This window comes from Aulonocara sp. 'chitande type north' Nkhata Bay, linkage group LG1 (assembly GCF_057382095.1).
Source record: "Aulonocara sp. 'chitande type north' Nkhata Bay isolate Kocher_YH1m ecotype deep benthic linkage group LG1, A_spYH_male_GT1.1, whole genome shotgun sequence".
Classification (NCBI taxonomy): Eukaryota; Metazoa; Chordata; class Actinopteri; order Cichliformes; family Cichlidae; genus Aulonocara; species Aulonocara sp. 'chitande type north' Nkhata Bay.
Window position 1 is genome coordinate 37,427,648 of NC_141344.1, and position 60,948 is coordinate 37,488,595.

Below are 60,948 nucleotides of genomic sequence, written 5' to 3' on the forward strand. Positions count from 1 at the left end.
TTCTAACATGTAGGTGGTGTCGGTCAAGTTACTTGAAAAAGGTAATTCAAAAGTAATTAGTTACTTTATTACTTACGTAATAAAGCAACAGAACTTTCAGCCCAATTCTATTTTTTCTGCATAATCCATCATACAAAACTGAATCAAATGAAAAAAATGTTTTATTAATTTTAACTTTATGCATCAAGCAAACATTAAATGATATCAACAGTCTTTGACTTGAAGAAATGTGTTTAACATTTAAACCTATGTTCTGCGTATTCCAGCATATAAAATAAAATCATGTTTTGTGTTTATACTCTTTCAAATAGATGCAAGTAAAACAGTAAAAATGAATAGAATCGAAGACTCAGCAGCTCTTAAATCTATTGTCTGTGTTTAGCAGGAATGGGGCGGGTGGAGGTTTGCCCACAGCGGTCATGTCAGTGGGAGGATCCGGGGGTTTCCCGTGGCGGCGTGCTCGCTGCTCGCTCAGATTTGAAGTTTAACTTTTCGCTGTAGAAAGAAGTTTTCTTCCCACACAGAGTGAACAGCAGACGCTAATGTTTGTGTCACTTTTTACTGAATCAAACTCAAAGTAATGTGATTACTTCCACGCTGTAAACGCTGCACGGTGGTACTCTCTCCTGCACTCCATATTATCCGTTGTTGATCTGCACACGTCTGTTACCACGGACGTCGCACGCTCGTACGTCGTTGTCATGAGAGACGCTCACAAACAAAATCAAGTTTTAGTAACGCAGCGTGCTTACGGGAAAGTAACAGCAATCTAATTACTTTTTGTGACACTTTGACCACAACATGACATTTTGGGATTTTATATAAATAATACACCATATTGTAAGTTTTTCAATGACATGTGTATCATTGAATACTGTGAGTGGATAAGGCCTAATTAAAAGACTAGGGCTAGGGTTAGACTGGGTTAGACTGGGTAAACGGCTCCAGGGCAGATTCCCAGGCTAATGCGTTAACCTTATGGCCTATAGGTGGCTCGCTCAAACCAGCTCCTCCAGAAGATTCTTTAAAAACTCACCTTTAGACGTCATCTCCTCTGTCACCTCCAGAATCGACTGATGAAGACGGCTCAGGCATGACAGAAGAGGGCAGCGGTGTGCCGCGAGTCACCACAGTGACACAGAGCCCAGAGGTGTTCTTCAGGAGCACGACGACAGAGAGTGAGGCTGCCGGAGAGGTGGAGACTATGATGCCTACTAACGTGGACTTCACCTACACAGAAAGCCCCACCGACCCGCCTCTGGCTGAGCCGCCAAACATCACCGAGTCTGTCAATGATCTGATACAGTCAGCCACAGCACAGCCGGATGTTGGCAGGGAGCCACACAAAGGCTTTGTGATACCTCCAAGCGGTCAGTAAATGAGCCGCTGATGCATGCTATAATAACTGAAGAAGGACCAGAGAGATTCCCTAATAATGACGTTCCAGGATTTCAACCCACAGTAGTCTCTCCTGATTCCTCTACAGGCGTGGTCTTCCATTACCGTTCAGCTGCCGGCCGCTACGCTTTCACCTTTGTCGAGGCCCAACAAGCCTGCCAGAGTGTTGGAGGCTCAATCGCCACGCCTCAGCAGCTGCAGGCAGCGTATGAAGCTGGATACCAGCAGTGTGACGCAGGTTGGCTACTGGATCAGACTGTAAGGTAATTCTGGATTGCTATTCTGGAGCAAGTGAAGAGATTTCTGTTTTAAACCAGGTTTTATAGTTGGGTGCTCTTGTGTAGGTATCCTATCGCTTACCCTCGAGAAAGCTGTGTTGGAGATCTGGGAGATCGACCCGGGGTTCGATCCTACGGTCTGAGGCCAGCACACGAGAAATACGATGTGTACTGCTACACTGATGGGCTCAAAGGTGATAAAAGCCTAAAGTTTTAGTTATGACTTTGTAATATTGTATAGATTTTGGTTATTCACTGTCATCTGTTCCACAGGAGAGGTTTTCCACATTGAATCAGCTGAAGGTTTCACTTACAGTGAGGCTGTTCGTAGCTGTCAAGAGCAGAACGCCACAGCGGCCTCCACAGGACATCTCTATGCTGCCTGGAAAATGGGCTTTGACAAGTGCCGTGCAGGCTGGCTACTAGATCGCAGTGTGCGCTATCCCATCAACAATCCACGTGCGGAGTGCGGAGCGGGGAAAATAGGAGTGCACACTGTGTACAATCACCAGACTGGCTATCCTGAACTTGATGCCAGATTTGATGCTTACTGTTTCAGAGGTAATTCTGAATGTCTCTACTATTCATTAACCCTCTGAGGTCTAACTACACATTTGCTTTTTAAACTATTCTCCCAATTTTGGCAACCAGGGGACAGAAAATTCATTTGTCTTTCTCCCAAACAGGGATTCTTATATTGACGATTTATACCTTATACTTGACTCTTAACCACCATGATCATCATTCACTTACATTTTCACAGCTGACGTTCGGCTTATTGCAGATGAAACTGGACTGAACGTCACAGAAATTGAGGAGGCTCTACTAAATCTGACATCAGCTACCCATTTGTTACGACCTGGTGAGTTCCCTTCAGAGCATGACTGGATTACCCATTTGTTCCCGTTTGTTTCTAAGCTTAACTTTCAATTTCTGTTCTCAGCTGTTCCCTCCATATCTCCTCCCATCAATGTAGAGAATTCAGGCTCTGGTTCAGGCTCAGGAGACACTTCTGTAGTAGATTACACATCTGGAGGTCACTCTGGAGAATCGTCTGGATCTGGACAGCCATGTTTGTCTGCAGACGAGATTTTCTCCTCTGGTTCTGGAGATAAGGCTACTTCTGGAGATGGCTCTGCTTCTGAAGACCTCCCTTCCTCTGGCTCTGGAGACCTGGCTGGCAGTGCGCATGCTGACCTACCCAGCGGAGAATCAGGTCCCAGTAGTACAGATGTTTCTGGATCAGGTAGTGGAGAAGGGTCCACGATCAGTATTTGTTTTTCAGGCACTGACTCCACTCCTTCAGGCGAGGACTCAGGTTCTGGAGGACCTCAAGAAGCTGGAGAGGGAAGCACAGAGATCCTTACTTTCCTTTCATCTGATGTGGGATCTGGAGTGCTGAGTGGTAGTGGGGATGCGTCCTGGTCTGGATCTGGTTTCAGTTCTACAGAAAGTGGTTCTTCCACAGACATGTCCTCTGGTTTCGTCACTGGTCAGGAGTTTTCTGGCTCTAGCAGTTTTCCATCCAAATTTTCCTCTGGAAGTGGTAGTGGACAGTCAGGAGAGCTTTCAGGGAGTGGAGACGCTCAGATCTTATTGATAGATGATAAACTGATTGATGCAACCACCTCCAGTAAATACAGTGAGCTTAGTGGAGACTTCTTCAGTGGCTCTGGGGACATTTCAGGATCTGGCGTTCTCATTTGTGATCTTAATGGAGATTGCAGTGGTGACCTCAGTGGGGACCTCAGTGGTGATCTCAGTGGGGACCTCAGTGGAGACGTCAGTGGGGACCTCAGTGGGAACCTCAGTGGTGATCTCAGTGGGGACCTCAGTGGGGACCTCAGTGGGAACCTCAGTGGTGATCTCAGTGGGGACCTCAGTGGGGACCTCAGTGGAGACGTCAGTGGTGATCTCAGTGGGGACCTCAGTGGGGACCTCACTGCCTCGGCCTCGGGAGGGGTCTTTGAATTTTTCCCTGGTGTGACTTTGGTGGGTTCAGGGTTCACTGAGCTGACAGGGTCATCGTCTGGAGTGGAGGAGGAGGCATCTGGGGTTTTACTCTACAGTTCTGCAGAGGGAAGTGGTGGATATCTGTCTGGATTTGGAAGCTCAAGTTTTCATTCTCTGTCTGGATCAGGACTTTCTGGCTACGAGTCCTCTACAAGTGGAGGAGGAGGCAGTGTTATCTTTCAGTCTGAGGATCTAATGACAAAGGTATCTGAAAACACATCACCAGAGGACTCAGGCACGCTGTTTTCGGAGCTTGGTAAGGGGCCGTTGGAGTACAGTGGAGAAGGAAGTAGTAGTGGCAGTGGTTCTTACCCTGGGAGTGGAGACTCTGACTCATCTGCTGCCAGCACGACTTTTTCAGAAGGCCCTTCTAGGCATCTGCCAGTGGCCTATCCCATCATTGAGTGCAATGTGACAGAGAGCACCACAGGACCACAGGAGGACCCTAATGGCGTGCCAGAGACCCCCGATGATGTCCCTGTAACTCTGGCCCCTGCGGTTGTCCCGGCAGGACTAGCAGCACCTCCCATTACAGTTGCACCACCCTCTGTTCAGACATCAGGCCTTGTTGAAGGTTAGTAAATATATTCTTGACACAATTTAGATTTTCTGCTCTGGATTTAAAATATCATGTCCTTTGGTAGTGTATCAAATCAACATGAAGTACTCTGTAGCTGTTTGTGCCAATTAAAATGTTCAGTTCATTACTTTTAAGGGTGTCACTATAACCATAACCACTAGGTGTGTTTTGGTGGTGGTGGTGTGTTGATGTGCTAGCTGCTGCAAATATGCACCTTTGAGAGGAAACTGTTGCTTTATTGTAGTTCCTGAAACAGATGGTTAACTTTATACTTGCTTTTGCTTGGTGGGATTCAAAAAATCTAATCATTCATCAGCAATAAAAACTAAGCTGTGCATCAGATTTGAATGATTGTTACCTGAAAAAGTTAGCGTGTGCCAAGCTAGCTGCTACTTACTGTTAGCAGCACGTTACATGTCTACGTAGTCATTCTCACCTAAGCGACTTCTTTGATTTGATGCCAAACTACAGGAACGGCTGCCTTACCCTGTAAACTGTTTTCCATGCATGGTTTAACTTGTGCCGTCAACAAAGCAATAATAATAATAAACGTTATTTATAAAGCGCACTGAAAAACTAAGTAAGGGCTGCAGAAGCATCCACCCAGTGGGCCTGTGGCTGTAATGAGACCCTGTGAGTGGGAACCACCCAGCCTAAATGTTGTTGATACTTTACCTGTGCGAGCTATGATCTTCTTCTAACATTCAAACTGTGCAAAGAAAAATGAACACAGACATTAAATGTCAAGAATAGAAACAGTTAAATGTTGAAGTGTGTCACAAACAGATACAAAGTTTAAAGACAGCAAAAACTAAATAAATGATCAAAAGGCGTTTATATTAAAGTCTTATTGATCAGGAGGTACAGTTGGTACCAATCAGAACATCAGTGGTATGATTCCCGCTCTACAGATACTCTACGTGGAGCTATGCATCCATGGTCTTCTGAGTCAGGGAACATCAGGTTAAAGGGCTCAGGCAGAGAAAAAAAAACCCTCGTATACATGAGAACAGAACATTTACCAAAGCTGTGATAAAGTCTTATTTCTTTTACTTTCCTACACTTGATTGTGAGCCGATTCGCAGCTTGACATATTGCACAGTCAGTGTTACAGGCAGTGCGGATATCAGTTTGATTTTTACACGTGCACTGAAACTGTTTAACCCCGACTAAGTGAAGAAAATCAGAAACAGAAGTGATTTTAGTGACCTGCAAGGTTTTATTCTTAGTTTAGTGACTGATGGAAAAGTAAGATATGAATCCCTTTATCCCTGTACATGCAACAGCTGGTCGTGTGTATTTAGTTTTACTTTTCAAAAGTAAAGGCCTAGAGACTGGCTGGTGATCACATAGCAAACCCAAATCCTTGCTGCCGCTAACAACTGCTAAATGAGTGAAACTCTGGTTATTGCTGGGTTTTCACCCATGACAGGTGTCACTGAGGCTCAGCTTATCAATGCACAATAGAAAATACTTGAATTTTAGCATTAAGCCCCTTAAAAATAATAAGTTCACAAGTACACTTTCTGTTAATTTGTTGACGTCTTTTGGAAACTTGCGCAGGATCTACATTACTTGTATCTTGCAAAATTTCAATGCCAGCACAGACTCAGTGTTTACATTTCAGCCTAACTGTGCTGACAAGATGATAAGTCGTAAGCCCAACCAATCACTGCACTCGTGGCGTCACAGTTTTTTGAGAAGCTTAACAATAATTATAGTTTAAAAAATACAGAAACACTTGAAACAACATGCTTCTTAATCTACGTCTTTCTTTCTTTTTCTTTAGTACACCGTATACAGTGTAGTATACACAGTGTAGCTGCATGTGCTGCATCCTTCTCAGCCTCACACTGTGATGCTTTTCCACTCCAGTACAACATCACAGTGAACATTTTGTCTGTTTTGCTGTTGGTGTTTTAAATAATTTATTATCTATATTTTCTTCATCGTGTCTCATTTGTTATTTTGCCTCCATGGATCTCTTTTCTATTTTGTTTTTGGCTGTTTTTTTTTACTTTTGTGATCTGGTTTATTGAACGTTTATTCTTCTTGAGCTCTGAGTTTTTATTAGTGTCAGGTTGTGTTTTGTTCCCAGTTTGTCTTCTTTATTATTTTAACTGTAATTTTCTGGTGTGTTAATGGAGCTAATACTTACTTTTGTGTTTTTTCCTCTGCTCATATTAATTCCAGTGGAAGAATTTTTGTGTTGTGTTTTGTTTTAAACTCTTGGTAAATATGTTCCGGTTTGTGTTTCTGGTTTTCTGTTCCTATATTGAGAATTCGTCACACTTATACCTTTTAAGCAGTTCATCTGTATAATTAATAATGTCAGTGTATACATGTGAGTGTGCTCATCTCACAGTCTTTTCCGTCTTAGAGATATTTGAGATGGCTAAAGCCAAAGCCTCTTGTGTCTTTCTAAGTTGTGCTGGTGTGTGTCATTCATGGAGGACGTGTTGTGTGAATCAGTGTGCATTGTTTTTAAGGACATGTTGGCCCATGTGAACCGAACCCCTGTGGCGATGCTTCATGCACTGCAGAGAACGGCGTTGCCTTCTGTGACGGTAAGTTTCTCATTTCCTTCTCTGACAGCAGCTTCGTTCAGTACCTGTTAACAGACTTTGCCTGAAACATTTCTGTTTGTTGTCTGCATGTGTTACATTTTTGTTGGTCTGCAGTCTGTGCATTAATCAGCCTGTTATCTGAGGGTTTATTTCCAGATAAACATTTAACCTGTTGTAACTGTAGTCAGTGTTCATGAAGCAGACTCACAGTCTCTGTTTTCCTTCTCTGCTGTTGTGTCCTGACTGTATTTTTGCTTGGGTTTGTTGTCTCTCTGTGTCGAGCTCTGGGTCTTTGTGTTTGTGTGACAGATGTTCACGTTCGGCCGTTTGTCAAATGTGCATCGTCTCTGCTCTGAGGATTTACCGCGTCTGTGTCTCGTGTTCATCACAAGTGTCTTCTTCAGCCTGTGTGCTGTTTTTGGTCTGCCATGCCAGCACGCCTCCTCTGCTCATGCATGCATGCTAAATCTAACTGCAACATATGTGCTTTCATCCTGCTGGGAGTTAAATGGTGATTTTCTGCTGCAACTAGCAAAGGATTCAAAGATATACTTACTGCAGGGACTAGAATCATTCTTCCTTGCAACAATCGGATATTTTGGTGTATATTTCAGTATATAATAATAATAATAATAATACATTTTATTTAAATAGCGCCTTTCAAAGCACCCAAGGACACTGTACAACAGATAGGCGGCCGGTGAGTAGCGGCAGCCAGTCGCGCCAGCGTTCACTCAACCGGAAATACAGCAATATAAATGTCAATGTCATTCGCACATGCTAACCTGAGAGAGCTGTTAACAAAGGAACATGGATGATGATTCTAGGTGCAGTAAGTCTAATCTGAAGTTGCATTGCATGGTATTGTTCCCCACCCTGCTGATCCGCCTCCCGTCCCCACACCTCGCTGTAACAGTAGTGTTACCCGCTCCCCTTTTTTGCAGAGGTAGATGTGTGCCGTTCCGACCCTTGTGCCAATGGAGCCACCTGTGTGGAGACTGTAGACTCTTTCAAATGCTTATGCCTGCCCAGCTACGGAGGGGAGCGCTGTGAGATCGGTATGAGATCAGCTTCAGCTAAAAAATACTAACAACCTCAAAAACAACTGAAGCAAGAGAACGAGAGGCATCACCAGCAGATGGCAGTATTAGTTGTTGTGTGAGCAGCTGTGGTGGCTCATGGCATGTATCTGTGATGTTCCTGGTTTGCAATGGGAGCCTGTGTTCTGTCAGAGAGGCAGTAATGGTTTAGTGGTTTTACTGCTGCAAACATTTACTAAACTTCATTTTACTGCAGCAGTCATCCAGGTGAGCCAGAGTAACAGTGAACGTGTTACAGAGCATCCTAATGTACAGAAAAACATTCTTTAGACCTTCATAAACTTCAGTCCACACTCAGGCCTGCAGATCTTTGGTGTGAATTATTATTATAATTTCTTTCAGTTATTCACTTACATTGTTTACATAGTGCCAGCTCACAACATCAGTCATCTCAAGATACTTGTAAGGTGTAAGGGAAAGAACCGACCATAGACAATATTCAGAAACGAGCCCAACAACCAGGTGGTCTCTTACAAGCAAGTGCTTGGAGACAGAGGGAGGAAGAACTCCCTTTTAACAGGAAGAAACCTGTTCACCAGGTCCAGTCCTAACAGAGCTTTATTAATAATGAGAGTTTGTCTGTCTCTATTGGAGTCCCTAAGTTTATTAACATTTAAATTAAAAATGATTAAAAATAAACTACACAAAATAAACTAGACTAACCAAAACAAAGCTGAAGACAGCAGCACGTGTAGTTCAAACTCAGAGGAGTGAGACAGCAGGCACGTTGGGCTCAGAATAAAAACTAGACCAACAGTTGTGTCCAGAACTGTCTCCAATCCAAACTGGGAGCTGGTTCCTTAGAGCTGAAGGCTCTGCCTCCCAGTTTACTTTCAAACACCCCTGGAAGTCAGCCCACAGTGTGAGAGGGAAGTGCTCTGTTGGGCTAGTTTGACTGATCGTGTGATGGGGTCTGATCATTCATTCAAGTTCTTCTTTTAACTGGGACCTTACAATAGAAACTAATAATATAAGATCTCTTTTTAATCCCAGCAGCGTTTTGGTTCAACTGAAGGCTCTTCCACCTGAAAACGAGGACTTTCCACAGCCCTGCCTGTGCAGGGACCAGTGTCTGTGCATCTCTGTGAGACGCGGTGGTTCTAATTGTAGCAGTGTTGCACAGATGAGTAAAATCAGGTCCACAGATTTATTTCATGTGCAGATTAAAGGACACGTGCTGACCAAAAAGGGGTTTTCACGGTGTTACTGGAGGCCAGTAGACTAAAATCCAGTGTAAATAGAAACGTTCCTGAGATTTCTAGGCCCAAATCCAACATTGCGAGTTTTTTCTTAATTACAGAAATAATTTACATTATTAAAGACGTGTTGTATGTGGACAGGCAAAGCATCTCAGAGGTGGATGTCTCAGATAAATCCAGAGTTGTCTGCTATAATAGAGCTAAACAGGACTAAATGGAAAAATGTGTGTGTTTTGTGTCATTTGTTTGAAGTGGCCCATAAATGAAAATGAACAGAACGGAGCTACAGAGTGAATGAAGCCTTTGAATGCTGCAGTAAAAGGTGGAAATTGGGCAGGCCCTACTGTCCAGCAGGATGCTACGCCTGATTTTCCTCTCAGTAAAGAGTTGTTTGTTTTGTAGGTCAGGATGGAAACGCTGCCCTTTGTCAAACTGTACACAACAGCAAACCCACTCAGGGCAAAGTGTGATTCTCACTGACTCACAACATCAACAGCCGAGAGCAAAAATCAATAAAGTGAAGAGAAGATGGCGCTTATGAAGCGCCTTGAGGCAACTTTTGTTGTGATTTGGCGCTATATAAATAAAATTGAATTGAACTTTACTTAGCACACTCGTTTGTAGTTGTGGACGAGTAACAAGCTTTAATGAACACTTCGTATCTAAACTCTGAGCCCTGAAAAAGACGCGTTGCATTGAGAAATCTGTGCGCTGAAGTGAGCGAGCGGTCTCACAGTGCTCATTCTTTGCTGTTGCGGCCGCAGAGGAGCAGCCGTGTGAAGAAGGCTGGACTAAGTTTCAGGGGAACTGCTACCGACACTTCACCGAGAGAGAGACGTGGGTGACAGCGGAGCAGCGCTGCCGCGATCACAACGCCCACCTGGTCAGCATCATCTCCCCAGAGGAGCAGAACTCTGTCAACGGTGAGTATTTATCGGATGTGTGTGAGAGACAGGAGCAGAGAGAGAATCGAGGCGCTTTGTTTTGTCTCCACAGCAAATGCACAAGACTACCAGTGGATCGGGCTGAATGACAAGACCATAGAGAATGACTTCCAGTGGACTGACGGCACTCCTCTGGTGAGTGGGCGTGTTGGACTGAGGGAACAGGATATTATTCACACTGGGTCAGAACAAAAATCTATCAGTGCTTGAACTAAGGAAACGCACAATTTGAGTGTGATGGCAGCAACATTGTCATGGTGCTGGGTAGTTGACCCAGCGTTTTGGCGTTATTATTATTATTAGCTGATCTGATGTTTAATTTCTTCATGGTTATATTTATTAGTATGTAGGTTTCATTTTCAGGGTTTCCAGTTCTAGGCAGGGCTGGACTGGGACAAAAAATCGGCCCGGGCATTTTGACTAGAGACCGGCCCACCAAGTATTATAGGAAAAACCATAAAGCCTTTGAATGAAAACAAACGCTGTTGTCACAGTGATGCAGACTGTCTTGTTGGTATATATGTATCAGTCTAATAAACTTAAACCTACACCATCCTCCCTATTCTGGTATTCTAAACTGCTTGGTCGACTTAACCTCCTGAACTATCTACAACACATGGTGAAAACCTGAAATTAAGACAGAGAAGACTAGAGGGGAGACATGATCATTACTGATTACTGATGACAGATTTAGATATATTTTCATAAACCATTCATTTGCCACATCAATAAACAGCATGGCAGGGCAAAATATTTTTTCTAACATGGCAACCTTTAAAAAGTGAAAGGAGACAGAAAGACAGGTGAGAAAGAATAAAACTTAATTGACTTTTTGATGGCATTTTGCACACAGTACTGGTACAGTATCTAGAAAATGTGGGAAAATACTGGCATCATATGCAGTACTTAGCTACTTCTGAAGAAATTATGATGGGATCCTAAAAAAAATTACTATGTGCAATAATGGATTTCTATACATTTTACATCAGATGAAAACATTTATTGTAAGATTCAGATAATTATTTATTAAAAGCGAAACATTTTAAATGAGAATAAAAAAGAAAAGTATTTCTTTGTGCCCCCCTCTCCCTGTTAATGCCCTACCTGCCCCCCTAGCAAAACTTTGCTAGACCCGCCCCTGCAGTTACCAGCTGTCAGCTACTTAGAAAAGGATCCTGGTGTTATTAGTCTCTCAGAAACAGTTCATAACTTCCCTTCAACTCATTCATGTCACCTAAAAGGTAAACCTGTTTCTCCATCACCTGTTCAGCTCTGATGATTCAGTAAGGACATCTCCTGGTTTCATCTTCATGTTTCCTTCTCACCACAATCCAAACCGACATCATGACCAGCAGCTTTTACAGCTGTGGCTCCAGCAAACATCAGCTGATACTAGAAATTAATATTAAATAAATTCTAACAACAGCTGATCAAGCTTAAACGTGCTGCTGTTGTTTAGCGCGACATCCGCTGGTTTCCTCTTTCTGATGCAAAGTGGGCGATAAACAAACAAGAGAGAAAAGCCGATCAGCTGATCACTGATCAGTTTCATGATTGAAGTAGCAACAGGAGAGAGAGGGGAGAGAATGAGAGAAGAAGAGGCAGCTGTGCAGCAAAGACACAGAATAACTCCAGCTTTGTGTCCGGGACAAACTGTGTTCCTTTTCAGCTCACTACGAAACGCAAAATATTTTCTCTGAATACCAGACTATTCCGTTTTTTACAGGACAGTTGGAAACTCTAATAACTAACCTTATAAATAAAATAAGATAAAACAAGTTCAACATCAGTAACATCATAGCACCCGCCCAGCAGTATATAAACTCCATCATGCTAGCTAGTACGCAGTACGAGTTATTGTAACTGACTGTAAAAAGTCAGCATAACGAAAATAAACTCCACCTAAACTTGGTTTATATCTGACCAGATAGACTGCAGGTCATAACTTCTTACCTGAAGTTCAGTTCACTGCCTCGGGTCTCTGCTCCTCCTGCCTTTCCGTCATCCACCTGCCAGCGTGTTGCATCTGCTGGCCTCCACCACTTGCTAATGTTACTGAATCTGTGGAAGCTCCGCAATAGCCACCACCAAACAACTGAGTTAATTTTACACATCTCCCAGCATCTGGCCAATCCACCACCTTTCAGTGTTTATACCGTTACGGAAAAAAACGAAAAAAACCCAAAAAACAACAGCCCATAAAAACGAAAAATCACCATCGGCCCACCGGGCAAATGCCAGTCCAGCTATGGTTCTAGGTTTATTTCCTGTGTCATTCCCCTGGTGCTTTGTTCGTGTCCCTGAGTTTGTCTTTGTGAATTTCCTGTTTTACTTTGAAGGTCTGTGTCTGTTATCACTGTGTCAGCTTGTGTCTTCCTGTCGTCTTGTGAATTAGGATCAGCTGTGCTCCCCTCCAGTGTGTCACTAGGGATGGGTATTGTTTAGATTTTATCCGATACCAGTACCAAACTGGTACTTCTGAAACGGTGCCGGTGCTTAAACGGTGCTCGAACCGGTGCTTAAAGAATGGAGAACACAAACTTTGTCCTAAAACCTCTCATGTTCAGCTGTTTTTTTGTAAAAAGATAACAATGTTAGCCTTTTCTGCAGCTATAGGGGATTTATGGCATCACTCTTGGCTGGAAGCAGTGCTTAAACAATGGAAAAAACAAACTTTGTCCAAAAACCTCTCATGTTTAGCTGTTTCCCACTTTTTCTTTGGTCATTTTAGCCTTTTTGGCCAGGGTGAAGGGAGTATCTGCCATCAAACAAGAAGACAGCTGCATGTACCTACGACGGTGTTTGCTAGTTCACCTTACATGCATTAATGTAATAACGTGGTTAGCGTACTCAACGTAAATTACACACGAACAACATTAAGCTACTCATGCAGAGAAGAACGGCTGCTGCTGCCATTATCATCCGTCATCATTTCTTCTACACTGGCAGGGCTATGGGCCAATGTGAGTGAAGTTGCCCCCCCACCTTCTTCAAATCCAACAAAAGTGGTATCAAACGTTTGTGCTGGTTTGTGCTGCAAAAATTTTCATTTGTGCCGTTATCATTTTAAAGATATTAATAAAAATCATCCAAGTGACTTCTTCAGTCTCAGCTGACTGCAGGTTTTCCCAACCTTATAAACACATGTGAGTGAAGTTGGCCCCCCTATCTTCTTCAAATCGAACAAAATTGATGTCAAACATTTGTCCTGCAAATTATTTTGTTTGTGCAGGTTATGTTTCCCTAATTTTATACACAGTATATGTACAGTGAGAGAGAGATGTTACATCTGTCTTCACTTGCATCCCAGTCATAGAAGCATTGGAGGTCGTTCATAAGAGATTACAGGATCACCCCAACCTCAGCAACAGGACCACCCTCAGCACTGATCAGTTGTGTTTGCTTTTGGAACTGTGTCTTAATTCCACCTATTTTGCATAAGGGTCAGTACAGGCAGAAATCTAGGTGTGCCATGGGTTCCCCCAGGCCCCTGGTCAAAGTCACCAAACCAGTCCGTAAGCAGGTACAGGTGTGGCCAGAAGGGTCCTCAGAGGCACTGCAAGACTGCTTTTCCACCACAGGCTGCCACACACGACAACACCACAGACTTTCAGGAATATACAGAAACTGTCATTGCCTACATCCCAAAATGCATCGATGATGTCACAGAGACCAGGACTGTCACTGTCCGGGCCAATCAGAAACCATGGCTCACAGGTCAGGTTTAAATGCTCCTAAGGTTGAAAAATGCAAGCCTTCAGCGCCGGGAATTAGGTGAGCCTAAGAACAGCAAGGGCAAACCTGTGGCATCAGCTGCAGCAAAGCTTCAGCGACAGCAGAGATACTTGGAGGCAGTGGCAAAGAATACAAACCATCACAGACTATAAGCCCACTCTACAGACCGTGGTGACACAATCCCCAGACAGTGTGTGGAGATCCCTTGCCAAAATCAGTACACGCAAAGCTCCAGGTCCTGATAACATCCTTGGACGAGCACTGACGGACTATGCTGTGGAACTCACAAATGTCTTCACAGACATCTTTAACACATCACTAGGGTCAGGCCGTCGTTCCCACATGCCTCAAAGCCTCCACCATCATTACTGTACCCAAGAAGTCATCTACCTCCTGCTTTAAGGACTACCGTCCTGTCAAACTCACCTCCATCATTATGAAGAGCTTTGAACGGTTAGTCATGCATCAAATCAAATTATCGACCTGGATCCATTTGAGTTCGCATACCGGTCAAAACGCTCAACCGATGATGGAATCAACTGCCCCTCACTCAGCCCTCACACATCTGAACACTAGAGACTCATACAGTGGGGCAAAAAAGTATTTAGTCAGCCACCGATTGTGCAAGTTCCCCCACCTAAAATGATGACAGAGGTCAGTAATTTGCACCAGAGGTACACTTCAACTGTGAGAGACAGAATGTGAAAAAAAAAATCCATGAATCCACATGGTAGGATTTGTAAAGAATTTATTCGTAAATCAGGGTGGAAAATAAGTATTTGGTCAATAACAAAAATACAACTCAATACTTTGTAACATAACCTTTGTTGGCAATAACAGAGGTCAAACGTTTACTATAGGTCTTTACCAGGTTTGCACACACAGTAGCTGGTATTTTGGCCCATTCCTCCATGCAGATCTTCTCGAGAGCAGTGATGTTTTGGGGCTGTCGCCGAGCAACACGGACTTTCAACTCCCGCCACAGATTTTCTATGGGGTTGAGGTCTGGAGACTGGCTAGGCCACTCCAGGACTTTCAAATGCTTCTTACGGAGCCACTCCTTTGTTGCCCGGGCGGTGTGTTTTGGATCATTGTCATGTTGGAAGACCCAGCCTCGTTTCATCTTCAAAGTTCTCACTGATGGAAGGAGGTTTTGGCTCAAAATCTCACGATACATGGCCCCATTCATTCTGTCCTTAACACGGATCAGTCGTCCTGTCCCCTTGGCAGAAAAACAGCCCCATAGCATGATGTTTCCACCCCCATGCTTCACAGTAGGTATGGTGTTCTTGGGATGCAACTCAGTATTCTTCTTCCTCCAAACACGACGAGTTGAGTTTATACCAAAAAGTTCTACTTTGGTTTCATCTGACCACATGACATTCTCCCAATCCTCTGCTGTATCATCCATGTGCTCTCTGGCAAACTTCAGACGGGCCTGGACATGCACTGGCTTCAGCAGCGGAACATGTCTGGCACTGCGGGATTTGATTCCCTGCCGTTGTAGTGTGTTACTGATGGTGACCTTTGTTACTTTGGTCCCAGCTCTCTGCAGGTCATTCACCAGGTCCCCCCGTGTGGTTCTGGGATCTTTGCTCACCGTTCTCATGATCATTTTGACCCCACGGGATGAGATCTTGCGTGGCGCCCCAGATCGAGGGAGATTATCAGTGGTCTTGTATGTCTTCCATTTTCTGATGATTGCTCCCACAGTTGATTTTTGCACACCAAGCTGCTTGCCTATTGTAGATTCACTCTTCCCAGTCTGGTGCAGGTCTACAATACTTTTCCTGGTGTCCTTCGAAAGCTCTTTGGTCTTGGCCATGGCGGAGTTTGGAGTCTGACTGTTTGAGGCTGTGGACAGGTGTCTTTTATACAGATGATGAGTTCAAACAGGTGCCATTCATACAGGTAACGAGTGGGGGACAGAAAAGCTTCTTACAGAAGACGTTACAGGTCTGTGAGAGCCAGAGATTTTCCTTGTTTGAGGTGACCAAATACTTATTTTCCACCCTGATTTACGAATGAATTCTTTACAAATCCTACCATGTGAATTCATGGATTTTTTTTTTCACATTCTGTCTCTCACAGTTGAAGTGTACCTCTGGTGCAAATTACTGACCTCTGTCATCATTTTAAGTGGGGGAACTTGCACAATTGGTGGCTGACTAAATACTTTTTTGCCCCACTGTATGTCAGAGTGCTGTTCATAGACTTCAGTTCAGCATTCAACACCATCATTCCCCAGCAACTCATTCATAAAAAAAGGATCTGCTGGGGATCAGCACCTTGCTGTATAACGGGCTGCTAGATTTCTTGACAGGAAGACAGCAGACAGTATGGGTCGACAGCAACACCTCCAGCCCAAGAACACTGAATACGGGGGCTCCCCAAGGATGTGTGTTGAGCCCCCTTCTCTTCACTCTGCTGACCCACGACGGGATCTACTACAGGGGTGAAGTTAACCATCTGGCAGAGTGGTACAGCAACAACAACCTGTCCCTGAATGTGGAGAAGACCAACAGCAACTCTACTTCCTCTGCAAACTGAGAAGCACAAGAGATTCAATCCCCATTATGAGCACCTTCTACAGAGGCACAGTTGAGAGTATCCTCACCAGCTGCATCACTGTGTGGTATGACTCCTGCACTGGGTTCTGCAGGAAAAAATGACAACGGGTAGTGAGAGCAGCAGAGAGCATTGTGGGGACCTCTCTTGCCTCCCTCCCCAGGAGATCTACTGCACCTGCCTCATCTGGAAGGTCCTCTCTATTACAGGTGACTCCACTCATCCCTTCAACAGCGACTTCAGTTTGCTGCCATCAGGAATGATACTGAAGAGCCTCCGGGCCAGAACACGCAGACTGAGAGACAGCTTCGTCCATTGGGCTGTCAGGATGCTGACCATAGCTGTGTCCCAAAACGTCGGCTGCATCCTTCGGAGGACCCGGCCTTCGCGGTCTACGTGGGCAGGTTCCTTCAAAGACCGAGAAGGCCGGAAGTGCGAGGCTGTGAAATGGGACGGTCTAGCCTTCAGATTTGCGTCACCGCTGTCTTGGTGGAGTTTAATAAACTCAGCCGTCTGCTCCTTGCTATCTAAAATATATCAGGACACTGGCGGAAATTCTCGATCGTCTCACACTTCTGTTTAATCGGTTTTCTGTTTGACGTTTATTCAGCTGTGTGAAAATCCTGGAGGAACCCACCCGATGGATTAATAAAGTTTTATTTAATCTAATAACTTTGATCTCAGCCAAACCGATTTAGTCCGGAACAAATAAAACACCGAAAAAAGGCAAACAATTACATTTTTAAGTTATCCGAGTGACTTATATATCATGTTTAACCTGAGTAGCGAAAGAGCGGGGGTCTGAAAACGAGTGTGTAACAGCTGTGAGCATGAAGCAATTCCATTCAAAGACAATTTGCCGTTTATGCTTTTTAGTCTAATTCAACTTTATGTGTGGAAACATTTTCATCGATTAATGCTTCTATTGTTTTTTTAACTTTTTGCTGTTGAGAAAAGACAAAACAATAAAATCTAATTTAGCAGTAAAAGATGACATACAGGACAACTGGTAAAGCTGTTGTGGTCCTGTTTACACTCTGAGGTTTACCTGTTTGCTCTCGTCTCTTCAGCAATACGAGAACTGGAGGCCTAACCAGCCGGACAACTACGTGAACTCTGAAGAAGATTGTGTGGTGATGATCTGGCATTCTGACGGCCAGTGGAATGATGTACCCTGTAGTTATCATCTGCCCTTCACCTGCAAGAAAGGCTCAGGTAGGCTGGCTCAGCAAAACCTCTGGAGCAAAACCTTCAAGTCTAGTCTAGTCTGTTTGGTCTGGTTATCAATACAAGGCAGATATCTGAATGGTAGAATATATGTCCAGTGGTTTGGAGTCCTTCATAGGTGGAGCAGGTTTATCTTTTTGCATTAGGCTGGCTAAAGCTTCCTACAGTGTGACTCATACTGGGCTCTGTGAAAGAGTCCTAACACTAACAAAACAAACGTGTTGGATTTTGGCTGTTGCAAAAACAAACTCGACTCGGAGCTAACTAACGCAGCAATGTTTTAGCTTTTTACCTAAAATACGTACTGCAGGAAACACATTGTTTGATATGATGTCCTCTGGTACTACCTTCAGTGTCCTGTGGTGCCCCGCCGGAGGTGGCCAATGCTTGCATGTTTGGCAAAAAGAGGGTGGTGTACCCCGTCGGCTCCAGCATTCGTTATCAGTGCAATCCAGGATTTAGACAGCGCCATCTACCGCTGGTGCGCTGTCAACCAGACGGACAGTGGGAGGAGCCCCAAGTGAAATGCACTGATGGTGAGCATGCTCTGTATAGATTCGTACTGAGAAGTTATTTCTCATAATAAGTCTTTGTTTGGTTTTTCCCGCGCTGCAGTGAAAAGTCAAAGGAGAACACAGAGGAGGAGCCGCAGGAGTCCAGAACGCAACAGCAGGCGTCGCTAAGGAGTCAAAATAGCAATTTATTATTTCAAAAGAACATTAATGGGACACAAAAATGAATTTTCTATACAAGTCAAGAAGATTTCTAGAGGCAATGTTCTGGAACACACACATGGGAGTGGCTACACCGTGGTAATGTGATTTTTTTTTTCTGTGGCTCCTGTCCTTACTTTATTGTTCTGGTTGTTAATGGTTATTGTGTGTCTTGTAATATATTTTTGTTTAGTATTGCTGGCACACTTTGATTCACAGATGGTACGTTCTGCTGTAGATGTTATCATAGAGACGGACGCTGGTGCAGGAATCATGTTAACATGATTCATGAAGTCAGGCACCAAAAAGTCATGCGTGTGGGTGTATGTGGTACGCCGGAGATACTTCTGCAGGTTCAAGGTTATTCCTTCTTTTTCAAATTCAGCTGAGGTTCAGTTGAAGATTTACACAGTAGTGTAACTAGTGCAGTTACAATTAAAAGGCATGAGCATGTAAGACAGCTCTAAAGCTAACAGGCCGCATACATGAAGATATATGAGTTCAGTCATTTGGACTTTTGGGTTATGTTTGGGCAGAAATGATCCAAGTTTAACTAGAACTGAGAGGACTGTGCTATCACACCTGTTAGGTGGTTTAATTTAGACCCGGGGTTGTTTTTCCGAGTGTCACGTGAACAGACTTTGTAACAAACTGAGGACATAAAGTCACAATGGTTCTCACTAGTTCTCATTAAATAAATCAGTAATATTGTGAATTTATCTGTGATTTTATTGTTGGTATACAGCTGAGAGGTTCATTCAACTACTGTGGCAATCCATGTTATGCAAGAACTAGCCAAAAATCTATATTATTTAATATGAATATTATATTTGCTTACTGCATAGAAAGAAGATTCAGTAAAGAAAAACTCAGCACTTGTGTATTATTGACATTGTATGAAATCTCAAAATTCTGTGTGCCCAGAGAGGCCTTATGGACATGAAGCATGGCCGAGCTAAATCCAGTGGATGAGACAAATGAAAAAAAGACAAGAAGGAAGAATTTATAGTGGTAAATGGCCTGTATTTATATAGCGCTTTACTAGTCCCCAAGGACCCCAAAGCGCTTTACATATCCAGTCATCCACCCATTCACGCACACATTCACACACTAGTGAACAAAAAGCAAACAGCCAACGGTCCAATATGCCTTTTTACTGAGCCAGTAACTATTGTCCAAGACAACAGCAGCATTAGCAGCACACACGAGCTTCTGCTCAGCTCAAGCTTTATTTCTTAATTATGTTATGCCTAAAGCAGTCAGTTTGTCACGCTGGCTGGTTTTAGCGTTCTCTTCTATGTTCAGGCATTAATCATCCGCCACGAGCTGTGCAGTGCGTAGCTTCTCAGCGGAGCTACAACAATGAGCCTGTTTCCTGTTTCATGTCTGTAACGTCAGAAGAAATGCACGGAGCCCGTCAGCTGCCATGTTTCTCTGCAAACACAGGATTTATTTGTGTGGACGAGTCATGTCTGCAGAGAAGGTCTTCATCTGTGCGAGAGACTTCATTATGTGTTTGGTGTTTCTCGATCATTCTGGCACAGTTCTCTCATCATACTAAATACGTTCAGCAGCCACTTTATTAGGTACGCCTATGCATTACAGTAATGCACCCATGTCAGCGAGTCAAAGCTTTTAGTCATGCAGACGTGGACAGTCTGCTGAAGTTCAAACACACAGATGAATAACTCGTCACAGATGTTTCTGTTGTCACAGATAAACTGGCACACACTGTAGAAAAATGTCACCTTATGGGACCACAGGGGCTCTTTGCTGCAGACGTTACAGTTTCTTTATTTCCCAACTTTGACTGCATTCATTCGTACACTTGTTTTATGTCACTGATGCTGTACATGGAGGCTGTGCCTCTTTAAAAAGCATAAACCAAAGAGCAAGAGTCCACCTTCAAAGCTGTGCATGTTTCTGACATAGAATCTTTTTTACTGAATAAAATGCATCTATTCTATAGTTTCTATTGTTGTCTATATGACAGTGTTGTTGGTTTGATTAAAAAAGACGAAAAAACTATAAAGAATGCTTCCTCACATGTACTGTGTTATTGTTGTATATTGACTCAGGAATACACACACACACACAAACACACACACACTTCTGTCTGCTGTAAATACAATAAATGGTAAATGGCCTGTATTTATATAGCGCTTTACTAGTCCCTAAGGACCCCAAAGCGCTTTACACATCCAGTCATCCACACATTCACACACACATTCACACACTGGTGATGGCAGCTACATTGTAGCCACAGCCACCCTGGGGAGCACTGACAGAGGCGAGGCTGCCGGACACTGACCACATCTCAGTTTTTCCACATGGTAAATATGTAAAATTATGTTGTGCTCACTGCCCAGACTGTCCTATATTTATAAAACCTTAATAAACGTTTCATTTACTAATGTTTTTGTTAATTTTGTTAATTTTTTTCTTCATTCAGTCAGCCTTGTGTCAATCCAGGAGGTCACCACCCAAACATGCCAGGTAGAGTCAACAAACAGGTCTTTCACCTTTTTGATGTCACAGTGAGCTCAGTGTTTCTGTGGTAAATAACACAGAGCTGACTCATGGGAATAATAACATTATGGTGAATTTGTATTTACCCAACAGGGTGGGATGCATGTGGTGAGTGCTGCCTTGTCTCTGAATAAGGTTCTTTCAACAGTGTCCAGCAACAGAAACATCGCCGCCCTTGAGATGAATCATCTCTGCTCTAAACATGTTTTGCACTTCTATATTAGCAAAAAATGAAATGGTAAAATGTTTGTAATTGTTATTTTTAGCAAGCTGTTACTATGATTGCAGCCAATAAGAAATACTGATTTGCTTGTCGGAGTTCAAATTATGAACTGTAATAGCAGATCTGACATCATTTCATTCAGCACCAAACAGCTTCATGCAAAACCATCGATCTTTCCATTGGACTGCTTCTCACATATATGGTGCTTTCTGTTCTTCCTGAGCACTCAAAGGGGGGATCAAACTGGCAGGTAGCGAGCGAACAGACATCTGTGAGAAAGGTGCACCACCCAGCAGCGTGGAGACTCTGAGCTGAAATAAATCGGATGCATATGCGCTGCCTTGAAAAAGTATTTGTTTTTTGGGTTTTTTTTGCACATTTGTGACATATTTACATGTTTCAGATCATAAGAACAGTTTTAACGTGAGACAAAAGTAACCTGAGTAAATACAAAATGCAGTTTTTAAATGATCATTTCATTTATTAAGGGAAAGCCATGTGTGAAAAAGTAATTTTCTCTTAAATTTAATAACTGGTGGTGTCAACCTTGACACCAAGACCTGCAATCAAGCGTTTGTGATGACTGGCAGTGAGTCTTTCACGTTGGAATTTCTGGAAGGTTTTTGAGCATGTTCATATTTTTTCTTTTGGCAAATGAGATGAGCCTTGGAGTTCTTTGGTGGAGGCCTTAGTTGTGGTTAATCACAATTAATTCATGATGAAAGTTTTGCACATATAGCTAATGTTGATTCTAAGATATCTTGAAATGTGCATACATCCCATAGTTCTGTTCTACATCGCTACAAATCTGCTACATTTACTAAAAAGACTTCTTCCTCCTTCTCTTTTCAAACCTCATCCACTCTCCACTTGCAGTTTATCCATCTACTGGGGAAACTATGGTGGCGTAAGTTAAACTGAAAAACGTGTGATGCAGACTGTCTACCTCCCAAGCTATATATATGAATGACCACTAGATGGTGTGGTGCTGCTGCCAGCTCTGAGTTGCAGCTGTGACCTTTTTTCTTTTCTTTTTTTTTTTACCATGAGGAATCCAAAACGTCACCCCTTAGTATAACCTGGGGGATTACCTGTAGACGACTAGTATACTTTGTGTGGACGTCATGAATGAGACTTCTTTATCTAGGATTATTAAATGTTATTATTCGCGTAGATTATTTATTTGTGTAGATTAGTTCTTTTTGAAATTCAGGTTAGTCTGAAAAATAAATGATTCATCGTGTTCATACTTTTGTGCAGATGGTGCATACTGCTTTATGGGAATGGTTTGGAAATGTTTGCCTGTGTGCTTTTATGCAATATTATTTATTTCTTTTCTTTTTCTTTCTTAAAAACAAAAACAAACAAAAACCTTAATCTGACAGTTAAGGGCAGCACTCAATCAGACAAACAATGCCTCATCTCAAGGCCTTTATTATTAAAAATCTAAAGTAAAGGATACTCCTCTGCAAATGCCCCCCAAAATTATCCAGATAAGCACAAAATATGGATTCTCATCATGCCTTCCACCCCTCTATGATCAGCAGTTTTTGCCTAGTCTGTCTGACAAATAGGACTGAATTTATACAGCTAACATAGAAATATAAAAATAGTTAGTAAAATGTCACAAACGTTACGTTTTTGAGGTATAGATATGTATTTTTATGTGCATGCAATTAAAGACTAATTTTACTCTTTTTATTTTTATTTTTACCATTAGAAATTACTGTATTGATAGATAGACTTCATTGCCATCCAGTCTATACACTAAACAGTGCAGAAAAAAATAACTATTTCCTGGCTCAAAATAGCGCAAAAAAGAAACAAAAAATATATAATATGTACAATATATAACACATATAAACATATGTAGTAGATAATTTTAATACTTTTATAAATATATAAAAACTGAAATATAAAGTAAAAGTGTGACAATAACTAAAAAAAATTGCTTATAAATATAATTATTGTGTGGATGCTTTAAGCATCCACACTATTGAGTTCCTGTTTCTCTTTATTCTTTATACTTTATTCTAGTTGCTTCCGTACACTTTTTGGCACTTAACTACTTCCACAATTTTCAGCCGATTTTCACCGTTCAAATTTTAAACTATTCTGCTTCTTCTGCTAATGTGCGCTATGACTTTTGCTATTTTTAACTATTATACTTTTTAAAATATTAAGCTTTTTTCCTTTAATTTGTCCCATTGAAATGAATGGGAAACTTCAGCAATTCTGCTAAAATTTGCTTGTTTTTGAAACTTAACTACTTCCTCATATTTTCACCTAGAACAACCATTCAAATTTTAAAATGTTCACAAATTATTGGGCTATTCAGGTATGATTCAGCTTTTTCAAATCTTTTACTGTTTTACTTTTATGCCTCTTAAAGTTTTGAGTTGCAAAATTGTGATTTTTCACAAAATACATGTGTTGTTATGGTTGCTATGCTCTTGGCTTCCAGTGTGCCACTGAAGGTTTTGCAATTTTCACTTCATGTCCGAACAACTTCCTGCTACTTGCTCAATTTTCACTCAACTTCCACAAATTATACATCAAAACGTAGGTATTTTTGCTGGCTTTCAGAAAATGTCACCATCATTGTTGTGGGATTTATAGAATTTTTGCAAATCTCCTCAGACTAACACAAGGTCAGAAAACTCTCCATATAAAGTGAATGGAGAGCTTGTTCAAAATCACCGCTGGATTTCTGTAATGAGAGGCATATTCGAATCGTCATATCTCCTTAACGAAGCAAAGTTAAGACATGAGGCTTGTCCCCGAATATCTTCAGACACCCCTGACGCTCACAATTCAAGAATTTCTTTCTCACCTATTACCGTTCTGAAATGAGTTGGACTTGTTTGAGGGTAGGAAATTCGTCCTTCGCTCAGATTTCTTCAGATTTCAAACTGTGGAAATGAACCACTTTTTTCTCTCGTCATAACTTTTTGTTGGATTTCCACAGAGACCTGAAAATTTCCATGATTGTTCACCAAAGCCTGCTGTCTCTTACGGTGAAAGAATGATATCGATACTCCAAATAGATTTTGAGTTAGAAAGCGTTGTTTGAGGGCAAGTCAAGGCAGTTTTTGCTTCGCTCTACTCAGTTATGGTGCATTACAAGTCAAATATCTTTAATAATTCATATTTTAATGATAAATTGTAAACACTGGAAGATTCCCCCATCTCTTCTGAACAAAACGGTGTAAGAATGACCGCTCTAGCCCCTACGGTTTGGAAATTATGGTCATTTGTTTGAGGGGAGTCCTCACTATGAGAAATAGGCTGCAATAATCCTGTGCCTCTCTGTGCTGCGTGTGTAAAAAGAGGCACATGTTTTGGCGGGAAAAAGTACACAGGCTCTCTGATTGGTGGATTCAAATTCAGCAGCTCCCAGGCTGACCTAGAAACTTACTTCTCTCTCCCTGTGCATTTTTTTGCTGATTTTTTCATTTAACAAGTATATTTGAGGGACCCTCAGCATGTTCAGCATTTTTTCAGCTGTCCATTTTGCTTTTCCAATTTTTCTGTTTAACTTATTACTATTGTGCTAAATAATACTATTTCTGCTATTTTATAAGATTTGTGCCTAATATAGTATTTCTGCTAAATTATAGTATTTCTGCTTTTTATAGTATTTGTGCTAAAACATAGTATTTCTACTAAATGTAGTATTTATGCTTAATCATACTATTTCTGCTTTTTATGGGATTTGTGCCTAATATAGTATTTATGCTTTTTATAGGATTTTTGCTCAAACATAATATTTCTACTAAATGTAGTGTTTATGCTTAATCATCCTATTTCTGCTTTTTATAGGATTTGTGCTTAATATAGTATTTCTGCTAAATTATAGTATTTCTGCTTTTTATAGTATTTGTGCTAAAACATAGTATTTCTACTAAATGTAGTATTTATGCTTAATAATAGTATTTCTATATATTTCTGCCAGGTCCCCAGGCAGCCAATCCTCTGTGAGGACTGAGACATTCAAATTTTCAAATCAGGGCCTGCACAGTTTCCCAGCCAATCAAATAAGTGTCCTGAGGCATTCAAATTTGCATATTGGGGCCTTCGTGGCTTCTAAGCCAGCCAATAATATCTGAGGGCTGAGGAATTCAAATCCACAAATCAGGGCCTGCACGGCTTCCCAGCCAGCCAATCACATATGTGGTCTCAGGCATTCAAATTTGCATATTGGGGAATTCGTGGCTTCTAAGTCAACAAGTCATCCATGTCATATATCTCTAAAAATTCATATTTTAATATTAAATTGTCAACACTTGAAGATTCCCCCATCTCTTCTGAACAAAACGGTGTAAGAATGACCGTTCTAGCCCCTACGGTTAGGAAATTACGGTCATTTGTTTGAGAGGAGTCGTCACTATGAGAAATAGACTGCAATAATCCTGTGTCTCTCTGTGCTGCTGCGTGTGTAAACAGATGCACCTGTTTTGGTGGGGAAAAGTGCACAGCCTCTCTGATTGGTGGATTCAAATTCACCAGCTCCCAGGCTGACCTAGAAACTTACTTCTCTCTCCCTGTGTGTGTGTGTATGTGTGTGTGTGTGTGTGTGTGTGTGTGTGTGTGTGTGTGTGTGTGTGTGTTTGTGTGTGTGTGTGACAGAGAGGGAGAGAGAGAGAGAGAAAGCCTTTTAATGGGATGATCCCATTGTAAGATTCAAATTCAATATATTTAGACTGGTTGACTGAATTGGATCTTGTGTGTGGGTCTCTCTGTGCATGTGTGTTTCCTCATGTGTACATATTTGTAATTGTGTGGCAGTCATAAATTTTTTTGCTGATTTTTGTCATTTAACAAGTATATTTGAGGGAACCTCAGCATGTTCAGCATTTTTTCAGCTGTCCATTTTGCTTTTCCAATTTTTCTGTTTAAGTTATTACTATTGTGCTAAATCACACTATTTCTGCTATTTTATAAGATTTGTGCTTAATATACTATTTCTGCTTTTATAGGATTTGTGCTTAATATAGTATTTCTGCTTTTTATAAGATTTGTGCTTAATATAGTATTTCTGCTAAATTTAGTATTTCTGATTAATTATAGTCTTTCTACTAAATCATAGTACAGTATTTCTGCTTTTTATGGGATTTGTGCTAAAACAAAGTATTTCTACTAAATGTAGTATTTATGCTTAATCATACCATTTCTGCTTTTTATAGGATTTGTGCTTAATATAGTATTTATGCTAAATTATAGTATTTCTGCTTTTTATAGTATTTGTGCTAAAACATAGTATTTCTACTAAATGTAGTATTTATGCTTAATCATAGTATTTCTATATATTTCTATATATTTCTGCCAGGTCCCCAGGCAGCCAATCCTCTGTGAGGACTGAGACATTCAAATTTTCAAATCAGGGCCTGCACGGTTTCCCAGCCAATCATATATGTGTCCTGAGGCATTCAAATTTGCATATTGGGGCCTTCATGGCTTCTAAGCCAGCCAATCATATCTGAGGGCTGAGGAATTCAAATCCACAAATCAGGGCCTGCACAGCTTCCCAGCCAGCCAATCATGTATGTGGGCTCCAGGTATTCAAATTTGCATATTGGGGAATTCGTGGCTTCTAAGTCAACAAGTCATCCATGTCATATATCTCTAAAAATTCATATTTTAATGATAAATTGTCAACACTTGAAGATTCCCCCATCTCTTCTGAACAAAACGGTGTAAGAATGACCGCTCTAGCCGCTATGGTTAGGAAATTATGGTCATTTGTTTGAGGGGAATCCTCACTATGTGAAATAAACTGAAAGAAGCAGGTCTATGTCTCTGTGCTGCGTGTGTAAAAAGATGCACCTGTTTTGGCGGGAAAACGTAAACAGCCTCTCTGATTGGTGGATTCAAATTCAGCAGTTCCCAGGCTGACCTAGAAACTTAGTCCTCTCTCCCTGTGTGTGTGTGTGTGTGTGTGTGTGTGTGTGTGTGTGTGTGTGTGTGTGTGTGTGTGTGTTTAGTGGGAGAGAGAGGACCCTGCCCTTATTTGGCAGCATGTCATTGTAGGATTTAAATTGAACATAGTTAGACTGGTTGACTGGATTAGAGCCTGTGTTTGTGTGTCCCTCTGTGCATTTGTGTTTCAATAAGTTATTACTATTCTGCTAAATCATAGTATTTCTGCTTTTCATAGGATTTATGCCTAATATAGTATTTCTGCTAAATTATAGTATTTCTGCTTTTTATAGGATTTGTGCCTAACATAGTATTTCTGCTAAATTATAGTATTTCTGCTTTTTATAGGATTTGTGCCTAACATAGTATTTCTGCTAAATTATAGTATTTCTGCTTTTTATACTATTTGTTCTAAATTATAGTATTTCTGCTTTTTATAGGATTTGTGCTTAATATAGTATTTCTGCTAAATTATAGTTTTTCTTCTTTTTATAGTATTTGTGCTAAAACATAGTATTTCTACTAAATGTAGTATTTATGCTTAATAATAGTATTTCTATATATTTCTGCCAGGTCCCCAGGCAGCCAATCCTCTGTGAGGACTGAGACATTCAAATTTTCAAATCAGGGCCTGCACAGTTTCCCAGCCAATCAAATAAGTGTCCTGAGGCATTCAAATTTGCATATTGGGGCCTTCGTGGCTTCTAAGCCAGCCAATCATATATGAGGGCTGAGGAATTCAAATCCACAAATCAGGGCCTGCACGGCTTCCCAGCCAGCCAATCACATATGTGGTCTCAGGCATTCAAATTTGCATATTGGGGAATTCGTGGCTTCTAAGTCAACAAGTCATCCATGTCATATATCTCTAAAAATTCATATTTTAATATTAAATTGTCAACACTTGAAGATTCCCCCACCTCTTCTGAACAAAACTGTGTAAGAATGACCGTTCTAGCCCCTACGGTTAGGAAATTACGGTCATTTGTTTGAGGGAGTCGTCACTATGAGAAATAGACTGCAAAAATCCTGTGTCTCTCTGTGCTGCTGCGTGTGTAAACAGATGCACCTGTTTTGGTGGGGAAAAGTGCACAGGCTCTCTGATTGGTGGATTCAAATTCAGCAGTTCCCAGGCTGACCTAGAAACTTAGTCCTCTCTCCCTGTGTGTGTGTGTGTGTGTGTGTGTGTGTGTGTGTGTGTGTGTGTGTGTGTGTGTGTCTGTGACAGAGAGAGAGAGAGAGAGAGAGAGAGGCTTTTAATGGGATGATCTCATTCTAAGATTTAAATTCAATATATTTAGACTGGTTGACTGAATTGGATCTTGTGTGTGGGTCTCTATGTGCATGTGTGTTTCCTCATGTGTACATATTTGTGATTGTGTGGCTGTAATAAATTTTTTTGCAGATTTTTGTCATTTAACAAGTATATTTGAGGGACCCTCAGCATGTTCAGCATTTTTTCAGCTGTCCATTTTGCTTTTCCAATTTTTCTGTTTAACTTATTACTATTGTGCTAATTCATAGCATTTCTGCTATTTTATAAGATTTGTGCTTAATATAGTATTTCTGCTAAATGTAGTATTTATGCTTAATCATACTATTTCTGCTTTTCATAGGATTTGTGCTTAATATAGTATTTCTGCTAAATTTAGTATTTCTGATTAATTATAGTTTTTCTACTAAATCATAGTACAGTATTTCTGCTTTTTATGGGATTTGTGCTAAAACAAAGTATTTCTACTAAATGTAGTATTTATGCTTAATCATACCATTTCTGCTTTTTATAGGATTTGTGCTTAATATAGTATTTCTGCTAAATTATAGTATTTCTGCCAAATTATAATATTTGTGCTAAAACAAAGTCTTAATTTAAAATTACAATATTCATAGTTCATCACAGTGTCTCTGGTAAATCACAATATTTCTGCTCTGTTGTACTATTTTTCTAAATCATAGTGTTTCTGTAATGTCTAAGTATTTTTGGCTAAATATATTCTTTCTGTTATCTTATACTATTTCTCCTAAATTCTTGTATTTTTGAGAAGTTATCATGTTTCTGGTAAGTTACAATATTTCTGCTAAATTCTGCTATGCTATTGTATTTCTGCCAAGTATTATGTTTCCTCTAAGATATTGCAGTTCTGCTAAGTTATTCCATTTTAGCAAACTTCTTTTGCTTCTGCAAAGTTTTTACAATTTCTGCAACTTTTCAGCTTTTTCAGCTACTTTTTGCATACAGCTTCAGCTTTAAGCATCCACACTGCATTTTCGCAGGAAATGCAAATTTTTCTAGTTGGACATTAGATTCCAGAGAGAGAGGGGGGGAGAGAGAGGGGGAGAGAGAGAGAGAGAGAGCGAAAGAAAGAGACAGAGAGAGGGAGCCTTGTCTCCGGTCCGGAACCAAAGAACTGTTTGAGTTTCCAGGTCGGACAATAGAAGACGCGGATTTTGGTTGATGTTTTCTTTTGCTGGATAACGATGGCTTTCCCAGAGTTTCAAGCGGAATACATATAGTGTTATAATAAACTATCTGTTCGAGATAGCGACCGCTCACTGTGTATGTACACATTTATTATAATTCTAGAAATAACTTCGAAAGTCGTTTGTGGTTCACGGACTTTTGCTAGTTAGCTAACCAACGCTACGCGGGCTGAAAAGTTGGTGGCTGTAAAACATCGACACCAGTAGTTACTGTTGACTTTCACAGCAACGTAGGTGCCTTGAACGAACGGACCAAGTCCACGGTCCGCTGTATGAGACTGCACTGCTTACACTGAGCCAAACGCTTTGCCGCTAACCTAGGAGCGCAGCTGTAGCGATCACAGTTGGCCAGAAATGCGTGTTCCCTGCGTTAGTCCTGCTCAACCTCAGACCCGAACTCTTTCATGGCATGCATTTTTAATTTCTCTTTGCTATTTGGGCTGATTGAAAACAAAGAATGTTTTTTTTTTACCTGATGTAGTTTCTGAGAAAACTGATATCCACATATGAGGACATTCGCTTTAAATTTCGATAGAACACTAAGTCACATTTAAAAAATGATGTGCAAAACTCTTTATTTGGTGTCTTTATTTTGGTGTCCTGAGTTTAAAAAAAACCCCCAGTTGTGCCTCTTTGAGCAGTATGGCTCATTTGAAATGCTGCTAACAGCTGCAGGAAGACGTATGTCTGTGACAGTGTAAAAATATTGTCAAAGATTTCTGAACATCGCACGAAACACGAAACATTTGTCCAGAAGTGCTACTTCAAACGTGTGAACATGTTTACACCTAAATGTGTAAAATTTAGCATTGTGGCTAGACAGCCCAAAATGTGATGTCCACATATGTGGACGCCACGTCCTAGGAGGTTAAAGCAGTATCCTTTCAGATAATCAGAGGTGAGAGTCAAATATACAACGTGAGAAGTAAATACTACAAACAGTACAACAATTTTCAAGATGAAAAGAAAAAGTCCAAAGTTTTGATGGTGCATCTTTAAACGAGTCAGTCCACCTCTGTTGAAATGACCGGTTGTAGCTATATTTGAGCATTAGATGGTTATAATGATATTTGGTTTCTGCAAATGGAAATAAAACTGAAATATAATTTACAAATAGTGCATTAACCAGTTTTGAACTTTTTTAATACCCCCTCCTTTTACACAGACTTAACAGTATTAGTATATAATATTGAGATATAGCAACATTAAGCTATAAATATGAAAGATACTTTAATACTAGGATAAAAATCCTTTGCAGAATCCATGGACCTTGTCCAGTGATGTGTTTCATCCCTTGAGATCCTCTCCTGGACCTTTGCTGCACCTGCCTTCAGATACAGCTTGTTGTCTTACAGACCTTTCGGTATATCTGAGCTTTACAGGGTGTTTTGTATCTTTAAGAATTTTTCATTTGGTAGCTATAATGCCTACATTGTTAATGCTATAGTTTTGATGAGCCCCTGGAATTACAGTCAGAAGGCTGCATTTTAACTACAGCAGCATTTCAACTAAAAAATAATCTTGAACGTCAGCAGGAACTTTTAAGTATTCTGCAAAAATTCAAGAGGGATCCAAATAAGCGTTCAAAAGTAGAGTTCAAATGAAGTACAATAAAGAATGAATTGTAGTGTAAAAATTAGTTGTTGTTTAAAAGCTATTGTAAACAGTGGTGGAAGTGAGCTGGAATGAAAGTGGTTCATGGGACGCTTAGATCTTCTGCAGTGCCAAATATGTGCAGCACAGCGTTGCAAGTTTACAACGTTATCCTTGGTTTAACTCGTGCCTGTAACCTGCTTCGTATTGTTCTCTACAGCTCGATGGCCTTTCTCGGTCCTCCCGTCCCATCTGCTCTTGCTTCATTTCTCTACTCGTCGCTTCCCTGTGGCTTTGCTGTAGGCCCCTCACGTCTCCACGAGGGCAGGCTGGGGCTTTGGTGGGTCGGACGCTCACTGGAGGCTGGATCCCTGCTGGGGAGAGACGGGGACATTGAGTGGGCCTCAGAGTATCACGCTGAGCCGGAAATTCACAGTGAAGACGGCAAACTCGCCACAAACTTTGAGACCGAAAGAGATCAGGCCACGAGAACAGAGGAAGAACAGGTAATGCACAGTGCTCACAGTATGCAGACAGAGTGGGCTATAGTCACTTTTAATATTGACTGTGCTTGATTTTGAAGGAGAAGTGTATATTTTTCATTTGGGCCTATTTTATAAATATTTCCAGATCTGAATATCTGCACTGGCTATCAGTGAGCACACTTTCATGTCCTTATTTTCATCCACTCAGTGCACTTTGTTGTTCTCTGTTTGCTTCAGCATGCAGTACCAGCAGCTGGTGTGCAAAGCTAACATATAATGCAGGGAGATAATAGCAAATAGGCTGCTGTTTGGAGAGATTGTTCAAGTTGTTTGGAGTCTGATCTTGCTACTGTAAGGTATTAGTGTTTGGAGAAAATCACAGACTGTATATAAAAGATGGACATAATGAAGTGACCCTACCCATTGTAGATTTCTGCACTCTGTACTTTGAAGCTTCAGCGTCTTAGCCACAGCCGTGTTGGTTTTTTGTTTTGGATACAGTGACGGTGAGCATATTTGGATGAGAGGGGGAACTGCTCCGATATCAGCGAGCTGCATCTATAAGCTGTATGTGTGTGACTCACACATGTAGACACTGCTGTTTAGGGCTGGGCAAAAGACCAATCAAATGCTTGCTAAACTTAAACTACCACCTGTACTGTGTGTGAACTGCCCAGTTGAGTAACTTGAATGAGTGGAGGTGAGGCCTGTGGGGCAGCTAGCAGCTACAGCTCTCTGTATCAGCACTCCTTTGTCGCTCTGGAGGGAAACCATAGAGCTGTTATGAAGGGGTTAAACCATCCACAGAGGCCAACACCACTCTTTGTACAGAGCTGTAAAAAAAACTTTTTAATGCTGTCAAATTGGCCATGTTAACATGGGCCTTTTTGGAGATTGAAACGCGTTTGGAGCCAGCCAAAACTCCAGGACATGAAGTTTTTGGCACCTCCGTGTTGGCTTTATTTTTCAGCCCTGGAGGTTGCCAGAACGCTAAACCGACAGTATCGAGAAGCTTCACTGACAAGCCTGTTATTTGGCCCGAGCAGCAACGGCGTCATGTCACAGCTGCTTGCTTTTTCAAGGTCTTCACGCAAGAAGCCTCTGCATTGGTTACATTCCTGTTATTATTCTCTGCTCGTAGCCAAGAGTTACACAGAGACAGACATCTGGCTTTATCCTCACAATCTTGTAGACAAGTACTTACCTCCAAGTATTCACCTGTCCAGTTCAAACATGCTAAATAGCTGTGGAAGGCCTCAGACATGTAAAGAAAGCTGCATGTGCAGAAGAATATATGTTGGACCAGCAGGTGAATCATGATTCATGACATTGTTTTGGCTGTGTAAGAACTGTAAGCCTGACAGAGACAAAAACAAGCTACAGATCTGGATTCTGTGCATGTGGTATGTAAGGAAGTGAGGAGAGTAAACACACACTGGTGTTCCTGAAAGTCTTTTCAGTGATTCTGTCTCACAGAAATAAACAGACACTGTTGATCCAGTAAAAGTCAAACATCTTGTCCTCAGTGACATCGCAGAGCTGGAGTCCCGATGGTGGGAGGAAAAAAACGACAGGAGGTGCAGCTGAATGATATCACAGACTGGCAGAGCAGTGGCCAGCAAATCAGCCTGTAGGGAGAGAGAACGGGTGAAGCAGCAACTGAACTTTTAAATGACACTTAGGTCCCTAAGCTTTGGGACAGTGACACATTACTGGCTCTGCACGCTGTTATAGTGGATTCTAAGTCGAACAATTAAGTTGTGTTTGAAATGACTGACTTTTATTTTTCATTCTGGGGTTTTTACAGGTACAAAATCTTCCCACAGGCTAAACACACGGACACACACACACACACACACACACACACACACACACACACACACACACACACACACACACACACACACACACAATTTTAACAGTTGGATGAAAATCCTTCAAAACCACAAACATCACAAAATGCTTCTTTTCCTCTGCCAGGCCTTTACAGCAGCTGCCTTCATTTGTTGCCTGTTTGTGGGTCTTTCAGGATTCAGCTCTGAGGACCTCTGCTCTGCTCGGGTCATTACCTGTTTGCACTGATTGTTTTCTCAGGCTGAATCTGAGCAGAGAGTACAGCCTGCAGCCAAAGAGTCACGCTAAAAAGAAAGTACACTGCATTCAAACTATGATTACATAGTGAGTGTTCCATATAACGATATGTATCAGATGACGATATAAAAATGTCTATCGTTTGTTTCGTGGTGTCGCAAAATAAACTGTTAGCAACAACGACAGTAAAACCATCGCGTCACGTGTCCGCTTGTTTATTTTCCACATAAACCTTTCACAATAAAGCTCAAGATCCTGTTGAGACTTTTCAAAATAAACGGAATCACGTGAAAGATGCAGAGTGTTTACGGATGAGAAGCCAAAAAGAGCCGTCAGGTGCTAAAAAATAAACCTTAGACTCAAACGTTAGAACAGGCTTTTCCCTGCAGCACGCCGTGTAATAAATACTCACAAAGAAAACAGCAGCCGATACAACCTATGTCTAAAAATGTGCAGTTTCATGCATCAGTTAAAACACCCGACTCCAGCTACATGACGCCCAGCTGGAAACACTTCAGCAACCCGAGATTCACAGAATTTACAGAAAATATTACATTACATTTTTTGTGATTTATATCGTTATCGGGACGATGGATGTTTTATATCAGGATATGAGAGTTTGGTCATATCGCACAGCCCTAGTGAGTGATGATGAGTGAGCTATCCCACAGGAAGGCAGGACGTCACTCGTCATTCTGTAACCACTGAACTTATCAGAAGGTAGTGTCTGCTGCAGGTGAGGTGAAAGCAGTCACTTTCTTTGTGACAGCTTTTTTACCACCAGTGGACAATATCACACACAAACACCCCCCCCCCCCCCCCCCCCCCCACACACACACACACGTATAAAACACCCCACACACACACACCCCACACACACACTGTGCTGTCTGCCTGCTGTCACCACCGTCGTTTGCTTTTAATATTAGTAACACAAGAAAAAATCATATTTTTCCAGCTAAAATCTTTTCACTTCCTTGAGATTGTTGATTACTGCGAACTTCCTTTTTATGTTTATTCTTTTTCCTTTTGTTTTAATGTATCTGATATTTCGACCCCTCTGTTTCCAAAGCTATAATCTGGAGCTGATTTTCACATGAATCTGTTTGTACGGTTCACTGAAAATATCTCTCTGTTTTTGTTCATAGTGACCTTTAATTTGTAAAAGCCTGAAAAAGTTTTTACTTTCAAAATTCAGAAATGTGTTCCTCTGGTTATTGTGCACAGTTAATGTTCATGAGCATCACTAGGGATGGAGAAAAAACTGATACGGGATAAAATCGCAATATTTTTCATGGTGATTTTGTATATATATGGATATTTAATAAAATACAGTAAAATACTCTGTGAATACCACCAACGAGCATTAAAAAATATCATTGAAAAATATCATTTTTCATCACATAAATCTGTGATTTACAAACACTGAGGTTCACACCCTCTTGTTCGATCATTGGCTAACGACATGTGAGTGACAGCTCGTTAGCCAATGAGCATGCAGTTTCATACCACAGATGATCCTCCATTTTTTTCTAGAAGTGTTTTTTGGGAGCTGTGGCTGTCGCCTCCCACCTGGAAGCCCCATCCATGTTTTATACTGTCTGTGTTGGCGCTCCTCTAGCGTGTTCTCCCACCTCACCCAGTGGAAGCTGGGTTAAGCTCCAGTGCCCTGTGGTTAAGCCGGGACATGGATGAACGTGCTGAATATTTACTGCATGTAGAATGAGTGAAAAATCAAACTTGAAAAGTGAACTAAATTAGTGTCAAGTTCAATAAGGGGCGGCAGTCTGATTTGTTTGTGTGTGATTTTGGACTCTTTATTGTCTCGGTGTTTATTTCACAGCTCTACTCCTTCCTCCTGCCTCAAAGCTTTGTGTCTTTATGATGCAGCTGACTCTCAGCTGTGGGACAAATTGTTGCTTTAATGCCCTTTAAAGCGCTGCCATCATAAGTGCATGTGATAATAGAGTTTCTCTCTGCATGCTTAACATTGAGCAGAGATAGAACAAATCGCCAGTCATTAAATTTAACCTGTACAGAAACCTTCAATTATCTCATCTTTGGGCCTGAATCGTGGCTGCACCTGAGCTCGTCACATCAGCTCTGCAGGACAAAAGCAGTAAGCACTCTTCAGCAAACACGCTGATCCTGTAAGAAAAGAAACGTTCGAGCGTCGTTCCAGCAGAGTGAAATCTCAGACCTGAATCCCTCCTGGCTGACTGAGGCATCTCATTGTGGGGTTAGCCTTGAGATGCTTCATAACGATTTCACATTGTGTGGGAGCTTTTGTCGGATGCCGTGCTGTGTCGGCAGCAGACGGAGCAAGAGCAGTAAATGGGAGTGTTTCTGCTTAATTAAGTGCAGACCCTGTGGGAAGATAATGAATCAGTGCTTGTAATTTCTACCAAACGTTTTAAAGAGAAAAAACATGGGATGCAGGGATGCCCACTCTCCCCTTCACTATTTGCAATTTTTATTGAACCACTAGCAGCAGCAATTAGACAGAATTCAGTAATTAAGGGCATAAAATGCAAGAACGTGGAACATAAAATCAGCCTTTATGCGGATGATGTGTTACTCTTTCTCCAAAATTCACAAACCAATATCTCTGGGGTGATTGAATTGATAAACTCTTTTGCAAGAATATCAGATTACTCAATTAACTGGTCAAAATCTACAGTCCTACCGATTAATTGCTCCTTCCATAATTCCTCTTCTACACCACTGCAATCGGGAAATATAAAATATTTAGGTATTAATGTTTCTCCCAAGCTTGCAGATCTAACTAAATTAAACCATATCCCACTTTTAAAGAAGGTAGAAGATGATCTGGCTAGATGGAAATGTCTACCCATATCACTCATGGGAAGGGTTGCCGCTATAAAAATGATGGTCTTACCAAAAATAAATTATTTATTCTCAATGATCCCAACTAAACCGCCACAAGATTGGTTCAGATCTCTAGATTCATGTATGTCCAAATTCCTTTGGAAAAATAAACCCCCACGTATAAGCTTAAAAACACTACAAAAGACCAAGGATAAAGGAGGACTAGAACTGCCTAACTTTCAGCACTACTTCTTAGCCAACAGGCTTCAGTTTATCTCAGGATGGCTAAAACACACCCTCTTAGATGAACCTTGGCTAGATGTAGAACAAGCACTCTGCAATAATCTAGAGATCTCAGACCTACCATTTATCAGCTCAAACATCCAACGACATGAATGCTTTAAAAGCATCAACATCAGCTCCTCTCTGACAGCATGGTGGGAGTTTCTAAAATTGACGGCGTCTTCATTAATCCCATGCAAACGTACACCTATCTGGAACAACCCTGACATATTACAAAACAATAATATGATAAACTTTTCAGATTGGAGTGATAAAGGAATCAAATATTTAGAACATATACTAGAAGGAACAGAATTTATTTCATTTGACAGACTAGTTACACAATATGGGATCAACAAGAAAAGATTTTTAGAATATCAACAAATTAAATCCATAGTAAAAAAGAAATTTAAACCGGGTCAAGTTGAACTACAAACACCACCAAGTGTGGTTCAATTTCTTACTCTTAAACCCCCCAAATTACTATCCAAAATATACAGAATGCTTTCTAAAACAGATGAATCAATATCACTTCCTATTGCAAAATGGGAAGCGGATTTATCAGTTAACTTAGACCTAAACTTCTGGTCTCAGATTTGCTTAAAAACCTTTCATCTAATTAGAAATCCCAGTCTTCAATTAATTCAATACAAAATATTACATAGAGTGCACTATACAGGTCATCGGATGTTCAAGATGGGCTTTACGTCTACCAACAACTGCTCACGCTGCCAAACCAATTCACTGGACAATTATATCCACGCTCTTTGGTTCTGTCCACCAGTTCAGAAGTTTTGGCGCGAGATATGTGAAGACTTATCGAAGTGTCTGAAATGTAACATTCCAACTTCCCCCTTAGTGTGTTTGTTGGGCAGCTTAGATAATGTCACTTCAGAAAAGAATATCGCCCATATGGTTTTCACTGCCCTATGCATAGCCAAGAAAACAGTCCTCATGAACTGGAAAAATAAAAATAATCTTAATTCTAACCAATATAGAAATTATCTATTAGATTACATTAGTCTTGATACAGCCTCTGCCACCACATCAGATCAATTGCTCTGGGCTCCTTTGATCAGCTCCATCACCTAGTGGGGGTGGGGGGTCATAGTTTGGTCCCGCCTTCACTGTTGTGATTGGTGTGGGGGTAGGGACAGGCTTAGGGCGTCGGGGGGTTCCCCGGAGGCATCTTCCTTGGGGGGCTCAACCCGGGGTAGCGGTCATGTCCGGTTAGGGGCTCTGTTGGCTCTCCGGTGACTGTTTCCTCGCGGCTGCGTGCAGCGGGGCTAGGGGAGGGTCTGTGCTGACGGACGTGGGTTACTGACCTAGTAGCCTGGCTGCCCCTGGGTGGGTCCGGGATGGGCGTGAGGTTCTGGGGGCGCTCCGTCTCTGGGCTGGGACCCGGACCGGGCCTCGGGGGCTTGGGTCCTGGTTGGTGTGTTGCCGGGGTTGTGGGCGGGTGGGTGCATGGGGGCCCAGCCCTGGAGCAGGGTGCCGCCGGTGCGTCGAGCCACCTGGGGGGCTCTTCAACTGGTGGGGGAGATTGTCACATCTTGCAGGAGCTTTCCTCTCCTCAGGAGCTGCCTCTGCAGGAGGGGGAGATACAGGGGAGGTGGAGGAAGATCTCAGCCTGGGTGTTTATTGTCTTATGTAGTCTGGAAGATGAGTGGATGGTGGGGTGGGTGCAGTTTTCTCTGTGGTGGGGTGGGTGGACTGTCCCGGGCTCTGTGGGGCCGGGCGGCGCTGCTGCACTGGGCCCGGTCTGGATGGGCCTGGGCCCCCTTTCCCTGGCGGGTCGCGGAGTATGGGGGTGCCTACTGGGGTCAGCGGGGGAGCTGGCCCCAGGGAGGGGTCACTTGCCCCTCCCTTCCTTCCCTCCCCATCTCCAGCTGCCTCCCTCTTCCCGCTCCACCACAACCACCCACACATGCAGGGCCTTGGAGTAGGGGTATGTCACCGGGGTGCAGAGGAGGCTACCCCCCCCTCTGTCCCCTTCTGGCTGCCTCTGCCTCAATTTTATCCCACAACTTAGACATTCACATTACTCACACTCTCATTACACATACATATAGGATCTTGGGGGTGGGCACGATACACGGAGTCCAAAGTACCATCAGGGTGTACACCCCACCCCTGGCATCGTTGCCCACCTCTCAATTTTAAATACACGTAGACATTGAGGGCTAGCAGGAGGGACCATGCGCTTACCTGCTGCTCTCTGGCAGGTAGCTCCAAGCCCTCCTGGGTTTTAAATGCACCTTAGAACGCACATGCATCAACACTACAATGAGCGGGTGGAGGGAGGTTCGGAGTCTTCTCTCACCCCCGTTCTCTGCGACCTGCTGGAGCAGGGGGGCTAGGACTAGGAGGAGGAGTTGGCCGTCCGACTGCGGTCTGGAGTGTGGAGCCTTCCTGCTGCTGCGGAGTCGGGGCGGTCTGCCTCCCCCCACCGCAGGGAAAAGGGAAACACCACCTGGGTCTGGGTGCAGTTCCCCCCTCCAGGGGCCGGGGCACCTAGACCCGGTTTGTAGAGTACGCTTGGGGAGTGTGATCGTGTGTACAACGTCTCTTTATGTCTGTCTCCACGTTGGTTGAGTGTGGAGTAAGTGCATATGAGAGCATGAGGGTGGGAATGGATGTTTGTATCTGTGTGTGCCTGTATTTCTGTGTCTATATGTCAGGTTGGGTGTCAGGCGCCACCTCTCTGGGGACATCTTAGGCCCTCCAAGGTATGGAGGCCTATCTCCCCCTACCACCACTTCCCCTGCCAGTGGCGGACCCCCTCAGACATCGGTGCATTGGTGGTTCTTTGTGTCCGGGGATGGGCGTCCAGGTACACACCGGCTCACTCCTTGGCGGCCGCTTATCGGGGCCTGGAGCCTGGGGCTCGCTCGGGCCACTTCGGAGGTGGGGTGCCCCCGGCCTCTCGGCCTGGGGCTCGGTCACTCAGGCGCAGCTGGCTGCCGGCGGAGCTCACGGGCGCGTCACTGCAACCCCCCCTGGCTTCTGCTCCGCGGCTGCTGAGTGAGCCCTCATCTGGGACTCTCCTCAGCTCTTTCCGGGACAGTGGCGCAGCTGCCCCTCTGTTGGTCTTCCTTGGTCTCTTGTGTTCTGGGGGCCTCTGGATGTCTGGAGTTTTGATCTCCTCCACACCTGCTTCACGCCCTGGAGGACGGGGCTGTGGCCCCCCCACACCCTCTAGCAGATTATTACATGAAGGAACCTTTTAAAAAAACAAAAAACAAGCGCGTCCATGCTCACAGGTGTACACACGGGTGATCACACCCACAAACTACACCCTTTTTGGCTCCTACCTCAAAGCACACTGTGTTCTGTTGATCTTATGTGCTGCACAATAATGTTTAACATTTAGTATTTACTGTCATATTCCCATATATCATTGTGATGTTGTTTATTCTATTACTCTTGTTCTCTTCTGCTTGCTTTCTTTTTTCTTTCTCAGCAGGTGATCCAGGTGATTGATATATGCATTTTTTTTCTCTGCCCGTTCTGTTGGTTTTTGTCTTTTGCCCTTCTCCCCCGTCCCTCTTCTCAGCTGTTTCTCTTTCCCTCTTTCTTTCTCCCCTTCTTTCCCCCAGTCAAGTCTGTCCCGTATTCAGTAAGTGAAAATAAAATAAACAATAAAAGGTGAATCAAATGGACCATTACGGCAAGGCTGGGATGGTCAGTTTGGTAAAGTAAATCCGTTGGGCATCTTTCTTTGCCTTTAGACAACAATTCTGATGGCAAAAGAGCCAAACTGGACAGGCCAAAAAAAAAAAGAAAAAAAAAAAAAAAAGAGAAAAAACATGAAGAGATCTGGTCAGCGATGCGTTGCTTTATCTGTGATTAATCTTTAAAAAAAAGATTTCTCACAGATAATTTGCAAGGGCACCTCGATCAATCCACGTACAATGCACAAGCTGCCCCTCTGAGACAGACGGGAGGGTACTTATCACAATTCTGAACATTATAATAAAAGTACATATTTCATCCTCGTATGGCAGAGTCAGTCCCGGTGCAGGATGGGAGACGGTGTGTGAATTATAAAACATATATTAACTGTGTTTTCCAGGCTTCAGTGGTGAAAGCAGCAACTCGAGATGCTTCCATACAAAGAGCCGTCTGGGTCAAGTAAGTCAGTTTTTCAAAGCAGACATTTAATCTGATTTATTTTGGACAGTGAAATCAAACACTTCCTCCTCTGATTTATTGCCACTGAAATAAAAACAGATCAAATTTGTCACGTCCACCACTGTCCTACAGGAACTGTAGTAGTGTATAGTAGACCTATGAAAACTGAGCAGGATGTAATGGGTGAGGTCAAACACTGTCCCTGCAAATACTCCTGATGCATGTGAAACTGCTTCTCTAATCATTAAAGTGGCTTTCAAATGTCATGAACACGTGTGGCGCCGTGTGCCAATGCCAGTGTGGCAAACCCTGCACTCAGTGTGGTTACACGTCAGTCTGGTTGGTTTTATGAACGCCATGTTCACAACTTCCTGTCACAAAGAAAAGGAGCTAGGCGTTGCTGCTATCTGCCTGCTAGCATGTGGTTGCTAACATCTTACAACCATTATCGGCTGGTGTACGTTAAATAAACCAAAAAAACTAATGAGTAGTTTAACCAACTAGCAACATTTAAACTTGTGGTTGACCAGAAGTTTATTTACAATGGTTCTTTGTCCAGAAGGTAACATTAGCATGCTAACATTGTCCCACAGACAATGCTAGCATGCTAACAGTACAGAGTTGCAGTTCTTAAAAAGTCACAGGCTGTATTCATTGTGAGGGTTACCTACTTTGTCCAGTATCACATTTGGACTTCAGCTGCACAGTGACTGAGCTCACCCAGTAAAACAGAGGAGGCTGAACAGGCTGGACTTCCTTAAATGCAACGTTCCTTTATTTATTCAGCAAACAAATACACTCTGTATAAAAATAACACAAGTTAGCGTGATAATTTCCATGTACCAGGGAAATAAAATGGTAAAATATTAATAATTGCTTATTCAAATACAGGACATTGAATGATTGCACTAATCTAAAGGCTAATAATGTTATTATAATTCATGACAGTGCAGTCTAAGTATAGTTAGCAGGTAATAACTGTTAAGATATTTCAGCACAAACTTTGTGGTCAAGGACACAAAGTTTGTGTAATATTCATTGAGTGGGTCCGTGAATGTCCAGCATGCATGGAGGTGATGTGATTCAATGTCACATTCAGTGTAATTTATTATTGGAGTATTCTGATTGATTGTGATTTGGTTCAGTAAGCCTGGAGTCTGGATTTTACCATCGTGACTTATGCAATAGAAGCAGAAACAAGACAAACTGGGAGACGTTGATTTTCTCCTGAAAATATTCAGGCTTAGATATTCTACTAGACTCAGGTACGTGTACCTGCATCACTATTTGAAACTTCCTGTTCCTCAGCCATCTCCGTCCATTCTGGAAGTTTCTACCAGGTGGTTTGTTTTTTCAGTGCTGCAGCCTGCATGTCGTCCACATTACCTCCTCCTGCAGGCAGTGTACTCCACAGTTCCCTGATTGAAAACTGGACCATTTATCTCTCACTGACTGAAACTGGAAACACAAATATTACCATCACATTCTGACGCTTGTCTCCTGCGATGGGTCATCAGAGACTCAAACACAGACAAAGAAAATAAAGAGTAATCAAATAGACTCTGCTGCCACATTATGCATCACCTCACATACATTATGTTGGCATTCAGCCTTTTTGCCCTAATTCTCAGTAATCAAATGCAATAATGCATTATAAATTCTGGGAGCTTCTCTGATTATATACATTTTTCTTTAGTATGTATTTCTGTTGAATTCCCCCAGCTTTGCCTGCCAGGCACCAAGCAGAGCCCAGCAGAACGTGTCGGTGCAGTGTGTGTGGGGGGATGTGTGCGAGGGCGAGTGTGTGGATGTCCGTCTGCGTCTGTGTCGGGACATCCAGCCGGGAACAGAGCTGCTGCTGTACGCTGACAGCGTGGGAAAAGTGTGTTCACATGTTCGTGGTGACTCCGCTGGACATACAGGTGAGAGCGAGAACACGGTCTCCTCATGTCAGAGTCTGTCATTTATGTTATATTAGGAATATTAGAGCTTTTTCTCAGTTGGATTTTTACTCAGATCTGTATTTGTCTTTTTTAACTGCATCGTCACAGAACTTTGCAGCATGTTAAAATAAAATCACAGCCAATTAAAATACATTTAATATATGAGATGATTAAAGGTTTATTTATCTATTTAACACAGAGACCAACATCTTCTGTCATCTGCAAGGAAGAGTTTCTGTTTCACTAACAGTTTCAAATCCAATATTTATCGTCTTTTTCGCTCGGGTTTGTCCCTCACCGGTCCTAGAGAACGTCTTTCTTCTTAAGCTGTCTAAGGAGCTTGGAAAGAAAAGCGTCTGGACTTCTTTAAGTTGCTTGAAGACATTTGACCTCTCATCCAAATCAAATCAAATCAAATCACTTTTATTGTCACATCACATGTGCAGGCACACTGGCACAGCACATGCGAGTGAAATTCTTGTGTGCGAGCCCCACAAGCAACAGAGATGTGCAAACACAACAACACAAACGAGCAAAATACAAGAATGGCCAACCTGAAACTAATAAATATATGTACAATATATAATAGTGTATGCATTTCTGGATGTGTATACTAAATATTTTCCTGAAGCTTCTTCAGTTCTAAGGTCAAATGGTGGAGAGTCCCAGTAAAATGAGCGGTGCTGAGACAGATTTGCAGACTTGCAGACTTTCTGCAGATTTAGCCACTACAGACCTCCCAACTTCATGTGGCCTTTGTATTAGCTCGTTACTTCTGTCTGAATGAAGTGGTTTCTGAAAATCCAAAGAATATGATGCTTATGCTGCTTTTCAATGCATCGCCTTAATGCTGTCTTAAAAATCCAACAGTGAGCAGCTAGCTACAAACTCTACATAATGACAAATAAAAAAACAGATGTGGCTCCTTATTAGGATTAGCTTTCTAGCAAACAAGTTAAATTACACTAAACTAGGCTAAGCATTAGCCAAAAGAAGATGATGTTTGTAATCAGGTCGTCTGGCCTCCAAGGAAAGCTGTGGTGACATCAACAGGCTATTCGAGGGATTGTCTCGTTATGCTGATCGTCCTAATGTTAAAAACACTGTAACACAAGCATCAGCCTGTTGTTATGATGATATGTGGATTCAATTCATAAAATGACTTTTAGCAGTAAAGTCTCCTTACTTCCACTCTTCAGCAGTCTAGTTTGGTTGAGCTTAAACCCACTGCAGCTTACTGTTTCTGTAGTTTTGTCAACCGTTGTGTGGCTGTCTCTGCTCAGTGCAGTTAGAAAGTCGTAATCTGAGTTCCCAATGCTTCTCATGAACAAGACATTTCAGTGCTGCTGCGATGAAGATCCCAGGAGATCAGCAGCATCAGAAACCAGCCTGTCAACGTCTGCGATAACATTTTGCCCTTTCAGTTATTACATGTTCATGTATCTGTGGCTCCTGATCCGTATCTGTAAGAGTTTATGTATTAAACCAGGATCACATGATCGGCTGACTGTAAAGTTGCATAAACGAGCACAACTAGGTGGATGGTTTCTGGATAAAGTTGCATAGATATATCTTTGTGTATCCAACCCTTTGCAAATGTCAAAATGAGTTAACAAATCAGACACATTTGCTGGAAATAGTCGTACTCTTGGAGTACTTCTTGTACTTCATATAGCTGTTGTTGTGAAGTGCGCAAACAGAAGTTCGAGTGGGTAAGGTGCAGTTTTCTCTCTATACTGATTTATGTGCTTCACCTGCAGGATCGAGGGGGACATTTTCCAATTCATAGGTCTGAGACTTGAATGTCTCAGCTTCTATGTCAACATTATTTTCATGTTTAACAGCATCATTTAGTTTCAGCCGAGAACTGCACGCTGAAAAATCTCTGCAGTCAGATAAAAGTCACTGGAAACTAGGATGGAAGCTCGGGATTAATAATTAGTAGATGTAAAAAAAAATCTGGAACACAGAATGCATTAATTAAAAGGGAAAATGGAAGGAAACAAATGTTGAGCTTATTTGTTTTAGAGACAATAATATACTCTCCAGCTCTGCTTATCTTTTATTATTTATGTTTGTGGAGGAGTGATGTGTTATATGCTGTGATCGATGGGACACTGAGGAGGAGCTTCATGCAGAAAATACCCAAAAGCACCAGACTGTGGATGTCTTATTAAACTTGTGCTATAAAGCTATAAATCTCAAATGCATTTCCAACACAATTTTGAATGCTAAATGAAAGATAATAAGATAAAAGCAATTGATCCCTGCAGGGAGGTTACATTGCTGTGGTGGCAGATAGTAATTAGATTTAGAGGGGGGAAAGAAAATTGCAATATAAAGAATAAAATAACGAGTACATAAAGGAATTAAAATGAACAAGAAATAATGAAAGAACAAAGGTAAGCAATGAAATAGATGGAAAATATTTGAAATCCTTCCAGAAGAAAAACACAGCAAGCAAATCATAAACCAGACAACTACTGTCCATAAGTAGTATGTGTTTGTCTAAATATGGGTTTGTAAGTCATTAAATGCAGTAAAGACATTTGTTTCTAAACCTAATTAGCGCACGGACAGCACAGCGGTGCTCGGTGGATATTTAGGACATAAAGGCACAACATTAACATAAATACAGTGATACAGATATAATTGAGGCACAAAAGCTTTGCCGTATTTAGGCATTAGTTCTGAAGCTGGTTTAGTCCATGTTTCACTGCAGTCCAGAGATAAAAGACAGACGGTTACAACAGCTCAGTTTTTCTTGTGCTGCACTTGTTGAACAGAGTTATTTTCCAGATGGGGCTCGTGTCCACAGGCCGCTGTTTCCGTGTTAAGTGCCTACGACCTCATTTTCTGAGCACTTCTGTCAAGCGCTCATTGTTGCTAGGATACAAAAACTGTGTTCTAGCATTCAGACTTCAGTTGCTTTAAATGTGAGAGCTTAAATAACTGGGCTGTCAGTGACAGCAAAGTTGCAAACCATCACCATCATCACTTTGCACTAACAAGTGCACATTTGCTAGGTTAAAGACTGGCCGAGGTACCACTGGCATCCTCACACGCATCTCTGTCAAGTCTACACAGGGCTGCAGTGAATGTGGAAAAAGGCTGTAGAAGCACAGCATAAACATTTACTGTAAAGTTGAGTTTTTCTTCAGTACACTTCATATTCAAGTCACTGAGTAGAATGACTGAGGAGACAACTTCCAGTGGGTTAGTTTGGTAAATTGGAGTATTTATATTTATGAGTCCAGAAAACCTAATTTACCATCAAGTATTATGATTATAATCTCAGTCAGTGGAAAATCAAAAGTGTGTGCGTATGTTACGTCCCTCTGCAGTTTTTAATCGTCTCAGTGTTTTCAGCTGGTGCTAATTGGCCACACCTAGTCAGGTGTGGATAAAAGCATACCTGAGGCAAGCTTTCCGGCAGTGCACTAGTCTTTGCCTTGGTGGCACCAGCCATTTTAGCCAACCTGGTTTTCCATTTTAGGATGAAACCTCTTCTCACCCACACTCTGTTATTCATCTCCTTTTTTTTATGTTGCGGCTTTTGAGCCGGGTCGTAACAGCGTAGAATTACCAGTCCAGTAAAACATAAAGGTTGGCACTGTGGCCCCAAAATAAGGTTTAATTTTTTTTGCCCCCCGTAAGTTAAAGTCCTACTTCACAGTAAACCTGATGTGTGCATTTTGAAATCCGGTCTTTGGGCGTACAGGCTGGACAACTGGAATCTTTAACGCTTGGAATTTTACCAGATTACTGAGCCGTGTCAGCAGAGGTGACATTTATGGGCACAGCAGTGTTGCACAAATTGAATGACTGTCAGCCACAGGATGTGTATAAAGGATCAAAGTAGATTCAGGTTGTGCTCTGTGAACGATTATTGATTTCTGAGTGAGATCCATACCATAATCCTGCCATCTTGTTTAAAACCTGACATGCTGTGGCAGCCACAGTTCAGTGGGTGTCTATGTCCAATGACTGTGTCCATCTTTAATGTAAAGATATATTTGATTTTTTTTACTGAGAATACAGTGAGCACGGTAAGAAAAAAGAAGGCAACGATGAGCACTGTCCATACTGACGATAGGAGGATTAATATGGGAGGAAGACGCAGCTGCAGTCCCCCATGTTTAACTTCTTAAAAACTCATGGCATAGTATTGCAATACAAAATGTAAAAAATGCTGCAGTGTCTGAAATCTGATAGTTCTGAATTCTAGATGTTTTAACCAATTGCTACATTAGCCAGAATGAGCTAGCAATAGCTTGTTAAAAATTATGTGATAATTAAGCAATGAAGTAAAGAATAATTTAACACTGACATTTATGCTGTACAGTAAAATGATGTTTCCAACATAACATGATTGTATCCATGCTTAGATGAGGAAGTTGATGGCACTTTCCTCCTCCTGAGGCTGCCATCAGTAGCCTGTTAGCTTAGCTTAGCATAATTACTGGAGGCAGGGGAAGAACTAGCTTAAAAGCCACTGTCTTGTGGTAACCACAGCAGGAAGCCAACTAGTTTAAGCCTAGCTTAAGAAATGATCTGATTTGTTAACCTCTGTAAAATCATATTATAGCTCTTTGTTTAGTTTGTGAGGTGTATTAGTTACCTGTGTCTTTATTGTAGGCTAAGCAACCAGCTACAGCCTCCTACTGAAAAACATGTGTGGAAGTGCTCTGCCCTTTGAAAGCCAACAGGGACTGATTGTTCTCCAACTCAAATCACAAAAACCTCAAAATATTCAGTTTACCATGATATAAGGCAGAAAAAAGCAGCAAATGCAGATTTCTCGATATTTAAAGCTGGAAACAGAGAATTTGTGGTGTTTTTGACAGCTTCACTGTATTTCTATTGGTCAGGAGAGAAGGTGGAGCAGAGAGACCACTCAGAAGCCACAGCTGCCAGTGTGTCAATCAATAAAGAAGTGACAGCTAACAAACAGGAAGAGAAAATGCAGGATGATGCAGAAGATGAAGATAGAAACCCCAAAAGATGCATCGAGAGGAGTCACCCAATTACACAAGGGAGGAAGAGAGTCAAGGGGGTGCTGTCGGAGCCGAGTCCAGACTATGACAGACAGCAGGACGATACCACAGACAGTGTAACAGACAGGACACCTGATAATGACACAGCAGCAACTGGTAACAAAGACAGTGTCCCGTCTCCTGTGGACAGTCAGCCACACTGTAACTCTGCTGAAGGAATAATGGCAGAGCCCAGAGACTTCCCTGCACCCGCTCCTGTCCGCTGCAGCTCCCGCCTGGCTGCTAAACCCCGACGGGTTCACTGCCTGAACAGCCGGGTGAAGCGACTCCATGCCCGCCCCGACTCATCCAAACGCCTAGAGGCACAGAGCCAGACCTCCACCAAAGATGGAAAAAGCTCAACAGAGATACCAGAAGGTGAGATGGCTGCAGTGCTTTGTCCCGATGGAGTCGCCCATATGTGGCATTCAGAGACCAGAGAGAGGCGCTACAAGTGTCCCATATGTGGTAAAAGGTTCTACCAGATCGGCCACTTGAAGAAACACCAGTTCAGTCACACGGATGAGAAGCCTTTCACTTGCCAGGAGTGTGGGAAAAACTACACGTCAGCAGAAAGCTTCAAGGCTCATCAGGTATCACTCAGTCAGCTTACTGACTAGTCCTTTATTTCGACTCCTTAATTTTATCTCATAAGTACACCGCATGATGGTGAATGCACATATTAAATATAGTTAATATAGTTACAGTTAGGAGGTTCACTTATATACAAATAAAGCTTGTGACACTGGCTCCAGATTGTTCCAAACGCTCTGTTTCAGACAGTTGTTTTCAGTCCTGGCTTTGAATGATGTCATAAGGAGCAACCAATCAGAAGAAAGGTGTTTTATAGTGAGAGGGAATGAAAGTACATCAGCTTGTTTCTGACACTGGGTGAACTGAGGGGCTGCACAAAAAGTATTTATTTGAATGATGTAAAGTGTCAGTGTAGGTAGTGTTAAAAAATAAAAAAAAAAGTTGGAAAACACTTTATTAGAACCAGATCAAAAGCCTCTTCTTTCATTTCATGCCTTTCTTTTTTTACCCAGTTGCTCCCTTTTCTCCTCTTATTCTCTTATTTTCTCCTCTTCTTGAATACAAAATCCAAATGATTGAGGTAGTGATCAGAATGCTGTGGCTGATCTGTATATACACAGTACAGCAATATGTCTGCGATGAGCTGAAGTTTGAGAAAAATCAGGTTGGATGGAGGTCCTTACAAAGGGTCTTAAATGCACTTTTCTAGGAAAAGTGCATTTAAAAAGCAGTAAATTGTCACTGCAGCAATTTCCACTCAAAGTGCTGTTGTTCATCTGAGACCGTACAGGGTCAGAGCAACTTGTAAGATTTTTTGGAAAGTCTGGATGCTAAACCACAGGCAGGTTGCTTACACCTGTAGACATCCTCACACATCTTTGTTTCTCTCCGTGCTGTTCAGTGTGTCCTTTTTTATGTCCAGGCTTTGAGTCCCTGAATGATTCCTCTCCTCCAGTACAGTAAAAGTAAAGTAAAAACACAGTTTTTAAATGTTTTTATTTCTTTTTTATTCTGAATGGTGGACACAAAAAGTGTTGTGCCAAGGAGTAGAAAAAGTGGCCTCTGAATTGCACACCAGAATGTTTTTGGGGGGTCAGGTTGAGTGGATTGGAGACAAAGTTTGAGAGGCTGAGATGGTTTGGATATGTGCATGGAGAGGAGGGGTAGTAGAAAGGTTGAGCTGCCAGGCAGGAGGAAAGGAGGAAGAGAAGGTGGACATGCAGAGGGCCGGTGTGTGAGGAGAAGATGCTTGGGGTAGGGTGCGGGGGAGGCAGATGATCCACTCAACAAGAAGAAACAGATTGAGTTAAATATTGTATAAAATCTATTTATGTGTAGATGAGTCACCGCGGGGAGCGTCCCTTCTCCTGTCCTCACTGTGAGAAGACGTATGGCCTGAAGCGGGACCTGAAGGAGCACATGGTCCTGCACACGGGGGAGAAACCTTATACCTGTGAGCACTGTGGGAAGGCATTCGCACGACGCCCATCCCTACGCATCCACCGCCTCCTTCACTGCAGTAGAATGAGCTACACTCAGCCTCCTAAGGTAGGGAAGAGTTCCACCCTGTTAGGTGTTTGTTCTCTCACATGCGCCGACATTTTCAAGTAATTTTAATAAGGAGGACAGTGCATACAATTGATTCATTTCCTTCTGTGTGCAGTGAAGAAAGCTGTTTCCCAGTGTTGTTTGTGTCTCAGCACCATAGTTTGAAATCACTCACGTAGCATCTTTAAATTTACACGCCAGTCTTGTTTTCCTTCTTTTTCCTCCTTGAACAGCAGTTTGAAGTGAAAATGTTTAATAAGAAGGAAAGAAGACGTGCTGCTTTTGTGTTTCTCCTCTCCCAGGTGCAGTGCACAGTCTGCCGCAAGCTTCTGGCTAACTCGGGCTCTCTGAGGAACCACATGAAACTCCACACGGGGGAAAAACCTCACATCTGTCAGCACTGTGGGAAGTGCTTCAGTCAGAAAGGTAACGTCCGAGGCGTGGGTGTGATCCTTCAGCTGCAACAAGCTGATCACTGGTCAGATGTGCTCGGCTGGAAATGGCCAACTTTTTACAGAACACCAGGTCTGGTTTTAATATAAGAAAATGTAATAAATTTGTCAGACATACCTGCTTCATAAGTCACTTCTTCATAATTAAAGAAAATATGTGATGAGCAGAAAAGAGACAGAAAAAATGCAAACAGCTGTTTTAGCCATAAGTCTGCATATTTTAGTTGAAACTCTGTGACTGTCAAAGTCATTTCAGCTTTCAGACCAGCAGTGAGATTCTCTGTCACGCTGCCTGTTGGCAGTCAGAAGGTTTTTGTTTTATGATCATTAGTAACTGCATGATCTAAACTCACACTGCTTCTCTTTAATAACCGGCCTGCTAATATTTTATTATCAGGTGTAATCAGTTCGTCCGACTTTAACGAGGGTGCTCTTTATTTCAGATTGCATGGTTGTCTCTATGATTCAATTCAATTTTATTCATATAGCGCCAAATCACAACAAGAGTCGCCTCGAGGCGCTTCATATATGTGCTGCAGCAAACTCTAAAGCAACATTTTGACACAATTAACAAATACTAAACAAGGTAAATGAAGCCTGTAGGAATGCCTGAATCTAGATGTAGACAGATAGTGCTGTTGGTTCACTTCATTGTGTGTTTATTACATTTAACAAAATAAACCTATAGGCTACATGTGCAGATGCTTCCAGCACAGCTGTTTCTGTCCTGTGTGCAGTTTGCACTTTACCAACGCATCCTTTTGTGCAATAAAAATAAAAAAAGGTCTATACCCCGCCGCTGTAGGGGGTGCCACACAAACTAACAATCAGCTGATTAGTGTACTTTAGCACGATTATAAAATATACCGGCTTCCTGTTTTGCCACAGTTTATTTGAGAACATTGATCGTTTTTTCGGCAGTTTTTAGAGTATTCTATATTTCTCCATAGATATGACCTAAAACATCATTGAAGAGAACCCAATATTACATTTGTACACTATGCAGCGAGGAAGATGATTGATGAAGTCCATAATTTCACCTGCTCCACTGAGGCAGCAGAGCTGCTTCTCCCTGGTGCTGCCATGAGGCAGAAATCATTCCTGCAGCTGTACAGTAACTCTCCTTTCTGTCACAGGTGAACACACCTGTCGGGCTTAATAGATTCTGTATTATATCTTCTTGCAGCAGTTTCTTTGATTTATAGGGGACATATTATTTATTAATGCAAATCCTTAGTTTTACTTTTTACTCTTTGATTTGGATTTTCTCACAGTATAAGACCCTCACTCTGCACCTGTGGCACTTCACTGTGCTCATTTATTGTGGACTGTGCTATTTTTATTTCTTTATCCTGCTGATATAACAGGGATCAATAAATCATCAATGTGTCTATTAATCTAAGAAGGACTCTGTGGGCTCAGCCTTTGACATATGCTGAGGAGCTCAGTCACTCAGAGGCAGTCAGAGCTGCTGCTCTTTTCTTCTGGGGGGGGGGGGCAGCAGCTTTTTTAATGTAGATGTGTTAGTAAGAATTGAATTGGCTGGTGAATATGGGAATCAAAAACCAGTCCTTATAGAGAATTGGTTCCCAGTAGTCCAGTTCCTTGGAATTGTTGGTCTGCTTGCCTGTCGGTCCTGCTGCTCTTGCACTACAATATGCGTGTAAGTTTTTATGTTTATTACACAAAAGGACAAGAGTGCAGCAGTAAAGTTGCATCATGCTACTTCAGCTCTTTACAAGCTAATGCTAAGCTGAGAGCACAATGAGAAATGATAAGTGAATCAATTAGGATTGAAATCAATAAGTAAAATAGATAAGGGAATCACAATCGCTAAATTCTTATAATTCATAATTTCACTCTGCTGGTCATTTCTCACAGATGCTATAAAGGCATCATCATGAAAGTGAAAGCAAAATGAGACGAGAGACATTTTGTTAAAGTCGTGTCCCAGGATATCACTGAAAGTGCCGAGTGTGACGCCACCCTGTGGCCTTTCTGTGTGCGTGGGTTGTCTCCTCCCACAGGTCAAAGACAAGCAGTTAGTGGGGTTCAGTTAATTGTCCATAGATGTGAAAGTGAGACCTTTGATTTGGATAACAGGAAAACAGTTTAATGGAAACACAGAAATGCTCAAACTGCAGTGTCATAAATGAAGCAGGTTTTCAGTGTTAGTCGTCTCCCTGAACCAAACTGTTTACACACACAGATCAAATTGATATTGATCTTCTCAACTCGATACGCTGCTGAAAAGTAAAAGTGTTACTTTCTTACTGTTGTAAAGTGTTTCCCAAAATGTCACATTTGTTCTGGTCACACTGACGTCATCATTTTTTTCAATAAGTGACTGTTACCCTGCTGTTTTCCTTCCACTCGATGTCGCTTCCAGCTGTGATCAATTCCTGCAGTTTATCTTTCCATTCGTCAAAGTGACACCACCAACACGTTACTGGACAAATGCATCATTCCCCTGCTCCCACTGCTGCTACAGCCCCCCCGACCCCTCCCTTTTAATAAGCAACTGTCTCTGTCTGTTTGTGTGTGCAGGAAACCTTGAGTGCCACTTGAGAATCCACAATGGAGAGAAGCCGTTCTCCTGCTCAGAGTGCAGTCAGACATTCTCCCAAAAACCGGAGCTGCGTCGGCACATGTTCTCCCACACCGGAGGCGGTTTTCTCTGTAGCTACTGCGGAAAATCGCTGAGGGACCCCCACAGCCTAAGGTCCCACGAGAGACTGCACACTGGAGAAAGACCCCATTGCTGCCCTATCTGTGGAAAAGGTTAGAGCTGCATATTAAAGCTTTATAAGTCAAATCATTTTTTTAAAGCAAGGAATGAGGCTCTGCAGCAGACCCAGGACACGCTCTCGGCTGACCTGGGAACGCCTCGTGTTCCACGGATAAGCCAGAGGAGGTGGCCGGGGAGAGGGAGGTCTGAGCTTCTCGGCTTAGACTGCTGCCCCCGTCACCCAGCCTGGATGAAACAGGATGAGAAATCCCTCAAGTCCTGTAATGTGTATAAATGTATAATTCTGCATAATTACCTCTGTGGCATCTTGTAACTCTGTGTAGCACAGTATGCTTTATATATACTATCCCAGTTGGAAAACCAGTAAGTTGAGTACATTAAATAGAAAAACACAAGCCTTATGGATTCAGAGAAGTAAGCTATAGAGTAGGAGCTCTAATTAAATGCACTTTAAAACCTCTGAAAACGACACTATGAGAAACCCACATTTAGACCACACACACCACAAGGCATTAGTCGGGAGGCTTTTCAGTCACGCTGTAGGGTGATCGATATTAACAACTAAACCTTTAAACACAAAAGCCTCAAATCAAACCCTGAAGAGTCAAAATCTGAATCAAACGTAGAGATGTATTCTCCCTCTTACTACAAACAAATGAAGCACAACTACAGTATGTGTGCAAAAATACACATGACTCAATATAAGGAAAATGATTACAATTGATTTAAAGGCATTCATTTATATTTAGCAAGTCATTGTGCATTTAAAGGTGTAAAAAAATAATGTGCACATTTACGAGCCTGAAAAGACGAATAAATAAGCCAACAGTAAGAGCACCGCACCAATCTCAGAAACCTGCTAACCCTTCATCCACAAGAAAAAACTGGTGTCTGTGTTACCATCCGTCAGATCAGTGAACCACTTAAAGATGGTTTAAGAGTCAAAACAAGCATCGATATAACCAACAGTGCGTGTCAAGCACTAGGCCTCCTTATATACATTATATTCTGTTTTGTTATTTTGTCAAAGAACTAGAAATTATTTTTTTGTTAAAAACTGCAGCTGAACCTAAAATGAGGCAAGTTGGACAATTTCCCTCCAAATAGCCTCGTTTGTCTCACTCATCTGCAAACGTTGTGTCCTGCATGCATGACTGGAAAACACAAACTACTCGTTACAACTTGGGCCAGCTTTCTTTTTACGAAGCATCAAACAGAAAGTATGCATCCATCAAGTTCAGGGTTTTATTATTGATGTCCAGCACATGCAAGAAACATTTTATCTCTCACGGACAACTGAGATGTATTTATACCTCATTTAATTCTGTTCTTGTATTTACAGCAGTGAGCATGGACGTTATATTACTGACAGATACATGAAGGGTTATTTAGTGTTGTGAAGAAGAACTTTCAGAGTACTCTTTACAGTCCTGTGAAGAAACAAGTGCACCCTAAATAAGAGGCAGGTGTTGATGATCAAATGTATAAGTGAGCCTGACTCCCTAAAAGCAGGAGGTTTGACAGTGTGCTGCATGTAGGTGTGTGTTAATATGAAGCCGCAGTCTTCCCAGGAGTGCACATCCAAACAGATCCACCCAGGCTCAAACTGTGCAAAGCTCAGACAAACAGCTACACCTGAGGCTCTACAGCTCTCACGAGTATGTTAAATGTAAAAGTTCATGACAGTTAAATCAAAAAAAGACTGAACTGAAAGCCTCGTCTCTCTAAACAGAACATGGAACAAAGTCCTTTGGACAAATACGAGGACATGTTTGGCCATAACTGGTGAGAAATAAACACCTCATCATCTGCCAGGCAGGGTGGTGGAGCGGTGGGCACCTTGTAGTCACAGTTGATCGTGACCTCCCCCGTACACTGAAGTACTCTGCAGTCGGTGTGTGTGAGATGGAGCTTGGCCGCAGGATAAAGATTCCAAGCACTCCAGGCCCAGTTAGTCCAGACCTGATTAAAATGCTCTAACATGACCTTAAGATAGATGAATGTCGACAGTCCTCAATGAACTGAAGCCATGTTGTAAAGAAGAGTGAGCTGAAACTCCTCCACATCGACGTGAGAGACTAATGAAGAAAATGATTTCTTCAAGTTACTAAAGATGGTTCTACAAGCCAGAGAATAATGAGCTGTTCTTAGTTTAAAGCTTTTTTCCAGAGGATCATATTTCTTAGATAAACACAGGCCTTGAGTGCTTTACATACAACGGCTGTAATATATCAGATTTTTCTTGATTTTGTAAATTGCATTAAAAATAATGATGGGTTATGAAATCAGACGTCCACTGTACAAAAAACAATACAGGTGTAAAAAGTAACACAGCTGCAAACAACGAGTCAGCTCATCTTCCATCATCCACGTTTAATTTGTTTTCCGCTCTTTGTGCTTTTCTGATGACAGATGACCTTGGATTAATCATGCTCAGCTCATGTGTAGAGACATGTTGTGCAGCTTGAACTGTAACTTTATGCTCTGAATTTGCTAAAGTTTGACCCTGACAAATATATAGATATACTACACCAGCCATTAAAGTGAAAAAGGAGGATAAAGCAGGGTATACTTTTGATTTACGAGCTGCTAATCTGAGTCAGCAGATTGTATATTCATGTTTGGTAAATCTTTGCATTTGAAATGTACTTTTGAATTTTCTGTCTAGGCTACACGTTGGCTACCAAGTTGAGGAGGCACGTGAAGTCGGCCCACATGAAGGAGAAACCATACACCTGCCACTGCGGCGCGTCTTACACTGTGAGACAAAGTCTGCTGAGGCACCAAGCTCAGCACAGGACAGACGGAGGAGTTCAAAAAGAGGAAGAAGAAGGACGTGGAGAGGAGATGCACACCAGAAATCAGGAGGTTCCACAAGAGTTAGCAAGTTCAGGATGCAGTCACCCAAAGCCAATCAGAGGCAGACCCAAGAAGAACTTCATCCCTCAGGGCACAGCAGAGAAGGACGGAGGTGAGGTCAAGCAGAGAAGATCACAAGAAAAAGGAGAGGGAGATAGCGTAGCTAACATCCAGCACGCCGTCGTGTACGTCCACACAGACGACCTGTCAGCGCCAAGCTCCACTCCTCTGCTCTTCACCTCGGAGGGCTCGCTGCCTGCAGGGACAGAACAGGAGCTGGTGGAGGTTTTGATATCGGAAAGCGCAGAGCAGTGCATTGTGGTCCACGGGCAGCAGGGGGTAGGAGAGCTCCTGATCTTACAGGAAGAAGGAAGTGGACTTTGCTCTGTTGCTCAGACAGTAGAGATAAACACAGTGTAGCTGTGATCATGGCTTCTGAACCCTTTGAGGACATCTTTAGTATTTAGGCCCTTCCTCTAACCTACCTCATCAACGGTTTATTTATTTTGGTACGTTTTATTGCCATTGAACGACCTTTACAGAACAGCTGTGAACTAATTTGATGGATTAGCTGCCATCAAATGATGCACACTTACTTGTCTGCCTTCTGTACAGGAAAGTGTGGGTGTATAGAAAAAGCTCTGAACACGAGCGAACTGTTGACACCCAGTGCTGACATTTACTGCTGATGCGCAGCACTTATGCTGTAAAATTGGCATCAAATCCTCTGCATTTACTTGGTTATTATCTTGAGTTAAAAGAAACAAAATAAAAACAGGGTCTTGTCATTATAACCAAAGAGCTCAATCTTTGTCTCGTTTGACCATAAAACTTTCTCCAGAAGGCGGCTGCACATGTCAGTCGAGCTCATGTATGTTTTGTAGCAGAGGCTTCATTCTTGGTTGGCACAATCAGTCCATTACAGTAACTGGCTTCACTCGTGGTGCTGGTGCTCCAGCAGCTGCCAGTTCATGGAAGATTTAAGGCTTACTGGTTCCTGGGTTGTTCCTAAACAGATTCCTGTTTGGGTGACAGATTTGGTCGTCCTACAGACCTTGGAAATATGCTGACACATCATACTTATGTCCAGTTACAGATCTGAGAGTCTGCAGTTACATAGAAATCATCCATTAGGCTTCTTTTGATCGTGCTCCAAATTCTTGTTGTTTAAAGTTATTAAAGCCCAGACTTACCATGATATTCATGACCATGATGAGTGTATGCAAATTTTTGACCACAACTGTGTGTACGTGAGGTTTTAGACGATGATATCGTTTTTGTAATCTTGCTGCTCTATGATGATACAGAGAACTGTAAATCAAACAGTCAAAATATGATTAAAGTGCAGACTTTCAGCTTTAACTCAAGGGGTTTATCCAAAGTATTGCATTAACTGTTGAACTTGTCAGCAATACCAAAAAGTCTACCTCTCCATGGTTAAGAAAAACAACTTCACAACAAGAACATTCTTGAGGAGGTGGGCGTATCTCAGGCCGATCAATGTCTACACGTAAATACAGAAGATTTACAGTAAGGTGCAAACCAGACCAGGAAGGGCAGATTAGACTTTGGCAGAGAGCAGCTGTAACAGCTGACACAGTTCTGTCTACATTCTCAGAGGACTGGATTTAAATCCATTAACTGTTGTTTTTCTAGCTAAACTTTTTACACTCGTTGTTCTGGGAAGGACACCTTTATATTGCAGTTGTGTTATGAGCTTTGTCCACGTGTTCTTTTATCACTTGAGGTCTAAAATAGGCTGTTATGTAAGATTCTGTCCTTGTGCTGTTGTACATGGCAGTCAGGCCTGCAAAGACAAATGATGAGAATAAATGGGTGTTTGACCTTTAATCTAACCTTTCCTCCTTTGTTGTATTCTCTCTGTGTAGGATGCCATGTTATAAAGGTGCGCTTCAATCAGGGATCCCACTCATCATTAAAGACAAAAGGCTGTTCGAACAAATGGGATCTAACTAATTCCCCCGTGGAAATGACAGGAGAACATGCGGCACTGTGCAAAGATTTGAGGCCTGAATCTTAAAATAAACACTTCACTAAGATAATAGACCCACACAGACGTATATACAGACAACTATTGTGAGTGACAAGGAGCCTGGACCGTAGGGATGAGCACAATTCAAATTTCCACATTAGGATACATGTTGTAAGGTGTGCTTTAGGTGGTGGCTATATATTAGGCTGTTTTCTCATGTAATAGTGAGAGGAAGCACTTGTGCAATTTCTGTTTTGAAAAATGCGTTCTTGGGAGGTTAAGCAGACTTAGGGGCACTCACAGGCTTCAGGGCTTAAGGCAGTCACCATGTAATTGCAGTGTCTGTGGTTGGAGGCTGCCTGGAGAACTTATGTTGCATGTCATCCCCTCTCTTTCACCTCATTTCCTTCACCTTTCTACCATCGGCTCTCAAAAGGAATGAAAATGTCTCCCAAAGCTGCTGAAGGCAGGAAGAAGAAAAGCATTAGAAAGTATCCAAAAAGTATCATTTTGCAGCCCATCAATTCAGACCCATTCACGTTTTGCTCTTCATATTGTGGATGGAGTTTAAACTCATGCACATTACACTGCACTGTGGGGTATTTAATGTTGGAGGGGAAATGGCAAATATGTCCATCCAGACAAAGTCTATATCATAAAGCGAGCTGTCTGAATAATGTTTTTAGAGTCACTTTCATCTACTCCACAATTTACAATCTTTCTGTTTAGTCCTTGGAAATATACACAGCCACTAGAGTAGTCTAGACTTACTTCACTTTAATTCATATGTAGAAGTGAAGAAAAGAAACCTTACGAAGCTAAGAGACACAAAAACCAAAGAAGAACCTGAGGCTGTCACAGTTTTTTTAAAACACTACTGTCTGCTGTCTTAGAACCAGGAGACTGAGACTGGGGATACAAGCAGATCCAGCTTTTCTGCAGAGACTCTGGGCTCAGCCTTAAAGACAGAGTGAGGCTCACTCTGTCTGATAGTATTGGAGGCATGTGAGGTGATGGGGAAATGTCCCACCAGATCGAAGCCCTGGGGCAGATTTCTACAGGCTTTGGAATAATTCATGGTAGAGTGGTCTGGGCATCAGACTGTTGTCCCCATAAACTGGACTCCAGTAAGTATCAGACGATGGGTGTAAAGAAGAAAGGACGTGCTAAGCTATTAATGTGAAGGCCAAGATGATAATAAGAAATGAAACAAGATAAATAAAATATAATTTAATAAAACCAGCCGACAATCTTCTTGTATGATCTAACTGTCACAATCTGGGAGGCAGATCATCTGGAGGAGGAGGATTTGTACCCAAACGCAGGCACGGACGACAGCGTAGCTGTGAGAAAGTTCATTAACAAAGAAAGGCAAAATATAAACCAAAGCAGAGCACTGCAGGGAACTACGCTAACAAAAACCTACACTGGGAACAGCGACAAAATAATAATGAAAGGAACAAAAACCTGGAACCGGGAGAAACACACAGCAGAAATACAGGGGTAGACACACAGATGAACCAGCGACTAACAGAGGGAAATGCAAGGCTTAAATACACAGGGGGATAACGAGGGAATGAGACACAGAAGGGGAACACAGCTGGGAGTAATCAGACATGTCAAGACCAAGGAGAAGCAAAACTCAATACACTGACATAGGACACAGACTTTCAAAGTAAAACAGGAAACAGAACAGACACAGACTAAAAGACAAGAAAAGATAAACGATGACAAAATCAAAGTTCAATAGTAATACAGAAACACTGGGTCACAGACCCAGGACCGTGACAATAACATATTTGTCAGGTAATGCTTGTGTCATGCACCTGTCAGTCCAAGTGGGCTGATAGGTGCACTTTGACAGAAGAGTCTATGGGGGTCACTAATGTTTGGGGACAGCCTCATGTGTCCTTTTAAGGAACTGCTTAAAGTTCTACCAATAATTACTAGTATAACCCGTTTGATGAGGCTGTGTGCACTCCAGTGACATCACCGCATAGAAACATGAAACACTGTGTTCTGAGTCTGTTCACGTTTCTTAGGGGGAGTAAATGCAAAGCCTTAGTCATGCCGCTGAAAATGGATACGAGCCGCTGGAGCCCCAGCATGTTAGCGTCATGAAAAATACATACAACCAGATCTCGAAGGCTAATGGATGTGTGACGCACACAGAGAAGTGGTGATGCACAGGGTGAGAGGGAAAAAATCAGTTCATATTACTTAGTTAAAACTTACCCATAGTTACTGTATCAGGGCTGCCACTATGCCAGCAGGTAGATATTATGTTTAATGGTATCAGAGCGCCTTTGAAAAAATGTCTGGAAAATAAATAAAAAATGAAATACATTAAAACATGACATGAAGTTCAGTTTAACTCGTAACCGATGAAAATTCACATCTAACTGGACACGATATGATACAAACTGAGTACATCTATGCTATTTAGTTCCATTATGGGGAAACCGGACTGCTACTACACGCTGCAGTAGTGCAGATTTCAGCTCAATCAACCAGTTTAAGGTGGAAAAACCTGACTGGACACCTCAGACCACAAAACTATCCCACATGTTTGGTCAGAGGTCAGGACAGCCTCATGGCTGATTCAAAGGTAAACGCCAGCCAGCAAATCCAACCAGTCTTTCATTCACAATGTCTGTCATAAGATGAGCCGGGGTGTTCACAGTATAAGGTAGGAATTACAGCCCTTTTAAAAAAGTGTTACTTCCTGTTTATCATGGAAAAGTAAGAACTTGGTGCAGGATTAGTGGGGAGGGAAGTGAATCAATACTCAGTACTGCAAAAGAAAAGGAAATAAACACATCTCATGTTTCCTGGATGTCTGCTCACAGCAGCGGGTCTGAAGGGTGAATGAAAAAGTGGATCTGTTTTAAAACAGTGTGATATGTCTGATATCAGACGTCTGAACTTTTATAAGAATTACAAATT

The 60,948-nt window shown here is 42.1% G+C and overlaps 2 protein-coding genes across 2 annotated transcripts in view; both read left to right on the top strand.

The window, feature by feature from the left end:
• LOC147339499 (aggrecan core protein-like) overlaps window positions 1-20,362 on the top strand; it is a 24,041-nt gene extending 3,679 nt beyond the window's left edge. The window contains exons 7-19 of the mRNA XM_086298549.1: window positions 1,068-1,370; window positions 1,487-1,661; window positions 1,743-1,870; window positions 1,950-2,237; window positions 2,440-2,538; window positions 2,620-4,263; window positions 6,759-6,836; window positions 7,781-7,894; window positions 9,900-10,058; window positions 10,132-10,214; window positions 17,453-17,597; window positions 17,963-18,145; window positions 18,225-20,362. Of these exons, the coding sequence (XP_086154675.1) occupies window positions 1,068-1,370; window positions 1,487-1,661; window positions 1,743-1,870; window positions 1,950-2,237; window positions 2,440-2,538; window positions 2,620-4,263; window positions 6,759-6,836; window positions 7,781-7,894; window positions 9,900-10,058; window positions 10,132-10,214; window positions 17,453-17,597; window positions 17,963-18,145; window positions 18,225-18,292 (3,467 nt within the window). The 3' untranslated portion in view covers window positions 18,293-20,362. The remainder of the gene's footprint in view (window positions 1-1,067; window positions 1,371-1,486; window positions 1,662-1,742; window positions 1,871-1,949; window positions 2,238-2,439; window positions 2,539-2,619; window positions 4,264-6,758; window positions 6,837-7,780; window positions 7,895-9,899; window positions 10,059-10,131; window positions 10,215-17,452; window positions 17,598-17,962; window positions 18,146-18,224) is intronic.
• Window positions 20,363-29,427: 9,065 nt separating this feature from the next.
• On the top strand, window positions 29,428-57,860 carry znf408 (zinc finger protein 408). The gene is made up of 9 exons (XM_086294932.1): window positions 29,428-29,550; window positions 31,288-31,573; window positions 40,830-40,888; window positions 42,611-42,810; window positions 47,703-48,460; window positions 49,740-49,949; window positions 50,252-50,375; window positions 52,949-53,182; window positions 55,819-57,860. Exons 2-9 carry the CDS (start codon window positions 31,292-31,294, stop codon window positions 56,427-56,429), a joined length of 2,478 nt encoding a protein of 825 aa, XP_086151058.1. The 5' UTR covers window positions 29,428-29,550; window positions 31,288-31,291; the 3' UTR covers window positions 56,430-57,860.
• Window positions 57,861-60,948: the final 3,088 nt, after the last annotated feature.

Excerpts from the sequence above, each read along its gene's own strand:
- znf408 (XM_086294932.1), top strand. The coding sequence starts at position 31,292 with ATGGCCTTTCTCGGTCCTCCCGTCCCATCTGCTCTTGCTTCATTTCTC. Across the intron at positions 31,574-40,829 it reads CGAGAACAGAGGAAGAACAG|GCTTCAGTGGTGAAAGCAGC; the intron begins GTAATGCACAGT and ends TGTGTTTTCCAG. Across the intron at positions 48,461-49,739 it reads AAAGCTTCAAGGCTCATCAG|ATGAGTCACCGCGGGGAGCG; the intron begins GTATCACTCAGT and ends ATTTATGTGTAG.